General features: G+C 31.8%; 6 protein-coding genes across 8 annotated transcripts; 3 read left to right on the top strand and 3 right to left on the bottom strand.

Annotated features, from left to right (window-relative positions):
- Positions 1–23,362: 23,362 nt before the first annotated feature.
- Positions 23,363–27,714, bottom strand: LOC25496799 (protein NETWORKED 4B). Of its 2 annotated transcripts, none has more exons than XM_013597502.3 (2): positions 27,572–27,714; positions 23,363–25,118 (listed from the first exon to the last, which is right to left on the bottom strand). In XM_013597502.3, exon 2 carries the CDS (start codon positions 25,108–25,110, stop codon positions 23,584–23,586), a length of 1,527 nt encoding a protein of 508 aa, XP_013452956.1. In that variant the 5' UTR covers positions 25,111–25,118; positions 27,572–27,714; the 3' UTR covers positions 23,363–23,583. The 2 variants fall into 2 exon arrangements, with proteins under 2 accessions (XP_013452956.1, XP_039682555.1); XM_039826621.1 differs by having other exon boundaries at positions 23,363–25,110; positions 27,572–27,696.
- A 4,081-nt stretch (positions 27,715–31,795) lies between these two features.
- LOC25496800 (LEAF RUST 10 DISEASE-RESISTANCE LOCUS RECEPTOR-LIKE PROTEIN KINASE-like 1.1) lies at positions 31,796–36,423 on the bottom strand. 2 transcript variants are annotated; one of them, XM_039835274.1, is made up of 5 exons: positions 36,282–36,423; positions 35,188–35,391; positions 33,783–34,518; positions 33,316–33,408; positions 31,796–33,008 (listed from the first exon to the last, which is right to left on the bottom strand). In XM_039835274.1, exons 2-5 carry the CDS (start codon positions 35,266–35,268, stop codon positions 32,206–32,208), a joined length of 1,713 nt encoding a protein of 570 aa, XP_039691208.1. In that variant the 5' UTR covers positions 35,269–35,391; positions 36,282–36,423; the 3' UTR covers positions 31,796–32,205. The 2 variants fall into 2 exon arrangements, with proteins under 2 accessions (XP_039691208.1, XP_013452957.1); XM_013597503.3 differs by having other exon boundaries at positions 33,783–34,589.
- A 4,684-nt stretch (positions 36,424–41,107) lies between these two features.
- Positions 41,108–47,758, top strand: LOC25496801 (LEAF RUST 10 DISEASE-RESISTANCE LOCUS RECEPTOR-LIKE PROTEIN KINASE-like 2.4). Its single transcript, XM_013597504.3, has 3 exons — positions 41,108–42,174; positions 43,679–43,720; positions 44,316–47,758. Exons 1-3 carry the CDS (start codon positions 41,301–41,303, stop codon positions 45,410–45,412), a joined length of 2,013 nt encoding a protein of 670 aa, XP_013452958.2. The 5' UTR covers positions 41,108–41,300; the 3' UTR covers positions 45,413–47,758.
- A 7,021-nt stretch (positions 47,759–54,779) lies between these two features.
- Positions 54,780–55,890, top strand: LOC25496804 (LEAF RUST 10 DISEASE-RESISTANCE LOCUS RECEPTOR-LIKE PROTEIN KINASE-like 2.5; the record flags this gene model as incomplete). The annotated part of the gene is made up of 1 exon (XM_013597507.3): positions 54,780–55,890. A coding segment is annotated over one exon (891 nt), but the record flags the coding sequence as incomplete, so codon positions are not given.
- A 2,354-nt stretch (positions 55,891–58,244) lies between these two features.
- LOC25496805 (LEAF RUST 10 DISEASE-RESISTANCE LOCUS RECEPTOR-LIKE PROTEIN KINASE-like 2.4) lies at positions 58,245–61,480 on the top strand. Its single transcript, XM_013597508.3, has 3 exons — positions 58,245–59,189; positions 59,779–59,820; positions 60,319–61,480. The coding sequence occupies exons 1-3, from the start codon at positions 58,346–58,348 to the stop codon at positions 61,416–61,418; spliced, it is 1,986 nt and encodes a 661-aa protein (XP_013452962.1). The 5' UTR covers positions 58,245–58,345; the 3' UTR covers positions 61,419–61,480.
- Positions 61,481–62,208: 728 nt separating this feature from the next.
- On the bottom strand, positions 62,209–64,661 carry LOC25496807 (LEAF RUST 10 DISEASE-RESISTANCE LOCUS RECEPTOR-LIKE PROTEIN KINASE-like 1.1). Its single transcript, XM_024785738.2, has 3 exons — positions 63,956–64,661; positions 63,689–63,781; positions 62,209–63,348 (listed from the first exon to the last, which is right to left on the bottom strand). The coding sequence occupies exons 1-3, from the start codon at positions 64,659–64,661 to the stop codon at positions 62,546–62,548; spliced, it is 1,602 nt and encodes a 533-aa protein (XP_024641506.1). The 3' UTR covers positions 62,209–62,545.
- Positions 64,662–72,089: the final 7,428 nt, after the last annotated feature.

Below are 72,089 nucleotides of genomic sequence, written 5' to 3' on the forward strand. Positions count from 1 at the left end.
GATGCATGAGGTGCAGGAGCTTACTTTTGGGTGTTCCACCTATATACGGCGCCCTTTGCTTGCTTCTGTCTAACCAATCTATGTTCTTCTTGAGCATTGATTCAGTTTTAATAAATTTTGTTGTTAAACAAAAAAAAGTAGAGTTTAAATATGTAATCTTTGTAAAAACATAAGAGAATGAGCAGACCAAAATAGGACAAGAACATTATTCATATATAGTATTAAATGAACTATGGGAGCTATTAAATTATCATCATCAATTGTGTCCATCTCATTCTCTTGTTGAGAGGTAGTTCTTTCGTTTAAAACACGTTTAAAAATTGAAAGGCCTACAATGAAAACATGATTGAAAATGTAAGTATTTGATATCCTTATGCATCCTATTAGATGTAAATATATAATATTCAAGTTTGATATAGAGAATATGATTATTGAATAATGAATCTAAGTATAACTCTACAAATTATAGTTGAAACCAACAAGACTCAAACTAACAAAATTTTGTAGTGATTTATGTGAAAAGTGGTTGAAAGGAGTTTATAGGTGAAGAGAAGTTAAATATGAGTTTTTATAGTGTGAATGGAGGTTGAAAGGAGTTTATAGGAGAAGAGAGGTAGAAATTAGACACATTTATTGAATGTGATGGGAGGTTGTTGTAAGTAGAGTATGTGAAAAGAGGTTGAAAGCTACATTTACTGTGAATAGAAGTTGAACATAACTTGCACTGACATAGGGTAGGTAAAGATAGGTTGCAAGAAGCTTTCAACGTGACATGATATTTAATTGAATAACTTGTATTTGTAGAGTAAGGTCATATTACAAAGCAAAAAAATTATCCCATATTGTTCAAGAAAAGAAAACAATAAGTGAATTAGAACATTTCATCAAAATTGGAAGTGTTTATCTTTTTATTGTGCATTTGTTATTCTTTGATGTAGTTTACTCTTGAAATAAAATATGATGAGATTTATTAATCAAACGGTAAAAAATACATTTGTGTATGATGGAGACTATTTTTCTTATACATATTAGATAAAATATCTAAAGAGATATAAGGTAATGTTTTGAATATGTATTCGAAGATCAACAATCGCTAAATATAGTAGTTAGCTCATTCTGCGAATTTGAGGATTAGTAGTGAAAATCATCCAATACTCAATAGTGCATAAAAAAGTGTGTTGTTAACATTATTCCTCAAATTCCTTCAACAAAAAAAAAAAAAAAACATTATTCCTCAAATAAAATTATAATTTGTTTCTTTTTCATTTATTGTATATATATTTTCCTGAAAAGTGCAAAGAGAGATTAATAATAGGAGTTCTCATTGTCCTTAAGATCGTAGTCAAATCACAATACCAATATTGTTAGGATAAAGACCTTTACCTTGGTTTAAAGCCAAAACTTGTAAATTTGTGTGTAAGTTTTAGTGGTGTTTACCACCTTGTCTAAGTAGAATAATTTTTTCCCCATCTAATAGGATAAAAAGGAATAATAATATAAGGATTTTGAATAAAGATAAAAAACAGAAAGAAAAAAATAAAAAAACAAATGTAATTGGATTTATTTTTTTTATTTTTTTACTTAGCCGAGATGTTTTAAATGAAACCAATCACGCTACTCAACCCCTCAAAATTTTAAATGAAAATCTTACAGTTCCAAAAAAGAAAATATATTTTAAATGTTTTAAGTTATCACATAATTCTAGAAGTCCAATTCAATTCAAATTTTTATCTTCCAGTTATATTTGTTTTTACCTAATTATACAAACTCATAATAAAACAATTATACAACTCGTATTCACATTTAAATTCAAATTGAAATCCTATTTGAAGGAACTAATTACCAATGAAATTTAAATCTTAGTAGTTGTCACCATTGATTTACCCAGGAAAAAAATTCAAAGATGAAATTAATCAAACAAATGATCTCTGTTTGTTTGTGTTTTATAGTTTGCTTCCTGATTAACTTGGAACAAGGCACACAACCTTGCTTCCTGATTAACTTGGAGAAATTGAAATTGTTTCCAAATTCTTAAATTCCAAAATATATAATCTTGCACCTGATCTGATTTAGTGATGTTAAATATATCTAAATAGAAGGGTTTGGGTAAGAATAGAAGGTTAGGGACATTTGAAAATAGAGAATATCCATTCCAAGATTGAGCATATTGGCAATAATTTTTCATCAAAGTCAAGAGCTCAATAAAATCATCGATGATAACGCAGATTCACTGGTTCATCTAGACAAAGGCATAATATGATAATAAGATAAGAAGAACAATAAGTGTTTGATTTTCAAAAAAACAAGTAAATAATATTCTGAGTTGCTTTTAAATCAAGACAGTCAGTATCTAATTGCTTCTTAAATAGGTGTAAGTGTTATGATATATGAATGAAGTAAGTGAAAGGAACTCAAATTTCCATTAGTAAACTAGTGAGGAATTACAATAGAAATTGGAAGGAATTCTAGTATGTAATAGGTACCATTTCTTGGTTTAATTCAGGCAGTAAAATAAGGGAGAGCTTCTAAGTACATTACTAGACTAGAAAGCATGTAAAAGAAAAAAAATCCTTTTAGAATTGCCAGAGAGAGAGGTCAGAGGAGTCATCATCAAATCCTTGAAAGTGTTTCATTAATTATCATTGAGTGTACGCTATGTATGTATAGACAATGATCACCACACACAAGCTTATAGTGTCATTGAGACAACGGAACATTTGTTTGTGAATTGTCCGAAAGCAAGCGAGATTAATTTGGAGATTGACATTTGATTGTGGCTTGGTGGCGGTCTCTTTGTAACTCTTATGGAGTGGATTTGCATATCTTGTTCTAGTTTCCTTGTGTTTGATTAATTATTGTTTCTAAAAAATCTAATTAATCGAACGTGAGGTGATTATGCAAATAACATATAGAACATATAGTAAAACCGGTAAAAATATAATAATAAGTGTGATATAAATACTATAAAGCACAAGTGGCGGATTTTCGTTGAGAGACTAATCTAAGAAGGATACAAACATAATAGTTTAAGCTTGAGCCATATATGTGTATAAGTATGAGGTAGTATAGAGAAATTAATTCATTAGTCTGAATTGTGATTTTGATTTGAAAATTGAAGTTCTTGTTAGTTCAATTGAAAAATTAAGTTGAAAATGCTTATTAGTTAATCTGGATTAGTATACACTATACATGATTTGAATTGTGAATCTCATTTAGTAGTTGTTTACATAGGTTTAATTTAGATTAACTTCTTACTTAAGTTTTTCAGTTGAAATTATGCGTTACTTTTTTCATCCGTGATAGGTAAAAAGGTGCTTTTGCGTTTGAGTTGGAAATTTTGAAAAATAACTGTCGTTTAGTAATCAGATATAAGTACTTGTGAGACTTTCTGGGAGAGTTTGTGGATATAATTTATGGCATGTCTATAAGTGTCAGCTTATTTGCATTAGCTCTCTCCAAGATAACATGTGAAATCAACTTATAGCTTATATGCAATAGCTTGACGTTATCTTGTCGCAGTAATGATTGTGGCCATATCAGGACATGATCTAATGCAGCCGATGTGGCTTCAATTGTTGTCGTGTTGTGGTTTTGGTTGTTAAAAGATTGTTATGAATTGTTTATACTTCTAACCCTTTCTTTCTATATCCTTCTAAGCCTTCCTTTTTTAAATGGTTTGTGGGTTTTGGTGTTGTAGGAAGCTCGGCATCAAGTGCTTCGACTACTTCTTTTGCTAACAAGGCTTCAACTCCGGCTATTTCCGCATCTACTGCTCTTACATTCGGTAAGCCTTTGTTTATCCCTCTATGATTTTAGGGATATGTAAACCATGGAAAATAGTCTCCTACTACTATTATGGCAATATTAAATTATCATCATTGTTAAAAAAGAGGGAAATCTAATATAATAATAATAGAGATAAAAATATCATTATGAATTCATAAGTTTAAAATGAACAGCAGTGGATTGAGAGAGAGAGAGAAAGATGTTGAAACAAGATTGTTTATATGTGAATCTAAATTAAATAAATAAAATCACAGACATGCACAAAATTGAAAAGCAAGTGCCAAATAATCACTTCATTTAATATTGTGAATTTTATTAAGAAAAACTAATTTTGAATTTTGTTTTTGGCTCTACTCATACATATACTCAAATGAAACAACTCTTGCAGATTTATTTTTTTTGAGGGAAACTCTTGCAGATTTTTTATGATGCTAATAAGTGAGATACACATTTAAGTTAGAATTTTAATTTTTACTAAACAAATGTATATAAGATAAAATCATGTAAAATGGATCATCCATTTCCAAACCTTTAATATATTGGCATCACTTGATATCATGTATAAATAGTTTCAGCATATTGTAGATATATTAATTGGTGATTATTGGCACAACAATGACCTACAAACTATATCCATGAATGAAATATACATGCATCTCTACAAACATGCTAAGTAGAATGTGGCCAAAGATATGTTTACAATACATGGATTGTGGCCATCAAATTTCTTTTAACCTTGTTTAGCCAATCATTTTAAAGTTTGGTGGTCAAATCCATGGACTGTAAACATATTTTGGAATGATTGTCATGATACGCACTCATGTAAATAGTATCATGTCACTATTATGCCAAATATTAAATTATCATCGTTCGTTAAAAGAGGGAGAAATGTATATAGTATAGATATTAAAGTTGAAAAAAAAAAATTGATTTATAAAGTTTGAAAAGTGCAACTAGTGGATTGAGAGAGAAAGAATGAAGGGAGCTTGTTTTTTCTCCTTAACAAATGAAGCGAGCTTATTAATATGTGAAGAGAGGTTGAGAGGAGAGGAGAGGATGGATAAAAGGTTATAAGGTACGTTTATGCATTTATATAGAAGGTGGAGGTTTAAAGCACATTTAATGTGAAGGGAAGTTGTAGATCAAGTAGTAACTTAGGTACAATTTTTTTTCTGTACTTCTTAACTAAAATTGCACAATTTTTTTATATAAAAAACTTTGAGAAAATTATAGATTTGAGTAGATCACGATGAATTTAGTTAAAAACCATAGAAAAAAATAGCTAAAGAATTGTACCAAGTGTTTTTCTAATGTGAATCAGTTTAGTAATTTTTACCATAATTGTGAATGCTATATGTTTTTTTTATGTAACATGAGATTATTCAACTTAATGTATAACTCTTTCTTTGATAATTTGATTTATTAAAAAAATATTTTTATGTTAGCAATAAGTAGATAACTTGTACTCATATAGAGTAGGTGAAGGTACAATTAATGTGAAGGGAGGATGAACATAACTTGTACTCATATAGAGTGGGTGAAGAGAGGTTGCAGGCAGCTTTCAACGTGACAAAATATTTAAGAATAATTTGTATTTGTAGAGTAAGAAAAGCAAACAATAAATAAATTAGAATATTGTTCCCGTAACCATAACTCAGTTGGTAGGAACATGCATTGTTATATGTAGGGATTGAGGTTCGAATCCTGGATATCCCACTTATTAACTTTGGAAAAGGTGAATTCTAACCTCTAAGCTACCTGACAAAAAAATTTAGAATATTTCATCAAAATTTAATGTTACATGTGGTTTTGTTATTCTTTAATGTAGTTAACTGTTGAAATGAAATATGATGAGACTTGTAGACTAAATGGTAAAAAATACATTTGTGCTATTTTCACTTATATATATTAGATAAAATATTCAAAGAGGTATTAGTTAATGTTTTGAATATGTCCTTTTTTTTAAAATGCAAGGGACATAGTTCTTCCTCAATTGGTATATTTATGCCTCAAGTTCTCTTCAGATGGGGGAAGAGAGAGTTTGTCGAGTACGGTGTATTGGGAACCATAGCCTCTTTTATATTGGATGACCATTATGGTTTCCCATTATTCTGTTAAAGGATCATCCAGACATCTACTCATAGAGTCCATATCAACTAATTAAATATTTAATTAATTATCCAATTAGAAATCTAATAGCCTTATTACTTTATTTGGTTACTAATCAACTAAGGCTCACAATTGATAAATAACTAATATAATTATTATTACGATATTTGCCCACATAATGATATTGAAATATAATAAAATAATAAAATATTCCAACAGAGACAACCGTGAAATTTACACAACAACTTGGATTGATTAAATTGAATTGTAAGTTGGTTCATAGAAGTACTAGAACTTTTACCCGTGCTACCGCCCGGGTCATAAACAACGGAGAAATTAATATATTATAATATGATCCATTACATAGAAAACAAAACATATCAATTTTAAAATGTGCAGAGTGCTAACTTTCTATCACTTATCGATTTTACTTTTGATATTATTTTTTTGAGGGGTTACTTTTGATATCTTAACATATACTTTTTTTTTTGAGAGAGCTTAGCATATACTTTTGTAGGACATTTTGTTAACTTTCTACCAACTATCTTAAAATGTGCATGGGGTTAACTGTCTACAACTTATGCATAGATTTAAGAGTATAAAGAGTAGTGATATTTGAACATCCATTTGAAACAACTCTTATGACAATTTCTTTTCTCTCTCTTTTTATTGGTTAAAAATAATGGAAAGAGGAAAAGGAAGAGAGAGAATAAGAGTATAACGTGAGTATGAGAGATAAAGTTGTCAAAAAGTTGTCATAAAATGAATGTAGAAATATCATTTCTCTAGATTTCATGATTCCTTGCTTATTCGTTCAATTATAGTTTTTTTAGAACCAATAGCTACTCCCTACGGACTTGAGTATAAGAAGAAGAAAAACCAAACAAAATTTAATGTACACATCATCTTTGTTTGATTTTTTTTTTATATAGATTTGAAATGTAGTATATACAAATGTATGTACCAAAAAAAAAAGTATATACAAATGTATATTATGCTAATTTAAATTCTTGCCAGCATTATCTACATTGGTAATGGGAAGGTACACGTATGATAGTTGGCAACAATAGGTTGATGATGATTCTAAAGACTTGACAGTTTGATCCACTACATCTCATTAACTTCAATGTAAATAAATAGAATTCATGAGTTTAAATTTTCTTAATGAAATAGGATTCCATAGTTTAATGTATTAGGAATTAGTTATTCTTGGCTTGAAATTAGCGGAAAAAAAAGTAAACAAATTTCAAAAAATATTCTACTGCTATAAAGGTATAATATCCTCAACCACCAAAATTAGAGAATCAACCCCATCCCATAACAAATTACAACAGACTCGAGCATCAACAGGAAACATGTCAGCTGCACAGAAAAAAACCACAACAGGAAATTCAATCATAACCCAAAAAATGACCTGCAAAAACTAAAACACACTGACATCTGGAACTGCCACATATTTAAAAAAATCTTCATGTGTCCTGCAGAAAGCAACCTCCCCGCAAACTACAGAGAGGTACCCCAAGAACCAAAGAAGCGCACCCAAAAAATCTTGAATCATCGAAACCTGAACTACTCGAACCTCATGGGAGCAGACCATTCGAAATATTTAGCCACATCTAGGACAATCTATGATTTCATCTTTTTGAGAGAAAAGTTTACAAATGCAATGCATAATAGTATATTTTCAAAATTGTACATCATATCAAAACAGAATGTATAAAAGTCTAGTATTCATATCAAAAAAGAATAACGTTCCATTTTATAAAGATATAAATTTGAATGTTTAAAATATACATACGGTGCTGATATCAAAATCCATGTGGAATGTTCATAAACTTAGTTGTGAATAAGAAAGTAAAATTGTGCATTTGAGGATCTTCCAAAACTATACAATGGGAAAACTTAAGCAAAAACTAAAGAAAAATGTGCATCTAGCAAAACAAAAGAATTAACCAAAATTTATAACTGAAAATAAAGGAAAAACGTTAAATTTGCATTCTCCAGAAACATTAGTATCAGCAACGGGCTTATCCTTTGCATCTAATGCTTGCACATCAGACCAATTATCTCCACGGAAGGAAGTTACTGATGATAGAATAAAGAGTAGGTATGGGAACAACAGCAGAAGATGACACAGTTGACACCACATCGTGTTTATGATTTCTTGGCTTATGCTCATGATCATGGTTTCCTGCCATGATGAAAGAATAGAGAAGAGAGGGGTAAAAATGGAGGAGAAAGAGGTGGGTATCGATAAGTGTGGAGTCAATATGAGAATTGGAGGAAAATGAGTTTCAAAGAAGCCAATAGAGAAAATAAAGCGTTGGAAAATGCTAGCAATAATGAGTATACCTTATTCCCATAAAACACGTGTATGATACCTTATTGGAAAACTGATGGAAGAGTAAAGGGTTTGTTATTTACAATGCAAACCATCAGAAAGATTTGATCAAAGGTCAAGAATGTTTGGAGCCAAAACCATTTAGATTTAGGGTTTGCAAAGTCATTAGCAATGTTAACAAAGATTAGATATAAAGTATGATATTATTTTTTTCACAATTTTTGTACTTGCAAGCAAGATTTGTATAAGTTTGTTGGTTGTGATTTATCTTTAAATAATTTTGATGAATATGAGTATACCTGTTTTGTTTCCTCAGGAGAGGACGCATACAATTTTCTCAGGAGAGTATACTACTTTTTATTGGGAAAAGTTATGGTGCATAAGTCATTTCCTTATGCACCGTGCATAAACACTTCACAACCATTGGATTTACATAAGAAAAGACAGTATAAAAACAACTTCAAACTAACAAAAGTCATAAACCAACACTCTTTCTCTCTCTAAGTCTGAAACTTAGAGAGAGATGCTCTGCAAAAGAGTTTCTTCTCCAACCTCCTCTTCAAGTGCCGGCGCGGAGATAGCAAAAACCTCAGTTTTAAAAAAAAATAAAATCAAGAATCCGAAAAGCAAACACATATGCCTAGATCTAGCTTTAAAGATTCGGAAAAAAAGGACACGGAAGAGAAGAATTCGAAATTGATAGAAGAGAAGAATTCAAAATTGATAGAAGAAAAGAATTCAAAATTGATAGAAGAGAAGAGAAGAATTCGAAATTTGTAGTGTGTTATGATTCTAATGATTGTTTGCTGGAAAAGTGTTTGATGAATTTGTAGTGAAAGCTCAAAAAATGAATTGCTGAAACCATTCCCACAGCAAAAATTTCTTGAAACCATTCCCCACAGCAAAATGGTTTTGGAGTACAACACACAGAAACCATTTCCATAGCAAAATGGTTTTGGAGTACAACTCACAGAAACCATTTGTTTTCTTCTCCTCCAATTGTGTCAGTCCAAAACTGAATGATGTCAATGACTCTAGGTCCTTAGTTTTTTTCACCTGCTGGAAACCATTAAGTACATCTAATGGTTTTGGAGTACAACTCACAGAAACCATTTCCAAGGCAAAATGGAAGCAATTATATTTCAAATGGGATTTATGCACGGTGCATAAGGAATTCCTTATGCACCATAACCACTCTCCTTTTTATTTTATTAAAAAAAAAGATATTTTTAATACTGGCCGGCGTATTTAGTCCGTGGCCTTTGTAGGATCGGACTCGGGTAATATTTTTCTATTCCGTATTTCAACCGGGTTTTTTATGAGATTAGTTGCACATGAGTTAACTAAAATTGACTGGCTTGAATTATTTTACCGTGTCTCTAAAGATACTTGTCCTTCTTTTCGTCCTTCTTCTAAGGATTTTTTTTTCCTTTATATGCTTTCTAGTCTAACGGTAGTGGAATTAAAACAAACTAGTTATAGGGTGCGTGAATAATTTTCACGACCCTTTCCCATCAAACGGCGAAACACATTTACGCTGCAAGTTCGAGCTAGGTTTTACATCAAACATATATAAACAAAAAAAATCTACAAACGCTAATTTCCATTTTGGCAATAAATGATTGTTGTAGCGCAGTACACAACAACATCATAGCTCTGACAACTTATTCAACAATGAAGATTAGATGCCTGATGTTTCTTAACTATATTTTTTTTTTCCTCCCTATGCTCACATCTATGCCTGAATTGTAAGAGAACTTACTACCATTGTTAATTTGATAGAAAGTATATGAGAGCAATGAAGCCTGATGTCTACGGTTTGGTGATTTTTTTTTTTTTTTGAACAATAAAATATTCTTGAATAAAGGAGAAATCGACAAAGAATATCTAACCCACACAACTTTGAACCTTGTACCAACGGTGAACCTTTCGTTGTGAAATATATATTTGTTGAAAATTGAGAACTAATTCATGAGCCTCATGCTTCACACGTTAGAAGAAACATATGAACATGCGATGGTTAATTCATATCCCATAGATTTATCATCACTTGATAATCTTGTTTGTGGATTTCCTCTTTCTACATAATTTTCAAAGTTGAAGTTTTGCCTCTTTAATTTTAAAGGGTAACGAGGTACTTAAGGACCTTAAATAATAAGTTTTTATAAAAATTTATGTAATTAATGTGTTAAAAATTAAAATATTTAACTTTTTGAATGAATAATTTCTTAACTTGTAACCCTTAATGAATTTGATTAACACACTCGTTAAGAAAACTCAAATTTAAAAACTCATGCTATTACAATTACCATATGTCATGGTTACTAGACACTAATCACTTAACGGGCCAGGTTTTATATGGCATCGTTTCAGATAAGTTATATTGCAATCACTATGTGATGGAGTGGCGTTAGAATAATAGCCATTGATTTTTTCATATAAAACACTAGCCACATGAAGTTACAAGTTCTTTCCGTGGTGAATCCAAACAATAAAAGGAAGTGAATATCGGTTTCTAAGGTCATAGATTTGTAGGGCGTGTTTAATATGAACATCTCAAAAAATAGTTTAAAGATACCTTTACTATCTTTAGTAAAAAAATTAATTTTTATAGTAATAAAAAGTGGTTGTTCAAAAAATAAAAATAAAAATGGAGAGCAAAATTAATATTTTATTAAAATTGTTAAAAATTGGAGGATTGTCCGTTGGATCAGATTCATATTAGAGGATTCCTCGATTTACGATTAGTGTTTGGATTTTGAGCAAAATACAAAAAATGAAATCGGTAAAAATCAGCCCAGCTTTGAAATCATAGTGAACCGATGCATATAAAATTAGTTAATTTTGATTCAAGTGAAAAAATTGCAATTTGGTTCAATTTTCAGTAACTGTTTTTGTGGTTTGGTTCAATTTGGTTTAGTTTTCTCCAAAACCTAAATAATGAAAAGACCTAGACTTGAGTGAACTTATGATTATGAATGTTCCACAAACTTGATAAGTATGTTAGTCACACTGACATATAACGTTCATAAAATGTGTTCACTCTACATGGGATATAGCCATCAAACTTGGTTCAACCTTGTATGGCTACTTAGTTTGAAGTATGGTGTGGCCAAATCCATTTAGAGTAAACACATTTTGGAAGGATTGTTAGGATATACATTCATGTAAATAGTTTAATGTCACTATTATATCAATATTAAATTATCATAGTTTGTTAAAAGAGGGAGCAATCTATATAATCTTTATAAGAAAGGCATATATAACAGAGACAAAAAAAAAAAAAAAAACTATTCTTGATTTATGATGTTTGAAGAGAGCAGCTAGTGGATTGAGAAAAATTTAAGTAGGGGAGCTTATTTGTTTGTGAAGAGAGGTTGAAACGAGTTTATAGGTGAAAACAAGCTGAATAGTAGAGATTTTATAGTGTGAAGGGACTTTGAAGGTAACTTTCTATTATAAAGTAGATAAAGAGAGATAGAAAGGCACGTTTATTGAATGTGAAAGCAAGAAGCTAAGAGAGGTTGAAAGGTACAATTAATATGAAGTAAAGTTGAATATAACTTGTTCTCATATAGAGTAGGTGAAAAGAGGTTACAATGAGCTTTCACGTAAAAAGATGTTGCAGAATAATTTGTATTTTTAGAGTAAGGACATATTACAAAGGGGACAAAAAAGGCATATATGTTGTAGTGATTTACACAGAAAAAAGAAAAAAAAATGAAATTAATCAAACAAATGATTTCTGCTAATTTGTTTGAGACTATATAGTTTGATAAGTGAATACAAACTAAATCCCTTTTTTTAGTAGAGTTCAAACCTGGAAATATTCAACATAATGAGACAGGAACATTATTCATGTAGTGTCGGTTGAACTATGGGAGTCAACTAAGGTTGTCAAAATCGGAATTTTGCTTCAGGTTGAAAGAGAATAGCAAAATCGATAATCGTAAAATCTCAACCAAAATTGAAGGATTTTATTCAACTACTTTTGTAAAATCGATATAAGAAATCATAGAATCGCAATCATAATCGATGGATTTTACTTTTACCACAAAAAAATAATACTAAATATATGTGATAAATGATATATAATCATAAATGACTTAGTTTATAAGAAATCGTAAAATCGCAATCAAAATCTATGGATTTTGCCTATTTTGTGATTCTATTATGGATTTGAGTCGTTGAAGGTGAAGAAAGTCGCAAAATCCTAAATTTTAGGATTTAAGTTGGGATTTTGACAACAATGTAGCCAACTATATAATCATCTGTATTTAAATTAAATTCTAAATCTTCATCAATTGGCTTCCAATGGAGGTAGTCCATTATCATCCTCATCACTTGTATCCATCTCATTCTCTTGTTGAGAGGTAGTTCTTTCATTTTCAATCATGCTTACAATCAAGCAATCACAGTTTTGAGAGATTAATGGAGGAAGAAGAAGATGAAAGAATATGGAGAGAGAATAGAGTATTGAAAGTTGTTATCTTCATTGATTAATGAATAGAGAAGTTACAAGAGTTTATATACATGACTTAGGGTGCAAGTCACTTGTTACTAACTAACAAATTTATCCAAATTGTAAAGCTAAACAAACTTAACTCTACTAATTACAAAATTTCATTTACTGCTAACTGGATTGCGATAACAGGTTCACCAAATTGGATATTTTTGTCACCATTTGGCTCGTTGAATCCCTTAAATTTTATTGTTTATTTGCAGTTCAAGGTAAGCAGGCATTGCGAACCCTAACACAAATGTGGCTGCAAAACGGCATCTCTGTCACAATTTTTCAGAGATTAGCGGTTGCTTTGGCAGCTGGTAGCACTGAAATTGCGCCGAAATATATCCCTAAACTGTTCAGTGGAAGTCTACTATAGCGTGCAACCATGGCGCTATTGACATCATAGAATTCGATCGGTTTGTTTTAGTCCATTCGGCTCTTGCACATCATAGAGTTCGGAATGTAATAAGCTGAAGCCAGTTTTTTTGTTTTACAATATTGTATATGAGAATTGAAATGTGATCAATATACAAACACAAATTATTTTTTTGAACAAAACAAACACAAATTATTAACTACTAAAATACCGAATGTCATCATTTCTTATGCATATTTCTAAATTACAATCCACAACTGCTATTGTGGATACAATGGAAAGGTTTTAGAGGTCTCTGCATGATTATCCCAATCGTATTTGCAGCTGCATTGGTCGGATTTGATTGAATTTATCCACAATCGTAAGCGGAACCACAAATGTAGAACTATGCTCTGATGAGCTTGCTTGCTATTACAAAACTGTTAATTTCGTTGCAACCATGAAAATTTTGATATTTGTAGTTAACTTTTTTTTCTTATTTTTTAAACTCGATATATATATCTCAAGGACCGACTAATCTAATGGGTCTAATCCCACCATCTATTGCTAGTTAGCTTTAATTACAATTAGAAAGTCCTAAGCACACAGAATAAGAAACATTGCCTATTACATAATTGCAAGCTTCAACTTTCAAGTATAATCAAATCATCCATGAAAATTTGATAATGATGGTTGATTAACTTTCATTACAATTAGAAACAAACTCCCTAACACACAGAATCAGAACACATTACAGCTACATCTAATGAGTTTCCCTCAACCATTTTAATAATTAGTTTTCATATAAATATTTCTTTATTTATTAAAAGTATATAAACATAAACAAACACGATCAATAAAAGAGCATTGCTATTTTATTAATAAACTATGAAGCAATGACACTGACACAAATATTGGATGATCACTATCAGGCCAGCCAATAATAATTTAATAAAATAACAAAATTGAATATAATTGTGTGTTTCAATATCATGCTGTCCATGTGTCAAACACCCCGACTTCGATTAGAAGTGTATAAAAGTATACAAATATATATAAATAATTGAACACAATGTTATTTTCATAAATAAAATAAAAAATCAATGATAAACCAGATCGAAGATATAATATAATTCACAACAACAAAATGAAGGATAATAGAGAGAACAAGTGAAAAACCGTGTGGAAGTTAGTGAAAGAACTTGAAGTGTATAAAATGCAATGACAGGAACATAGAAAAGTCAAGAATTGTGCGTAGGTTTAAGGTTATTTTGATTGTAAAATGGTTTTGGCGGAAGTATTTATAAATATCTTCTCACCATTTGGTTAAATTTTTAATAGTAGATATACAATAATGATTGGAATCTCACATATAAATAGAAGTTGAGATTGAAACCTAATCATAACGTTTAACCTAATAATTTCGATAATTTTAACAATTGAGTTATCATATTAAATTCTATCTATGTTTTTTCAATCAAATCATATTATAATAAAATTGTATTATGTCAATTTTTAAAATATTTTTACAAATATCTAAATGACCACATGTGATTGAACGAATGTATACAATCTAAATGACCACATGTGATGTGATTGAATAAATGTACACACTTAGGATTTAATTTGTAGGCATCGATACTATAAAGTTATTTCACATATGTATATATATTTAAATCATGTCTCATAAACAATAAAAAAAGGAAGAGATACTTAAACATAATCAGTAGAGAAAATCAAGTCTATTTCTTGAAATGTCTGCCCTAGTTACAAATGGAATGGAAAGTAAGTTAGTTAGATTATCTATCACAATGATTGTTCTCTCTGAAAATAAATAATCATAAAATTCATGTTGTTGATTTTATGTATATAGTTATCTTATCCCATATGTTTCTTAGATGCTAAGGAATTATCTGAGGTGATTTAAACCGAGTTAAAACTTAGTTAATGTATAAAAATCAAGGCCGTTCCTATGAAATAAGAGGCTCAACTCTCTTTTTAAAATAGGTTTCAGTAAAATAAAAATGTATTTTTTATTTGTAGTTAAGCTTCATTAAAAAATCAGAATCAGAAGAACTTATAAACATGAAACAAAATAAAATAAAATTAAGTGAAAGAGAGATAAAATTTACATAACGGTGTCGTTTGAAATGTCACTTCTACGTCGTAAGAAAGGGGATAATGAATGGTTTATGCGAAAAATTAAAGAAATGATTGTTGTGATTCTTTCAATTAAATAGCTTTTCAAATTGACTGATTAAGTAATTATACAAATTGATGGGGGTTTGATAGCATCAAATTTATGTCCAGAAAGTAGAACTAGAGTCTAGAAAAAAAAACTCATACGAGTACCAAAGAAAGAAAAATATGTAACATGTATTTTTTTTTTTTTTTTTAATTTAAGTGGGGTGGGTATTATACTTAATTTTCTTTTTAGGTTCATAATTTTTAGAGGTCCAGCTTAGTTGAGCTCCTTGCATCCCCAAGTTCCGGCCCTGATAAAAATAAACCAATTTAACCTTATAGATGCTATTTTGCATTCACTTCCCTCAAAATCACAATTAAAAAGAAAAAAAATTACAATTTGGATTCCTTATTTGTAAGGTACTGACATGATTATACAACACCATCCGATTCAAGATACCTATACACATGCAAACTATCATTGAAGTCAATATGATAATTATATAACAAAAAAATGTTTATTTATATTTTTCCATTTGTTAAAATACTTGGCACAAGCTCTGACACCACCATGTAGTCTAACAATTTAGACAAAATACATATTTTTTATATACAAAATTTAAACCATATACATTAATTTTTGTTGACATAATTTTTTTTTATATTTGTCAAGAAGTCCAAGATCAACTAATAAAAATATCGAAATTACATGTCAGATGTTGTAGCCAGGGTATTCCTCCATTTATGTATATGGATTTTTAATTATTGTTGTTGTTTTATCTATTTTAAAAAAAAAACTTTCTATTATATTTAATACTCTCAATAGAGTAATAGATATAGTTTTTCAAATATTCGTTAATCTTCAATAAACTAATTAGTATGAAAGAGAGTATATTATAAGTTTCATAATACTACTCTCTTTCAATAATACTAATTAAATACGTCAATACTAGTAGTACTTATTAAATACGTCAAAGATAATCCCTGTAAACTTAGTTTAATTGGTAGGGATATTGCATGTTATATGCGGGGGTTGGGGTTCGAACCCTGGACACTCCACTTCTCCACAATTAAATTGTGTGAGCTCTAGCCATTAGACTCCTTGATAAAACAAAAAAAAAAATGTCAAAGATAAGAATCAAAGACGTAACTATATATTGAGGCCAACTATATATTTTCATACTCTTTTTACTATTCCAACCGGCAGATAACAGCTCAGCATACTATATACATGTATTCTTTTCTTTAGGTTAAATATGTTTTTACCCTTATAAAATTAAAAAAATTTAATTTAATTCTTGCTTAATTAGAATAGCTTACTTAGTCCATACAAAAAACAAATTACATGTAATTTTAGTCCTTGTTGAAACTAACTTTGTTTAATTATTCTTAAAATTTTAAACGATTTTTGGGAGACACGTTTATAATACTACAAAAGGTTCATTTATTAAAATTTAAAATTTTATAACATAAGATGAATTAAATATAAATTTTTTTAAACGAAAAAAGTTAAAGATATATGAAGTAACAAAAATCTTGACATAAAAATTAAATTTTAAGCTATTTGTTTGCAGAGTAACTTTTAGTAATATTCTTAACAAATCTACAAAATACATCATCCGATCACTATTATAAGCAAAAAATTACATTTTACATTTATTCAATTAATGGTGTATTTTGTCTTTATTATAGACTACATACATCTTTTAATGAACGAATTTAATGTTAATTTATGCTTATATATATATTAGTGACCGGATGGTGTATTGTTCAAAAATCTAAAAGTTTAACATAATTAAACAAAGTTGGATTTAGAATAGACTAAAACTGATTGCATAAATTTTCTCCAGGAACTAGAAAAACTTAAGTAAAGATTAAATTTAAAAGGTCCAAATTTTATAGGGATAAAAAACATAGTTAACTTCTTTTTTTTTTTGGTGAAAGGTATAGGGCAAAGCACCACTATAGACATTTCTCTAACATCTGATTAACCTATAGAATTTCTATATGAGAAATGCCAGGGACACACTTCAATAATAAAGTTGCCAAATCAAAAGTAGGTGACTTGACAACCTTATTATTGTGGTGTGTTAGATGAATGTGTTAGAGGATGTGTCTTAACATTTCTTTTTCTCTTTGTATATTTCCCTCTTCACTCCTAGATAAGAAAAAGGGGCATTATGAATTTATGATTCATTTAACAAAGAAAGTACGTGATAATTATTATGTAGAAATTTTGTCAAAAAAAATTATTATGTAGAAATAGATAGAGAGAGGAAATTATATAATGAAAAAGATAGTTATTCCTTTCTTTTGAAAGGAAAATAAAACAGAAAAATGAAATTGAAATAAATGAGATATATTTTTTTTTAAGTAGAAGACAAATAGAAATGATAAAGATATGAAAATATGAAAAACAAATGCTAATATTAAAAACAAAATGCTATGTCTGTAAGTTTACTTCATTTGATTTTTTATCAATTGGTTTCTATTATTTTGATTTTATATAACCAATTTTGTCATGAAAAAATGGTTTTCAACATGTATAATGCAAGCCAACACTGTTATAGTTTTCTTAAGATGCAAAGCAAGGTACAAATTTAAATTAAATAAAATCAATTAAAATATAGAGTTTATTTCCAAACCTTTAATTTTGTGCTGATAATCGATATGTGTAAGGAGTTCCACCACCATATGTGCTTTAGATTTCTTTGCTAGTGATTTACACAACATTAGCTCACAACTCTATCCATGAATATAACATATATCCTAAGATATTTTCCCAATCCATAGTTTATGGCAATCAAACTTCTTTAAACGTTGTCTGATCAAATATTTTGAAAGAATCATTAGGATATACATCACACACTGATGTTAAAATATGCAAAACATTGTTATGCCAATATTAATATCAAATGCTAATATGTATAAGTAATATCGTTGATTCGCTTGGTAAAAAAATAAAAATTGTTTACCACGTCTAGCCAAATGGAGTGAACCTATTATAGTTGTCTCAGAACATTAATGAGTGAGACAAATTTAAATTAGATAAAATCAATTAAAATGTATTGTTCATGCTCAAACCTTCAATTTTGGCATCAATTGATATGTGCAGGGAAATCCACCATATGTGAGTTTTTTGTACAATGATGATTGGAACAACAATGGCCCATAACTATATGCGTGAAGGTAAGATGTATCTTCACAAACTAGCGAATTATGTTTGTCAAACATATAATTTGGCCATAAAATATGTTCACAATACACGGGCTTTGGCCATCGAACTTGGTTCAACCTTATATGGTCACTTAGTTTAAAGTTTGGTGGCTAAAATCGTGTACCGTAAACACATATTGGAAGGATTGTTCGGATATACATCATACATTCATATATATAGTTTAAGGCCACTATTATACCAATATTAAATTATTATACTTGGTTAAAAAATGGAGAAATCATTATAATCTATATAATAAGACATATATAATATATGCATGAATGTAAGATGTATCTTCACAAACTAGCAAATTATGCTTGTCAAACATATAATTTGGCCATAAAATATGTTCACGGTACACGGATTTTGGCCATCGAACTTGGTTCAATCTTATATGGTCACTTAGTTTGAAGTTTGGTGGCTAAAATCGTGTACCGTAAACACATATTGGAATGATTGTTCGAATATACATCATACATTCATGTATATAGTTTACAGCCACTATTTTTCCAATATTAAATTATCATACTTGGTTCTAAAAATGGAGAAATCGTTATAATGTATATAATAAGGCATATATAATAGATAGGGAACAAAAAAAACTCATTCTTGATTTATGAAGTTTGAAATGAGCATGCAACAAGTGGATTTAGAGAAGAAAAAAATAGTTAAGGGAGCTTATTTGTGTGTGAAGAGAGATTGAAATGAGTTTATAGGTGAAAATAAGCTGAATATAATAGGGTTTTTATAGTGTGAAGGGACTTTGAAGGTAACTTTGTATTCTAAAGTATGTGAAGAGAGGTAGAAAGGCACATTTATTGAATGTGAAGGGAATAAGATGAAGAGAGGTTGAAATGTACAATTAATATGAAGGAAGATAGAGTAGGTGAAAAGAGGTTACAAGGACCTTTCAACCTGAAAAGATATTGAAGAATAATTTGTATTTTTAGAGTAAAGACATATCACAAAGGAAATTTTTTTATCCGATATCTTCCAGGAAAAGTAAGCAATAAACATATCAGAACATTTCACCAAAATTTCAACTATATCATCTTGTATCATATGTGCTGTAATTATTCTTTGGTCATAAGTTACTTACATCTTTCATTATGTATAACTTAATTTTTATCATTGGGTTAATAAATTCTATTATTGAATTAGATGAAATATCATGAGACTTATAGATCAAATAGTGAAAAATATCATAAGACTGATAGATCAAATAACGAAAAATACGTAAAACTTATCCAATACTCAATGGCGAACAAAAGAGGATTTGTTAAAAATTGTGTGATAAAGAGTGTTGCAAATATTATTCTTCAAATATGTTACCAAAAAAAAATAAAAAATGTTACCAAGAAAAATATTATTCTTCAAATAAAACCATGACTTTCTTTTTCTATTTCATTTATGACATGGTCATGAGAATTGAGAAGTGCAAAGTGAGATTAAAAAAAGAATTCTAATTTCCTCAAAAAAAAAAAAAATTATAATTGTTCATAAGATCTAGTTCAAATAATAATGTTGATATTTTTACGCTAAACACGTTTACCTATCTTCGAACTCGATATCTCACATTTGTGTCACTTCGTCTAAAACAAAAAAAAAAACTTATTTTATTTTTTTCTAAGATAAAAGGAATAATAAAATAATGATTTTAAATTAAGAGAAAATAAAAACAAATCTGTAAAATTAAACGTAATTTGCAACTATATTAAATGAAAATCTTACCTGCTTTTCCCTAAGGTATAAAAAAGATTTTTTCTAATCCAAGATAAAAAATAAAGGTAAACGCAGTGGTACTCTAGTGTTTGAATATACATGTACCCATCATCTAATTATTCAACGATATGTCATAATTTTGCATTAAATTATATACAAATCAAATCAAATTTTGAATGAATTTTGCAACCGGTATCAAATCAAACATCATTTAAAATAAGTGATTCGGGTCAAATGGTCAATGACTTTCATCGAAGGATAAATCATTCACGACAACTAAGTTTGATCTTGAGAACAATTTTTGCCCAGATTTTATTTACCTTCCGGTGGTTGAACTTCGGATTATTAATGATCATTACCCCTACGAATCGAAGGGTTAACAATATATAATCAGGTCACCTTATAATTTACCAAATATATTTTAAATGTTTAATTAATTATCATATAATTTTAAAAATCAAATTCAATTCATATTTTTCTTCCATTTACACTATATTTGTTTTTACCTAATTCTACTAAATTGTATTAAAACAGTTATAAAATTATTCTACACATTTAAATTCAAATTGAAATCATTTTTATAGGAAAAAAATTAACTGAAATTGAGATCATGTTAGTAGTTCTCACCATTGACTTACCCTGAAAAAAATTCAAAGATGATTACATAGTTCATTAGTTTACCTAGACAAAGGGAAGATAATACAAGCAAAGCAGTAAGTTTTTTGTGTTTTAAAAACCAAAATAATAATATACTTTAAGTTGCATTTTTTTTCCCTTCAATTCAATTAATCTAATGGTTAGAGTTCATTCCTCTACATATAATATAACATATCCCTCCCTACCAACTGTGTTAAGTTCATAGAATACTTTGAGTTGCTTTTAAACCAAACCAATGGAGTTTTGAAATTATTTCTTAAATAGGACAAACCTCGCTTTATCCACATGACATAGAGATAAATCAAAATGGAAGGATAAATAAGAACTAAACCTATAGAAACTATAAAAAAATTTAAAAAGGAGAATTTGGAAGATTTTAGACATTGAATGATGTACTCAATAACTCATGGGTAAATTACACTGACCTTCTCTAAAATTTACTTATACGACACAAACACCCCCTTTAGTTTTCTAGACTCACTTGCCTCCCTTCATTTTAACCGTGTCAAACTTCTGTCTATGAATCCAATCTGCAGCCGCAAACAAGTACAAACTCTCTAAAATTACAACATACAACCAATGGCTCCCAATTAATTGTTTGTTAATTCTTTTTTTCCACAACAATGTTAACATGGAAGGGAGGTGTTAGTCTATATGATTAGAACTTAAGGGAGTTTATTGTATGTTTTAAAACTAGAGGGGATTTTAGTGTCATTTTAATAGATTTTAGGGGAGGTGGGTGTAATCATCCCATAACTCGTTGAATAAAAAAACATAGATTAACTACTAAAATACCGAATGCCAATCATCTCTTATGCACAATTTTAAATTACGGTCCACGCTACAATAACGGTTGCAATATTTCTTATTAGTTTTGTATAAATATTTCTTTATTAGTTTTATCTAACGAGTTTCCCTCAACGATTTTTATTAGTTTCATATAAATATTTCTTTTTTTATTAAAAGTATAAAAAATACTAACGAGGACACTCTTTAAGAATTTAAAATGAGATGATTTTATAAAAATTTGTTTATTCAATGTATTGAATGTTGAAATGAACCCGGTGTCATGTCCAATGCCCCCAATCTCTATATATTTTTGTTTTTATTTAATATATTTATCCTTCTTGCCTAAAAAAATAAATGTTGAAATGAACGCATAAAGTATAATAGAGTGAACAGGTGAAAAACCGGGTGGAAATGAGTGGATGAACTCGAAATGTAGAAAACTCAATGGCAGGAATATAAGTCAAGAATTGTGCGATTCGCAAATTGAGAAATCAGCAAAGGTTCTTTTGATTGTAAAATGGTTTTGGCAGAAGTAGAATTTTATACATATATTTTCACAATTTTGTTAAATTTTTATAAGTAGATAAACAAAAGTTATTGGAAACTTATATATAAATATACGAGTTTAGATTTAAATCTCGGTAGCTACCTAACCTAACAATTTTAATTATAATTTTTCTCGAAGTAAACAATTTTAATATTTTTAACGGTTGAGTTAAAATTTGCAAGCATATGTTAAATTTTATGCATATTTTTTCGGTTAAATCACGTTATAATAAAACTGTATTATGTCAATTTTAAAATATTTTTACAAATATCTATATGACCACATGTTATTGAATGAAAGTATAAAATTAGGATTTGGTTCGTATGCATAGAAAATATAGTTATTTCACATTTAACATCCAATTAAAACATGTCTCAAAAAATAAAAAATCAAGAGATAATGCTTGATTTAAAAAGTCTATTTTTCAAAACAAAAGAAACTAAAAAGTTAAAACACAATAAAAAAAAAAAAAAAAAAAAAAAAAAAGATGTTGAATAGACTCTCCCTGCCATGGCATATTTACAAAACATAGAATTATAATCATCATTAGGAGTGCAAGAAGGAAGGGTTTGACTAGGTTGTAAGGTTGTATGTTCTTCAGTGACCGATCGTTTTAGAATAAACCGGTTAATTTTTGCATGCAAATATCTGGTTTGGATATGGTTTCATTTGGAAATGGGTTCTCCATATGATCGGATATTTTGGTCACCCCTAATCTTCACCCCAAATCTTCACCCAACCCTAACATTAGATCCAACTAATGTTTTAGACTCAATCTTTAACCAGATAAAATATGATTAGGCATGAGTTCTAAAAAGACAGGTTCGTGCAAGACAATACCAAATTGTTCCCAAGTAACCAAATAATAATACACAAACAATGTGAAAAAGCATAATTTATTAGTTGCAGTGTTAGCACCATAACCAAGCATGAGATATGCTAATCCACCACACACAGTTAACAGTCCACTGCATATTTTGACAGTAAAAAATAAGAGCTAAACACAGTGCTCTCTCTACACATATCAATGTCCCCTACACCGATCATACATACCCAAGACACACATTGCTAGTTTAACACACTCAACATACAAGTTTCAACAGCTTTTGGTCCTAACAAACATAACAAAATTACCTGATGCACCATGCTTGTTAGAAACAAAAGCTAGATAATATTTCATGAAAAGGAGAACTAAACTTTGCTAAGTAAAGAAAGAACTCTATGCACCCAAAAAAGAAAGAAATAGTACACAAACCATGCAGGAAGTTTTGTTTAGCTGAATAACAGACATAAGAGTAAGATATGCAAAACTAATAATCCAGAAAGATCTATGAAACAATGTAAAACGATGAGACAGCTGATTGTAACTTTAGGAGGCTATAACGGTATGACGCCTATGACCGGTAAAAGCTTGAAGAATTTCTTTATATCCACTCTTGAAGTGATCAAGCGAGAAGCACAGTTGCCGGATTGCCTCCCTCTTCTCTTCATCCCGATCGGAGATCACAACATTCTGTCTAGTCACCTCTTTTTCAAGTTCTTCTACTTTCAGTTTCAACTCATTTACTAAATTCAGTCTAGTTTCAGATCTTGAGATCAGCTCACTCTCTTGTGCACGAAGCTGGATAAGCTCTCGGTCCATATTTGCTATTTGATCATCTCGAAAGCTTATTTCAGCTTTAAGATTATCAATATTGGCATTGGCTTCATCTATTTCAGTCATGAGCATGTCAAATTTCTGTTTATGACCGTCAAACTCCTTATTCACAGCTTCCACATCATGCCTTCTCTGATGAAGTTCTTCCTTTAAAGAACTAATTTCGCCTTGCATAACCATTTTTTGTGTAGCATACAACTCTTCTTTCTCCAAATTTTCAGCTTCACATCGCCTTAACTTGTTTGCTAATGAATGGCTTCTAGACTCCCATTCCTCCAGTGTTGAGGTCAACTGTGTTTTTATTTCTGACAAGCTTGCAATATCAGAATGCAATTGATCTTTCTCAAAAGAAAACTGTGCCTGCACATCATGCATTTCATCCTTCAGTTTTTGCACCTCAACTTCAAGGTTAGTTTCATTAGTTTTAAACCATGTAATCCTGTCTTCCAACTCACGAATTTGCTTTCTGCCTGAATCAAGCTGCCATTCTAATTTAGTAACATTTTCCTGTGCCACTTCAAGCTGGTCTTGCAATTGACGAGTCTCAGCTAAATTACTCTCAAGTTCCTTTCTTAATCTTGCAACTTCATCATTTGATATCTTGAGGTGTTCATTAGCTACCTCCAATTGTTCCACCAAATTTGGAACATGAGTCTCCAACTCAGCTTTTTGCTTTTGCAACTCCAGCACCTGTCCCTTTTTATGTTCAAGTTCATCCATATTCAGTGTTAATTCTTTCTGCACACTATCAAGTTGACCCTCACTTTTCTCATTTTGATTCTTCAACTTGATAATCTCTTCTTCTGAAAGCTTAAGTTTCAAATTGGAAACTCGTAGCTCTTCCTCGTTTTTAATGAACTTCTTCAGCAATTCATCATAACTTTTATTTTCTCCCTCCCCGACAAACTGGCTTTGTCTTTCGGTATCAGCAAGGTCTTCTTTCAGCTTACCTAGAGTTGTTCCTTCATCGTCAGTATTCACTGCTGTGCCATGGTAATGAATTACAGACTTGATACAAGAGTCAGTTTCAGAATCAGAGGAGGATGATGAAGAAATTGATTCAGAACCCTCCTTCTGAGAAGCGGTAGAGGTAACACCACCTGAGCTAGGAGAGAAGTCCAAATTGACAGGTTGAGGACCAGACTTCTGCAATCCCTGCTTCTGGTATGGAGTATAATATGGAGTTACCAATAAACTTTCTTGGTCAAGACCTTCGCCAAAATCACCAGTGCCCTCCATCTGAGATTCTGAGGATAAAAAAAGTCTATCATAAGTACTCTGCATTACCTGGGGGGGGGATCCTAAAAGGAACAACTTTTCAATTCCAAACATCAAATAATCAACAAGGCAAAATTCAATCTTCCCAAATGAATAAATGTATCATGAACAATAAACTGGATCACAGAGCCATTCAGTAAGACAGTGACAGTGATCACATTTTTTTCGCATCATTCTCTTCTCTTGAGATGCAAAGCAAATCTATAGAGTAGTAACATAAAACTAAAAATGTTTAAAAATCCTACAAGCAAAATAGATATCAAAAGGAAAATATCCAACATAGACACTTTAAATCTCTCAACGCAAATTTGTCGATGAAATGAGTGTCTTCAATTTCAAGACTAATTCGCTATTTCGTAAACTTAGATACCAAATTGGCTTATTACTACAAACTAAAATGATGATACATACATGTACATATAGAAAGGGAATAACATTGCCATCACCTAATATTTGGAGTAAACCTTTAATTAACCTCAGTCCCTAAAGCATCAACATTTTATCAACTATTCATTCTTTACATGGAAATAGTAGCTAGCACTAAAAATTTATGAAAATTTATCCAGTCTCAGCAAAGACTAACATCGGAACAAATTTTCAAATACTTTAAGTAGTAGTAATTACTTACATATACTTAATTGATGATTGATTTACCTTAATATTTAATGATGGTCATGATACATAGAACAGAAGATACATGAATACATACATGTAGATCAAAGCTGACACGCTCAATCAGCCACTTGCTCTATAACACTACTCTATTCTAGGTTTAACATCTTAAAATTATAGAGGTGCAGCAAATTGTCCCCCAAATTATTGAAATGACAAATTATTCCATCAAATACTGGTCTTCAATTTCAGGACTTTTTGGCATTTCATAAATCTGGAGGCAAAATTACTTGACTACCCCAATTTTACAAACTAAAATGATGATACATACATTTACATGAGAAGGAGACTAGCTAATCACATAATATCTGAAGTAAACCTATATTCAATTTAGACCTGCAACTATTACCTTATCTCATACTTGATCTGACGAAAATAATAATAATTTTTTTTGAAGAAGCACGAAAATAATAAATAGTTTTAAAACTCATCATGTTAAACCCTAGAGTATATGAAAATTTGTCTGGTTAGTCCCAACTTCTAAGCATAAACTAGGGCCTGTTTAGATAAACAACTTTGGCAGCTTATAGCACAAGGGCTTATCATGATAAGCAATTAAGTATAAGCTTACATAAGCTATTTCTATAGTAAAAGATAAAGTTAAATTGTTTTTGTGTATGCTATACGCTATATTAGAGGACTTGTGAAAAAAAGTTGAAAAAACCCATGAAAATTGTCATAAGCTGTTTTCATAAGTTCTTCCAAACAGTCTCATCAAATTTATGCCAGAAAATAAGCTCAAATAAGCCAAACCAAACAGGCCGATAGTGTATGCTCTTTTCTGCGATGAGAAAAATAGATTTGGAGTGAATTGATTCTGACAAAAGTTGAGTAGAAGGTAAAATGATTTATGTTTGAATATATTCATGCAAAAGTAATTGAACAATAAATTTGAGTGTAAAAATCAATTCTAGAATAAAAAACTCCAATTTCTAGCTTCAAGTTAGAATCCATTCTAAAGCCAAAACTAATTCTACTCGAGAGCGACCAAACATGTCAAAAGCAATTATACACTTCTAGAATCAATTTTGTCTCTTTGAAAAGTGGATGTTTGGTTTCACTTTTAGAGGTACCAAGATTGATTATAACATGCTAGATTGCTTTCGATTATAATAGATTTTGCTTCCAGAATTGATTATACTTGAAGCTAAGATTCGTAGCTTTTGATTATAGAATTGATTTTTACACACAATAGTTCAACTCACTTTTCGTCAGAATCAACTCACTCAAGATCAATTATTTTCTCTGCAAAACCAAACATGCTTAAAAAATTCATAAAAGTTCATCATGTTTGTTCATAAAGTAAACGTTAACACGTCAATCCCAGCTTCTCAACAGAGACTAACGACACATTTTCATATACTTTAAATACTAATTATTAGTACTTTCATATATTGAATGAATTTAGTTAGTATATTCCGTCAGTGTATAATCATTTTACACATGCACTGATATAACACACTAATTAAACTCATTTTTTAATTGCAATTAAACTCGTATTCAATTTATGTAGAACATACATGTAGATCGACACTAACACACTGAGCCATCACACACTTCAAGGTTTAAGATCTAAAAATTTACGAAACTCAATAATTAAATCACCGAAGCACAAAAATCAAAGAACATGATGAAAGATTAACAAAAAAAAAAACTTCCAAGAACTTGAAATTGAACAAGAAAATCATAAAAACGATAACGCAAAAATGAATGAAAACAGAGAGATTAGAGAGAAGAAGATGAGTGATACCTGAATCGTAGAGAGAAGAATGAATGATGAAGAGAGAAGAAGAAATTTTGTGTTGTGTTGTAAAGAGAGAGAGTGAAATGAAAAGTGAGGAAATGGAACAAATGGGAAAAGGTTAAGAGAGAAAGAGAGAGCCAAACAGAAAGTTTTAAGTGACAGAGGAGAGAAGGAAGTGATGTGGGGCCCGATGTTTTAATTTTGATTTTGGGATTTGGGTCGACTCCCGCCTTTACTTTTAGTCAATCATTTAAATCAGTTTATTTTTTTCACATGCTAGTGGGCAGTGTGGCTACTTTTCAACAAAATCAAGTCGGTTTAATAATTTAGAGGTTCTAGATTAACTAGTCCAATTCTCAAAATTTAAACACTGAATCGAAGTTTGAATTCCAATCTTTTGATTTATGTGTGTCAATTTAATATTAGTTATTTCATTATTTTTTTTTTAAAATATATCAAGTCGATTAACAAATAACTAATACTTTATATCTATACAGTCTGGATACTTTAAAATGGAGATGTATCCGTCTAAAATACGTAATGGATATCAATATTTCACTTATACTCGTGGATACGTACTTACGAAATATCGGAATTAATTATTTTAAATTTAAAAAAATAGTTTATCCGATACTTATTGGATACTTCAAAAACATACATGAATACTTATAATGGAAAAAAGCGAGACAATGTTGTAGAAATTAAGTAGAGATGTATATGATTCAATTTTATATATGCACCAGTATAATTGTTTCTTGATGAACCACTTAAAATTATACTTCTTATGAATGAAGGTAACGAGAGAGATGATTCAATTAATCAACATTGAATAAAATTTGTGTTGAATGTTTCTCTCGTTATCCAAACAAATGAAAATACAATATGCTTTATAAGAAAATTTTACATACATATAATAATGAAGGGTAATCAATGTTTATTTTCTTCAAGTATTTTACATATATATAAGTTTTAGTATAAAATTTTTGATAACCTATTTTAGCTGTATAGTATCATAAATTTAAAAAGGCTAAAATATGGTTTTAGTCCCTGCAAATATGTCTCGTTTTGGTTTTAGTCCCTGTAAAAAAAAAATTGTTTTTGGTCCCTGCAAAATTTTTTGTTTTTGAAGAAAATAGTCCCTCCAGGGACTATTTTCAAAAACAAAAAATTTTGCAGGGACCTTTTTTAAAAACAAAATATTTTGCAAGGATCAAAAACTACAAAATTGGTTAAGTTATAATGTGTCACGTATGCAAATCATCACAAAAGTGGGGTCAGGGACTATTTTCAAAAACAAAAAATTTTGCAAGGACCAAAAACAAATTTTTTTTTACAGGGACTAAAACCAAAACGAGGCATATTTGCAGGGACTAAAATCATATTTTAGCCATTTAAAAAATTCATGTATATGCGTATCAGTATCATATCGTACCCGTAACCATATCTGAACTTCATGCTCTATATGATCCAATTTATAACAAATATCTGAGTCAATAAAAATTGATGTATCTGATCCAAATTTTGATAAAAAACATAAACTTTTGTTAATCTAAATGTCTTTTATAAGTAAGATCAAGGAAGCAATAGATAAGTTATTAGGTAGTTTAAACAAATAATTATCTGATTGATTTTGTAAAGTTATTGATAGAATTAGTTATTTCTAATAAATTGATTGAATTAGTTTTTGAATATAAAATAACATATAAAAGATGTGTTTAATTAAAATTTAATTTTTTAAAATAAGATAGCAAGAGTAAAATTGAGATAAAAAAATGACAAGTTATGATTAATTTATCATCATAAATTATAGGAGAATGCTAACTAGTGCTCCAAGGGCATTGGTTAAGCGACTAAAACAAGTAAATTTTTTAATAAAAAGTAGTATAATTATTATTTGATCAAATGTAACATCTTAAATTTTCAAGGCAAAACTTTCTACTTTTAGATTCTTTAACCATTGTCTTTAGAGCATTGATTAGGAAGACCCTAAGTTATACACCCAAAACATTTAAATGCCGGAACTAAGAGGGTGAGAGGGTGATCAAACAAGCTCAAACCACCGTTCAAAGCAACAACATAAAGAGTCAAGTCAACCATATGCAACACTGTTAGATTCACAATCACAATAGATGCGCAAATTAAAGGATATGGTACAAAGTAAATGCATTGAGATAGAGACATGAAACAACTGAGTTTATGTAAGACATGACTAGTTGGTTTGAGATAAGATATTTGTAGTAAACTTTGTACGTAAAAATATGCAAATTAAATGTGTATTGATGTCATTTCAAAAAAAAAAAATGTATTCATGATGTTAAACAACAATTTTGATCGTCTTATTTAGTTTCGGCTACCATATGTAGGTTTGGCTATTGCATAGGGCTCAAAATTCTCTCTAAAACATTAAATATAAATGTTTAAGTATTTAAATTTTAATTAAATTTAAAATTTTGAATTTAATTATGTTAATGCATCTTAAATTTGAGACTTCGACCCAAATTGTTTAAGGGTCCTAATTTCTAGATATATCAATTTTTAGACTCCAAATTTTGAGGGTCTAAAATTAGAACAAGACTTCCAAAATATGTAAGGCAGCCTTAGTTTTATTTAATTTTTTTAAAAAAATATAGTGAAGATGAATTTGAAAATGCTACAATTTATGTCAAAGAAATTGTTATTGCAATGAAATAGAAGTTAGAACTCAAATTTTATGAAATGCGAGTGTTATTCATACAAAAAAAACGATGAATTCAATTGGTTAAAAAGTCTTTCCCTAGTATTAGTATTGGCTTGAATAGAGGGGTCCATTCAATTACTTTGTTATACAAAATGCATAATTTTTTTTGAAATGTCCATCAAAAATTTAAAAAGAAAATTTTATCTTGAGAATAATGTGTTCAACACATTAAAATTTTTAAAAAGGGAAATACTATTTAACGTGAGAAAATAACTCCCAAATTTATCCTGACCTTGTATTCTACTCTTCCTTTGTTTGTTGACCTCCATTTATTTTCTAAACTTGTCGTGATTTGTGTTGGTTCCTTTTTTTTCATTGGTCTATTTCTATTCGTGATCTATTTAGGATAGCACATGTCACTATCTATAGCATTCCTCTTTAAAAAACAACTTTTTATTTTTTTTTACATAAAAGTAATCAATTGGTTTTCTTTCTAAAATCATTAACAATATTCTTAAAAAACACTTGTTAGCGTAACTTTTTTTTTTATATATATTTGTTTTTGACTCAACTACAACGACACACTCATTTGATGATATCAAAAACATAAACAAGTCAAAAAAGAAGTCCTTAAAAAAAGGAGAAAAAATAAGTTTGGAAGTTTGTTTTTAGAATTGTAGATCTATAGAATGTTGTCAATAAACATAGACTATTGAAATGATAGTCATCGATGCTAAGGTATAATTGCTTATGAACTTTATCATGCATTTTCCTATTAATATTTTATAACTTCACACATTGCACATATCTTTTTCCTCACCTTTATAACTTTTTAAATGTTAATTCAATTGCATGCTTTTTTCAACGAACAAGTATTATCCTTCTTCCACTTAGGGTAGTAAGATCTCATTTTGTTGACTAAATCAAAATTTGTGGACTTGGCAGAACAAGCTCAAAGAAGGTACTAAACATGTTTTTCACAATATATGTGTATTTGATAATTACTTTCGGTTTAAGGTTTATAACCATTGACCACCATTAAAAGTTGATCTTCAATGGTTGTACATACCTTAAAGAGACAAATCTTCTTGATATTCCTCCACATCAGTATAACTACAAATCTTCTTGGTCATCCATTACTTCAATGTCCATATTTTGGAGCAAATATGTGGTACAATGAGAGAATGAATAAATACATACATGCTACAAATTCAAAGTTTAAATGTGTTGTGGAAATGGAAAGGTTCAACTATTAGTCTTGAAATCGCCACCAACAATGCTCAACATCTGCTTTTCCAAAATGACTCAAAAGCTAGCGAGAAATTCCAGCAGCATATCAGAGTTTACGACATGATGTTTGCATTGACATCACCATACAAAAGTTGGATAACCATTTTAATAACGGTAAGGGACATCCACCTAATAGAATTCAAGGTAAATCATGTCATGCAGTTAGGAGTTTGCTGCCTATGTCTGGACAATCGCCAAAATTTGCTTTGCTTTACATTTACAATACATAGAATGAAATACAAAATAAGCTGCAAGGTTACATGTATATACTACCGACTATGTCAGAAGTGTTGCTTTTATTGAGGAATTATAGATACTACATCAAAAAGAGATATAATTATTCAGACTCAAAGTGGTAAACATCAAAGAATAGATGAGTGTAGTGCATGATATCTACATTACCAATATACATTACTATTTTCTTATGGTGAGGATGGCTATATAGACCTGATGTGGCTCATAGCGATAACGAATGTGGTAAAACCACTAAAAGAAATCGTATTACTATAAGAGAATGATCGGCCTTCCGAATTATGTTCAGAACCAGGGACTTTACTATGACTTAATTTTAAGATATCAATCAATTGACTTGTGATTTACATAACTATAGAAACCTTAACAAAAAGCCTCGGATCTGCGCACCTATTTCAAAGAATTAATCCAAACATGACTCCTATGTTATTTGGCTGAAGCCCCATTTCCCTTTGCGTATGCCCTGTAGAGTCTCTAACACCTGTTTCATGGTTGGCCTGAGTTCCTTGGGACACTGCACACACTGAAATGCTAACTCAGTCACCGTTGTTATCATTTCCACTACATTTTTGTTAAAAGAAATTTGAAGACTTTGGTCCACTAGCAGCTGTAATTCCTTGTTTAAGATTTTACTCAATGCAAATTCGGCAAGAGCGACACGCTCGGTGCCTTGCATTAAACTTGCTGGTTTGGAAGATATAAGCTCGAATAAGATCACTCCAAAGCTATAGACATCACTTTTCTCACTGACCCTTCCAGTTTCATAGTAATCTGGATCAATGTAAGCACGAGTTCCCACCGGAAGAGTTGAAACATGAGTCACATAGTCAGGAAGAAACCGCGAGAGACCAAAATCTGCAACTTTAACTGCAAAATTTTCATCCAGCAGAATATTGCTTCCTTTTATGTCACGATGGATGATACCTGAATCGTGAAGAAATACCAAGGCGTTCGCAGTTTCAATGGCAATATTCAATCTAGTAAGCCATGATAGTTTATTACATGAAGATTCGTGAAGATGTTGTGTAAGAGTTCCATTAGAGATGTACTCGTACACAAGCATGTACTTGTTGCTATGACGAGAACTGCAACCATAAAGTGAAACCAGATTTTGATGATGCAGGTTACTTAAGATCTCAATTTCTTTCATGAACTGCTGAATGGTTTTTTCTGTCTCTTCATGGAAGCGTTTTATTGCAACCTCTCTACCGTCTTTAAGTTTTCCTAAATATAAATACAATGACATGGGGTCAGAAAACAATACTAGATGTAAAAGTTAGTCACACTCATTAGTTATTCTCATTGACTATATATGCCTTATTGCACCTCTTCATATAATTACCATTTTCTTTTATCAATACAATTTGTAATTACCATTTTCATGCTGTTTAGAGAACGTAACGAATGGAAATTACTGTGTAAAAAAGTTTTAAACATATGCCTGTAAAAAAAGCAAATTATTGAACTACAATTAAAGAGTGCAGTCATCATTTTGTCATTAAAATTTGCAGATACCTTTGCAGCTTCTTACCATAGTAGACTCTGCCGAACCCTCCAGATCCCAAAAAAGTGTCAAACTTGTTAGTAGCTTCTTCAAGTTCGGCATGGTGGAAGATTTTGAAAGCTGAGACGTATGAATTACATAGTAAGAGTCTAAAACATTAATAATCTCTAGTATATTAACAATGCAAACAGAAAAAAAAAAACGTAACATTTTATCAGAGTTAGGCCAATTACGCGAGCGGCTGCACAGCCTTTCTATTTCCACTTAAAGTTTAGGGTATATAGATTATAACTTGAATATAAATACTATATGGTATAGTTTACAATGTTACTCCGAAATTGTACTGTCGAGTGCAGGGTGCTTCCCTCACCATACCCCCCAGTTGCAGCCCGACAAAAATTTGGGCCAAGCGACCTGCTCACTTATCAGTAAACTATGAGCCATAATTAACAAAAAGGGACAAAATTTTGATGGTCTTAATTAATGTCTTGTACCTTTTATCGAGTTTATCTCATATCTCCCTTGCTTTATGCCATGGAGAGTCTCTAGCACTTGTTCCATGTTAGGCCTTAATTCTTGTGGACATTTCAGACACCAAAATGCAAGCTCAGCCGTAGCGCTCATCATCTTGTTGATCTTAAGGTCTGATTCGAAGCCAAGTCTTACATCCAACAGCTCTACTAAAGCTTGGTTTTCAACTTTTTTGCGTAGAAGGGTTGCCAAACATTCTTCTTCATTCTGAATATAATATTCTGCAAGCATAGATGACACAAGCTCACACAATACCACCCCAAAGCTATAAACATCATTTTGGACACCCAGTAAGCCTTTTGACACAAGTTCTGGGTCTACATAACCACTTGCTCCGATTAAGTCTCTTGTAACACGGGTTGCTCCAATATCAAGTTTCTTTGACAAATGTAAGTTACCAACTTTAGCACAAAAATTTATATCAAGGAAAATATTGTGAGACTTTACATTACGGTGCACAATGCCGTTATAGTGAAGATATTCCAATGCATTTGCTATATCGATTGCAATATCTAATCTGCTAAGCCAAGTTAATGATGTTCCGCTATCTGATATTCGGCCTTGAATATGAGCAGCAAGAGTCCCGTTGGACAGGTATTCATGTACTATCATGGATTCCTTTTGATGAGTGGCATAACCATAAATCGTAACTAGGTTTTTGTGTGGCATGTAATTTAGGAATGCAGCTTCATTGGTGAACTGTTTCAATATGTGGTACTTGTTTTCATTAAAGCATTGGACTGTAATCTCACAACCATTCTTAAGTTTTCCTAATCAAAGCAGATTATATGATCAAAATTGTAATAAGATTTATATGTATTCTTTTTTTAGTGAATAAACAACGAGGTCCCTGAATTTGTAATCATTATTCACTTGAATTTGTTCTGTGTCAGTCCTTGTTATCCCTCCGTTAACTTCAAATGTTACTTATGATGACTAGAGACATGAAACGATGATGTGACAGTACACATGGGTTACAAATAGCTTCTACATATACTAGGGATTATATTGTAGACATTATACACATACTTGCTCATAAACACGCCTACCAAGCTACAACAATTGGTTAAAGATTTCAAACATACACATGATTCCAATCAAATACTTCCACATTTTCAATTCATTCTCAAAAGATTCAATGTGAACGGGATTTGAAACCCACGTACACTGTCATGTCATCGTTTAACATCGCACATCACCATAAATAACGTTTGAAGTTAACGGATAGATGAAACCAAATAACGCAAAATAAACCCAAAGTCTACTGTGATCTTACGAAAAATTCAAAGACTAAATTGAACGATATTTACAAATTCAGAGACTATCTTGTCTATTCATTCATTTTTTTTCAGGTAAAAGACCGCTTACCATAATATATAGTGGCAGAGCCTTTCTTTTCAAGAATGTGAGCTTCATCAAAATAATTTGTGGCTTTCCTAAGTAGCTCATAGGGGAAGATTTGCCACTTCAATTTATTCTGCTTTGGAAATATGTCAGAAGTGCTAGTGAAGCAGCAGCACATACAGAGATCCCACCCCATTGCCGCAACTTCATAGGGTCATTGCAAGTCCTCTGTGATGCAGAGTTGAAGGAAAAAAAGGCTGATTAGAATTTCAATATTTCTATGTATGTTTACTTGAGTTTTATCAAGTCTTTTTTTATTGTCTTAAACTATTGTTTCCAAGAGAATGATGTCTTGGTAATTCAGAGTTCGATTAGGAGTTAAGTAAAGTCTAACTAAAGATTAATTTAACCAGAATTCGAATTCAGCTCTCAAACTATTCGTTCTTAACTGGAACTCGTTTACAATTTGAGTTCAATCGTTTTTAAAAGTCTTCACTTCTGTTCATATAAGATACATCAAAACATAATATGATAAAAAGGATCGAATTTGACATATTAACTAACTAATTGTAAGAAACTAATGAACAGGTTCTAGGGTTGGAAAAAACAAAAGTCTGCAAATATAATCAAGATTGACATCATGATTATTGACAGCAAACAGTGATTTTGGTGTCTAAATGTGTTGTAATTGTAGTCCCAAATTTATTGAAATTGTAAACACATTCATAATGTGTATATTTTTTTAATAATTTTTTGGAATAAATGAATCAATGAAAAATACATTCGATAACTAATTTGAGTAGCTAAATACATATTTAAGAACCAAACTGACTAAATTTGGATGTGTTTGCAATGTTGATACATTCAAGTACGATTAGAATATTTTTGTGTATTAAAAATTATTATGAATGATTACTTATGAATGTATGAGTATCAATAGAAGATGATTAGAAGACTATTTATTATTAAGAGTTTCATACTTGTTAGGCCAACCACAAATTCAAGAAGTACTATATATAGTAAGTAAGAGCTTCATGCATGTTCATAGGGATAGTAAGTTTCATACATGAAATTAAGCAACCAAGTAACAAAAAGTGGAGACAGAAAGTCTCACTAACCTTGGGAACCAAGAAACTGTGGAAATTCTCAGGAACCAACGTTGTTCTGTCTGCCTTAAAACGTGGAAGTAAAGAAGGAAGTTGAAAATAACACAGGAAAGAGAAATAAAGTAATGAAGGAAGAAGTTTTTTTTATTTTATTTTATTTATTTATTTTTGAGCAAGGAAGGAAGTAGTTATTACAATAGGACAAAATTAAAGAAATAAAGAAGAAGGAAGGGGCTGGAAAGTCAAGATAAACTTATGAACCACGGTTACACAAATTTCCCTTGACCGATTCATCACATGGAAAAAAATTAGGACATATGTGTATTGAAAACTGTTATCCGCTCTAATGATCGACTAATTCAGGATCAAATTTCACCGTCCATTATAGAGGGAACACAAGCTTTGTATGGACCAACTCAACACGCAAATTGTTGACATTTAAGGGATTCAACTTTAAACCTGAGACATAATGAGAAGCATAATTGTAGGTCTCAGGCCTTCATCATCATGCCAACCCCGAGAGACATGTTTGTTTTAAAGAGTTCTACATTCAGTTTTTGAAAAGTCCAATTTTTATTTTTTATTTTCAATATAATTTTTTACTTTTTTTTGCAAGTATCATCTCAATCAAATGCATTATAACCCAAACTATAAGTCTAATATTTGTCTATATACTCACTAAACTATGTCAAAACGCTTCCAACCCTGTTTGCATTATCCACCATCCTTGTAACATGATGTTATGCCTATCGATAGCTCCAAAATATCGGCACTATGTCCTCATTCTAATGGTCCAATGCTAGAGATCAATTTTGTGGTTACCCTATTTTTGGCCTAGAATGCTCTGAAAAGAAAAGCATAATTAATCTTCCATGTAACCGTATTATGTGACAAATATGAACTATGCTAATTATTCCATCACCTTTGTTGATATAGCGTACTTCATCCGGTTATATTTATAAATAACTTTTGTTTTTCTTATATTCGTTAAATAACAAATGTACATCAATTATTTAAATGTGACCAAAGGGAGTATTGGATAAAAAAATGTCTTTGAACAAGAAAAAATGTTACACTTTCAAACCTTCCTTTATCTTTTAGCAAATTTGATCTAAATCTTAGTATCTACTTCAATTGTAGTTCTTATTGTTATGAAACATGGTATTTGTAGTTCTTATTGTTATGAAACATGGTATCCAAAAATAAAGTTGAGAGAAAGCTTGAAAACTCTTTACATTGATGTTATTACAAATGAGAAAGTCATTAAACTTCTAATGAGGTGATTACATCTATATCTATATATAGAAACCCCTAAGTACCAACCATAATACTTACCTTTCATTTTTAGAACCTATAGTAATTATGAAAAATTGAAGCCTTATGTTATGTGTTTGTGGCTGATGATGAAGCAGAAATTGTCTATGATAATAGGAATTGTGAGGAACATGTTGTGGTGATTGTAAAGAGTTTCTTTTTGAAGGAAGTTAAATGATGTTGTTGGTGGTTTGATTATTCGATTTGGTTCAACTATGAAAAAAGGGTTTGTGCTTGATTTGAGAAATGGGTTTGAGGATTGTGTTTTGTATGAGATCTCTCGTAGTTACTGGATATGATTAAAACACCAAAATTTCTACATGCATATGTCGAAATGGTAGTGTTGCTAAAAGTTGCAAAAAAGACATACTACTTTACTTCTCGACTGTTAATTAGATTTTTTTTTCTCAGTCGTTTGATCTTTATGTGCACATAATTATATCACAAGTATATGTGCGGTTCAATTCAGGAATGGAGTTAGAAGGGGACCACAGAGGTCACAGTATTCTCATATTTTTATAATTTTTTTTTTATATTAGTACGCTATTATATTTTTTTTTCCACTGTGGTTCAATTCAAGGAACTCATTTTTCTTACATCTTTGAATTTTTTAAAAAAATTTAAGATACATATTCACTTCGGATATAACACATAATTCCTTAAATTTCTTGTGCACATTGTATACCAATATAAAAATTTGTTTTTTTTCGGTCCACGTGAGCTTAACTCAGTTGGTAGGGACATTGCATAATATATGCAGGGACCGGGGTTCGAACCCCAGACACCCTACTTATTCTCCTTGAAAAGGAGAATTTCTAGACACTAAACTATTTGACAAAAAAAAAAAATTTGTTTTTTCTTTACTATTTTATACTCATAAACTTGGTCCCCCTAAGATACATTTCTGGCTCCGTCCCTAGTTCAATTTGTTTAATCTTTTCGGGTTAACTTAGACCATCACAATTAGATCTCTCTATTTAAGACTTGGTATTTACGAGGTATCTCCATTGTAAAAAAAAAAAAAAAAAAAAAAATTTAAGTACCTAATGGGACCAAGGTCTCAATGAAACATAGAATCAATTTTTTTTTTTTAATAATACATTTTGAAATGTTATTATATAAAATTATTTATAGATGATTAAATTTTAAGAAATTTGTGTGAGTTGCTGGTCAAAGGGATCAAGTGGTTATAATGAGTAATACATAAATGTGAGATCAAGTTAAATACCAGAAAATTAATGTTTGGGTCATGCTAACCGGTATCCTTGAGACATTCGTTAAGGATACTAACAAAGAAAGTTATACATTAGTTATTGTATTGAAAATTATGTAATCAATCCATAAAAAGTCCAAAAAATATTCTTTTTAATTTATAACTTCCTTTTTTGGTATCCCTAACAAGTGCCTCGGAGACATCAGTTTACATTTCCCTCAACGTTTTTATGGTGGATGCTCTTACTGAATTTGGTAGATTAATCGTGTAGCTTGTAGTACAAAAAAATATAGCAAACCATTGAACACCACAAAGGGTATCATAGTAAATATTGTATTCCCTTTAAAAAAATGTAAATATTGTATTATATTTTTAGGGGAATATCATATTATTTTGGTTAGTGTGTCAAATACAAGTACATCAAACAATTGGAAAATATTGGGGTAACATTGACCCCAATGTCACCTAAATGATACCCCAAACAATTACGGTACAATAAAAAATTGTTTGTTTTGTGCATCGACTGTTAAGTAGTGGATTGACTGAAAATTCACTTTTTAAAATGAATATTACAATGCAGCGTCCCTATTAATTAAATTAAACTCACAAATTGCCTTTTAATTTATATTTTGACAAATTGCCCTTTAATTTATTGTTTAGTCCTTTATAACTTGTTTGTTAAAATAAAATATAAATCTTTATAATTTATTGTGAATCAATCCAAGAAATCTAACCCTTAAAAAAAATCTGAAATATTTCATATTTATGTATATATTTTTTTCTTCTCATTTCAACTTATGGTTGTGGTTCTAGTGGACCACAGAAAGAGTGATGCTATTTATTCATAAATTCTTTTACACCATATCCGACACCGTTTACATATAAACACATTGTTTAAAACTAAAAGATATGTAGACACTAACATATATGTCTATATGCTTTTTTACTATGTTATGATGATAAGTCATGAGTTGATTTCTTACCGACTGAACCAACCGATGATAAAAATATATAATTATGTAAACAAGATTTTAAATAGTTTAGATATTTTTCTTTTTGCTTCTTGATTTTTTTAAGAGGAAAATTGTCTTATATAATTTCATTGTAGATATTAAATTGATGCGACGAGTTATCAAATCGTAGTGTCTTGAGAATTACGCAATTTTGAAGATTTGGTTTATTTAATAACAAAATTCATTTAAATTGATTAAACTAATATCATAAACTATTAAAGAATAAATGAATAGTGTAGACTCTTTTAATATTTTTTTTAAGAAAGTATAGACTCTTTTAATGATAAATGTTAATATGTCAATTTTTTTTTTTTTGAGCAAAATATGTCAATTGTTGTGTTAATATATATTCAAACTATGTACTATTTCCTCAAAAAATTCTTTTAATTTTTTTGTTTAATCAAGAGAGCTATCTATCCCTCAAATAATTTTGACACTAGATATAAATCGAATATGTGTTTAGTGTCGGAAAGTGTCTCAAATAAATTAACTTCATAGGAGGAAACAAGCGAAATAAAAAAAAATAGAAAAAAGGAACCTAACTCATAGAATATGTGTGTGAGAACAAAGATTGAAAATAGTAGACTTTTACATTATTTCCAAATAAAGAAGTATAATAAAAATAATTGGCAGCTAAAAATATTCCAATATTTAGTCAAAAAGAAATATTCCAATTTGATTTAGTCAACAAGAAAAAAACTATCGATTTGATGCTTAAGATCAATAATTACTTTTGGACAGCGGTTACACCGCACATCACATGAGTTGTTTATGTAATTGCCAAAAGACTCATTCAAATTTGCCAATATTTAGTGTTCTATGACTAGTATTTTTCCAATTCTATTTTATGACATTAAGACAAACTAAGTTAAGATGAATTGTAGCAGCACTAAGAGAAAAGGGATTAATAAGTTATGAAAAATGAATTGCCAAAGTTATATCAAAGCAAGTTTGGAGGGTGTTAAAAAGAAGCTAGAAAGAAAAGGAAACTATATTTCAATTTTCAACGGTAAAACCACCCCATTTTGTACGAGAAAATGTCAATGAGTGTCCCTTGAATACTGGTTAAGGAAATTAAATATAATAGCGTTAAAAAGTTATGCGATCAATGCCTCAAAAGTCTAAAAGTGTCACATTCAATCTAAAATTTTCGTTTTTGACTTCCTTAACTAGTGCGGCACCCGTTCGTATAATATTTTTTTTAAAAGATACCAAACAAGTCATACTCCATTCGGTTTGACTTTTACACATAAAATGTGGTAGCACCTTTTCTTATGCCAAGTAGGCCATCTCAAAATTCTACTTACCTTACCTCCTAGTTCCTCTTCTACTTCCTTTTCCCTTCATCACTAACACCTTTCTCTTCCTTTAATCTTCTTATCTTAGTTCAAACAAATGTGGTGCCGAAGGGTATGGATTAGTATCTGCATGTAATTGCTTAGTTTTATCTTATGAGCCATGTAATTGCTTCATTTTTCATCACATCCACAAATGCCTCCCCCTCTTCATCTTCAGGCTTTTTCCTTCATCATCAACATCTTTCTCTTCCTTGCACTCTTCATAATCCCAATACATATCACTAGTGACGTTGAAAGCTTCAAATCTTGTGCACCTTTTAGTTGTGGAAATTTCACCAACGTTAGTTATCCATTTTGGAGTGTTAACAACCAACCAAGTTATTGTGGCCACCCAAACTTCAACCTTGATTGTGAACATGGCAACTTGACTATTGAGATCAAGTCACAAAAGTTTCACATCATTGATATAAATCAAACATCTCGACTTTTGAGGATTGCCCGGTTGGATTTATGGAGTAATGATGCTGCTACTATTGTTTCTTGTCCCAAGAAATATATCATTGTAAACCTAGATTTGGATTTCTTCAACTACACTTCCAAGTATGAAAAGTATACACTATTGTACGAGTGTGGCCCTCTTCCTGATCCATACTCGTCTTCTTTGAGTTCAGAAGTTTCTCAAGTGATTTCTTGCCTCATAGAGGGTAAACCTCGTAATGCATACTTGGTGTCAAGTGCTAAAGTGGTTGATTTTATTGGTTTGGGATGTATGAATAATATTACAATACCTGGCCTAAAGAGCTCCATCATAGAAGACTCGGATTCTGTGGTTGATGTTTTAGACAAAGGATTTGATGTTAGGTGGAGTGGCGTGGAAGAAGACATATGTGATGGTTGCATAAAATCTGGTGGGAGATGTGGATACAATGCATCTGAGAATGCAGTTTTGTGTATGTGTCCTAATCAAGAGTCTTATGGTGATTGCGGGTTTTGCCGCCTGAAGTCAACAACTGAGATTTTGCCGGATGAGCCTGATTGCAAAAGACTTACGTTACGCAGTCCGAAGGGTATGCATTTTTCCTTCTCTCAATGTTGTATTAAATTTTGGCTTATTTCAATAAGTTTATGGTCTAGAACTTTTGCAAATAATTTATTAACAACATTTTCGATTTGATTATAAATACTTTATACCTAAATACTAAGATCTAAGACCTATTCATTTTGCATTTAATTAAGTTCTTCCACACAAGTTCACCCTTTACATTTTCTTATTTTGGATGGTGATATTGAATTTTAGGACTTGAATCCACTCTAGCACGCTAGCTAGGTTGAGCTTCATATCATAGCTTGATACAGAATACTAGAATAGTTAAGTTCCTTGTTCAAAAATTGTATTTTGGTTAGAATGATACCTGTTGTTTGTCGTGTTTTGTTCCATTGATATCTAAATTTTTAATTAAGTTATGTTAGTTTATATCAGTATTCCTCATAGTCATAGCTCTTCTTAATTGAAGATGCAGGTTATTTTTTGAGCTTTATTACATACAATTAGGAAGTTTGTTGAACTACGAATCAACATTTCTATCATGCAGGTTATTTTGAGTTTTATTACATACAATTAGGTTCTTTTTGGCCCTGTCCCTGTGATAACTCGTTTACTTTTAGCTAATTAGGTCTATCAATTTTTTATGCACATAATGGTTTACAAGAAATATAAAATCTTCTATCAAGAAATATAAATTCTACAGGATCAGAGACCATCAAACATGTTTTCTAAATAGATGCATGGACAAAAAAAAAAAAAAAATTGATAGACAAATTACACTAGAGAAACATACACATCATTTTGGTGTGTGCTTTTCAAAAAGGGAATTCCAAAATTGTCTATGAGAAATATTTGGTCAGACCTTGCCGAACACCTTTAGCAGGATCTCTCCTCTAACCACTTTTTTTATCGAGAAGACTCAAACCAGAGACCTTGCTTAAGAAATCCGAGTTCAGTTCCACTCGAACGTAATGTTGGTTTTAGACGTGTATAGGTAGTGTTCCTATTATTGCTCCTGGAATCCAAGTTACAACCTAGTAAGAGAGTTTAAATTTTATAGCTAAGAAATAAACAAAGAAATAAGAATGAAGGAGAGAATCATTTTGTTGAGAACATAACTCAACTCATCAATCAGGAACTGAACTGCTTCAAAACCTCTTATCCATTTTCTTCCCCTTTTTACCTTAACTTCCATAACAACCAAAACACTACCATTCTGTTATCCAGATGGATCTATTGCTCCATCCTCACACTGTTCTCTTTACAAAAGCATGTTTTTTCTTTTATCACTATATCATTACCCGTAATATCACGGCCTAAATCGCAGTTGCAAACCTTGATTTATTTAAAATCCTGCTCTTTAGTTTTTAGTTCCCCATTCCTATTTCTGTTTTTAGCTTTCCCAACTTCTTTAGCCAATCATATGCAGCTTACCTATTAGTTTATTTTTTATTTTTTATTTATTGTATGCTCAAATTAGAAATTTTTCCTTGCATCTTTAATTGTTTATTTTTCAACTATCGCAGGTAAGCAGCTGAGCTGGAAAGGGAAAATGAAAATCATTCTAGGTGATACATCTATAATCTAATTTTCTATTGTATTTCTCCCTTTTACTATTTTGTGGTATATTTGGCAATGATCATTCATCAATATGCAACAAAAGAAGAACCGTTATATTTCCGTAGTTTGGCAAGAAAAGACTAAAACTATACTATCATTATCATAATACATTAATGACAACCTCAACTTTTGTCTAACTATGTTGATCGATCATACTAGTTTGTAGCGAAAGCAATTTCAAAAAACGCTCACGAATGCACTGTCACCGTTAGATCTTCCTTTGGCACAATACATGAGTGGCTGGCAGAATACATTGTTGGGTGAATAAAAACTCGACTTGACTACAATACAAGTCGTTCTGTCATCGGAGTACACTTTTCCTATAAATAGCTTTTCCCTTCTTTTACAAGCAAACTATCATTATTAACTATGTACTAGGAAAAACCTTATGCACATGGCTTACCGATATAACTTTGATTACTAATTTTTTGTCATTGACACCCCAAATAACATGATAAGGAAAGACCTCACTGTAATTTTTATTTATTTAGTTTTTTTCTTCCATCAGCATATAATAAGAAAATTTTCTCATTATAAAAACAGGTGTTGGAAGTGTAGCAATAGTTGCATTGCTGATGTGCATCATAATCTGTTGTTATAGAGGCAAGTCATCGATACTACATGTAAAATTTTGGTTTAAGACAAAGAATGATATAAACATTGAAGAATTTTTAAAAGATCATAGAGCACTATTACAAAAAAGATATAAATTTTCAGAAATAAAGAAAATGACAAACTCATTCAAAATTAAACTTGGTCAAGGGGGTTTTGGTGCTGTGTACAAAGGAAAGTTATTCAATGGTTCTCTTGTAGCAGTGAAGATTTTGAATGCATCGAAAGGAATTGGTGAAGACTTTATTAATGAGGTTACTAGTATTACTAGAACCTCACATGTTAATGTTGTTACCCTTCTTGGATTTTGTTTTGAAGGTTGTAATAAAGCTCTCGTATATGAATTTATGTCTAATGGTTCCCTTGACAAATTTATTTACAATAAGGGACCTGAAACCATTGCATCTTTAAGTTGGGATAATTTGTATCAAATTGCCAAAGGGATAGCTCGAAGTTTGGAGTATTTGCATAGGGGGTGTAATATCCGGATTTTACATTTTGACATAAAACCGCATAACATTCTTTTAGATGAAAATTTATGTCCAAAGATTTCAGATTTTGGACTTGCAAAGCTCTGTCTCAAGAAAGAGAGCACTATTTTCATGTCAAATGCAAGAGGAACAGTCGGATATGTAGCTCCAGAAGTATGGAATAGACAATTTGGAGGAGTTTCACACAAGTCTGATGTTTATAGTTATGGAATGATGCTTTTAGAGATGGTGGGAGTGAGAAACAATATTGATGTTAAAACAAATCAAACTAGCGAGTATTTTCCAGATTGGATATACAATAAGCTAGAAACGGATAGTGATTTGAGATCTGACATAGTGATGGCCATTGAAGAAAATGAGATTGCAAAAGGAATGACTATTGTTGGTTTATGGTGCATTCAAACATTGCCAAATGATCGACCAACAATGAGTAGAGTGATTGAAATGTTGGAAGGTAGCATGAATATCCTTGAAATACCACCAAAACCTTTGGTTTCTTCTCCTACAAGATCATTATTGGAATCTTCAACTTCTTGAAATTTGGATCTATAAGTATATTTCAAGTTAACTTTTCATTTTGTAAAAAAATGAAAAAGGTATGTTCTTCATAATACTTTTTTCGTACTTTTATTATTATTATTATTAGGCAAGTAGATTACATATATGTGATTCAAATACCAATGTGATCTATGTGGATAACTGAAGGCAAAGAAGAGTAGAAGTTTGTATTGTTATTGATTTTTATGAAGTTCATTTTTACTATCCTGACTTTTTGTATTGTCACTTGATTTCACAAACACACACACAAGTTAGAGGGTGGAAAATGTCCCAAGCTTTGTGACTATATCATGGAAGAGAAATGATATTTATACAATCATTTTGTGACAACTTTCTCCCTCTCATACTCACATTATGATTTTACTTTATCTATCTATTGATTTGATTTTCGTGCCAATATCTACTTTTCTTTGTAAATCTATGGTTGTTCCATAAGTTTTCATACAAATGGTTGTTCAAATAACACATTTCATCCTGGAATGGTCTAGGATTGGAAGCCTTAGTGAATATACATGCTACTTGAGAAACATATGGGACAATTAAGAGTCTCATGAGACCTTCTTGCACATTGAGACGTAGAATGTGACAATCAATGTCCAAGTGTTGGGTTCGCTCATGAAAGACAAGGTTTAATTACAAGGATAAAGGCTAATCGTGGTGGTTGAAAATACTGATTTTGGAACGTCATTTGTGGCGTGTGCACACCTTCTGCAGTTTAAAGCAATGTGAGGGCATTTCGCGACGATTAGAGCCAACAGCTGGAATAAGCGCCAAGAGGGCATTCCGCGGCTGTTTATATTTTGCGGTATTTGACTTTGGTCATGGCATTCGCGGCGGTTCCAAACTGCCATAATTGTTGCCATTTATTTTATTGAAATAATTTCTTTTAAGTATTCATTTTTACCACTTAGGGTAGCAAGATAAGGACAACAATTTAAGGTCAATCATGTCAACCAGTTAGGAGTTTAGTGCCTATGTCATGACAAAACCAAAATTTGCTCAGTTTACATTTACAATACCAAGAATGAAATACAAAATAGAATTAAAGGTTACAAGCATATACGGTCGACAATCAACTGTATCAAAAGTTGTTGCTTTTATTGCAAGAGATGTAGATAATACATAAAAATTATATAATTATGTAAACTCAAAGTGGTAAACTTCAAAGAATAGACAAGTTTCTTGCAAGATGTCTACATTACCAATATCCATTACTATTTTCGTATGGTGACAATGGCTATAGATCACAAGTGGCTCAAAACAGATGTGGTAAAATCACTAAAATGAATCGTATTACTATAAGAGATTGACCGGCCCTCAAAATTATGTCTAGAACCAATGAGGCACTTTAAGATGACTTAAAATAATTGTAAGGTATCAACCAATGGGACCAAGTTATTTGTAACCCATGTCTACCGTGACATCATTGTTTCACGTCTCAATCATTGTTCCAATATCTCTCTAAATTTACGTGAAAAATCTCTATGTGGTTCCGACAATCGTTCTTTCTTTCAGGTCATGTTGGCGATGAAGAAAAGCTGTTACATGAAATTCCAAGTTTGAAGTTATGTAAGAAACATATCAAAGTGCCGGTAGTTCTTATTCTTTTGATTTTCCACGCTTTCACTTTCGTTCGTTCTCTCTGTTCTCCCTCGCCATTTCCGTTCTCTCCCTTCGACATTCCCAATCAACACTCGATCATCTTCATCACCAATCAAATTTCATCATTCAACACGAATCAATGGCATTTGTCTCAGAATCTTCATCTTAGGGTTCCAAATATCAAGGATATTTTCTCAATTCATGCTAAATTCATGGCAATTTAGCTGAGATTTCATCAAGAATGCGGCAGCATTGAACGTCCGATTGCAGTTCAAGCATTGTTGCTCTTGTTGTCTCTCTTCTCAACCCTAACTCTATGTGTCTCTCTTTTTCTTCATTATTCTTTAGCAAGGGTATTATTGTTCTGCCTGTGAGGTGTTTTATAGGCTGTGTTTAGGAAAGGGGAGAATGAACTATTACTCCGGCCTTGCACGATGTCACTGCCGTCGTGAGTATCTTCTTAGAATTTCGTTCCAATCTGTACTGTTCTTAATATTGTATCGGAATGAATATTAATGAGAAAGTCAATTTAGTGTCAACATAGTTTGCAATTGTTGCAACAATGTTGTTCGTCGCTTGATTTTGTTAGTGAAAGCATATCTAATTGCCAATTGTTATAAGTATGGACAAAGTTGTTTATCGATATGACCATTATTTATATGATTATGATATACATGTTGCTTTTTGTAATTTGCATCATCGTATATTTTTTGGCTGTTTCTATCTATCATCACCATCAGCATTATCATCGTTGTCGTCATCATATCATGTATTAGTTTATTAATCATGTATAATACAATCCAATTATAACTTTGTGTAATGCAGAACTGGTGTTCCTTTATAAGCTGATATTTTGAGTCATTTAATTTAATGTTGTTTTCTATAGATCGCTGAATATTTTGTTTATTTCTGTTCCTTGTTCGGATGCAATTGTTGGTAGTTTTACCTTGAGTATCACAATGTGACAGTACCAGGGGGCACATGATTTTGCTAAAGAACAAATGGCTAATAGAAAGAAAGCATTTTGAGTAACAGTAGAAGTTTTTGAGAGGCATGGTGCCACAGCCTTGGATACACCTGTCTTGGAAAATATGGAGAAGACTCAAAGTTAGTTTATGATAAGGTATTATTGCTTGTTCAGTTCTTGACTAATTGAGTTGATTTTAAGAATATTTGGGAGGAAAAAAAATTACAGCATTCAAATAAGTGAAATTTTTTAACATTTTTTCTCTATAAGTGAAATAAGTTGTTCATGAATCTAGATTTCTGCTTTTTATTTTAAGCCAGACCACCATTAAGGATTGGTTCGCACCAAATCCATAGATAAAGTTAAATTTCACCTCATTCCAATTGGTAATCAACTTGTTTAACAGGGTGGGGAGCTCTCTTCTTGGAGGTATGACTTGACAGTTCCATTCTCTAGATTTGTAGCTATGAATGGTCTGATATCTTTAAAAAGGTACCAAATAGCGAAAGTGTTTAGACGGGACAATCCATTTAAAGGAAGATACCCTGAATTTTATCAATGTGACTTTGATACTGCTGGTTCATGTGAAAAAATGGCTCCAGATTTCGAGGTTGTTAGAATTTTGACTTAATTAGTTGATGAGCTGAACATTGGGGATTTTGAGGTAAATTTTTAAAACATTCATGCTATAAAAAGTATATAATATCTATATCTGGAGCCATGAACGTTTAGACTGAATGTTTATACTTTTTCATGAATTTTTAATACTTGTTGTTAGTATTAGTTTTCTGAATTTGTAGAACCATTTAGACTGTTTGCTGAGTTCATGATTTGATATATCTATATCTGTTATTTTCATGGTCTATCTATACGTATTTTGTGAGTGTTGATTAACATTTACATAGCACAATATCAGAATACTCCCTCCGTCCTAAAATATAAGCACAAAAATCTTATTTTCTTTGTCTCAAAATATAAGCAAAAAAGACTAACTTTTATGCTATTTTTATGTTTTTTCAAACAAATCATCTTTTCCAATGTAAAATTAAATGCAAGTTGCATTTAATTTGTTCTCCTTTTTATTTTCTCTATAATTTTTAACCAATGAGAATTATTTTTACATCTTTCCATGAAACTTATTTCAAGGAGAACACAAAAAATTATACCTCAAATCAATAAATGTTAGTTTTGTTAATAAGTGTGAATTAGTATTTTTTGCTTATAAATTAGGATGGAGGGAGTATGTCTTAATATATGTGTTGGGCTTATAAGTTTCATTATACATTTGAAGTTCAACTTTTAATGCCATATTTGTTGGCATCAGGTCATCAGACTACCTTCTGGTTGCTGATGCCTGGGAATCCCTCCAAAATTCTCTAGTTGAATTCAGAGGCGCACCTGTCATCACAATTGCTTCTGTTGATCATGTAGCAGAGGAAGTTCTAAATTTTGATCAGGTGAATTCCTTAATCTGTACTGAAATTCAATATTTCTAATAACATCTTTTTGCAATTACGCTCGCGGCCGTGTTGCGATTTTGATATTGCATACAATCGTAGTTAAATTAGTAAAAATATATTGCAGTTAAATATGACTGATGTAGCCTCAATCACACCAACATTGCATATAGGCTGCAACAAGCTTAAATTGCAGTTGTAGTTGTGGACTCTTATTTTTAGCCATTTGTTTTTGCATTTCTGCTTGTGATTTGAATTGAAACAGTCAACATGTTAGGCCATTCAGAGACAAATGGCTAAAAATAAGAGTCCACAACTACAACTGCAATTTAAGCTTGTTGCAGCCTATATGCAATGTTGGTGTGATTGAGGCTACATCAGTCATATTTAACTGCAATATATTTTTATTGGCCGTGTTATAGCATTCTATATTGTTATTACTTGGTTTTTTCTATCTTTGCTATAGCATGTGGATGAGGGCTAATTTGTTCTAATTATGCAGCATTTTGGTTCTATGTGAGGCTATGGTGTGGGTTTTATATGGTGCTTGATGAACAAAGACAAGACCTGGTAGCATCACTAACAACATATACAAACTAGTATAATTTCTTAGACTGTGTATGCTACACTGTAATATTACAATTTATGTATGAAAAAAAATTATATCAATACCAGTAATTGTTATTTCAGTGCAATTTTCAATGTTTTTTGTTAAATAAAATAACCATTACGGCGGTTAAAGCTTCTGCTATCAGCAATCTTTTTATGAATATTGTACATTGCTGAAATGGTGTATATTATGGCGGTTGAAACCGCCGTTTTTTCTCAAACCATTAGCCGCCGTTATGTTCAAAGTTTACTATGGCAGTTTCCTTGGCCGTTTGTATTAAAATGTCGTTTTATTCTTTGAAGCAGCAAAAATTATGGCAGTTTTGCCAGTCACGTTAATAGTGGTGGTTAAAACCACCGTACAAGCAATATTTAGCCACCGTAATTCACGCATTTTTTTTGTTGTATTTGACCTATTAAGCTTATTTGGCAACAATATTTTATGATCTTACAATAAAAATATGATCTTAAGGGTATAATGGTGATTTTATTGGTCAAAGTAGATGTTGTAACTTGTAATGCATTTTCGCATTTGAATGCATGTGCAAGCAAGTCATCATTTTCCTTCCTTTAGGTCCAACACGTTTATCACAATCATGGACTTCATTTTCTGCTTTCTCATACCTTCCATGCTTAAAGTCATCCACTCATTTTCTCCTCGTAAAAGACTAATAAATCTTAATTCATAGTAAATCTTAGCATTACTATGTTCACACCGTGTAAGATTTATATTCAAATGAGGCCTAGTATATAATATACAATTTCATACAAATATAACCACATATCACCATTATCATCAAATGATATTCCTTCAAGTCTCATTCCATTACGGTAAACCTCAACTAAACATTATCACCATTATCTTGTTCTTAATTACCACTGCTCAATCTGGTAATCCAAAATTTGAGGCATGTACTCCTCAAACCTGTGGAAAAGGTCCCTCCATAAAGTATCCCTTCTGGATTCCTTATCAACAAGATTCATTTTGTGGCTATCCACAATTTGAGATCACTTGCAAGAACAACAATCCAATTCTCAAAACCTCAAATTATGATCTTATAGTAAAAACTATCTCTTACTCAAATTCTTCTTTTATTGCATCCAACTTAGCTGTCTATGAAGACAAGTGTCCTGCTCCTATATATAATTACAGCCTTGCCCTTGATCAAACCCCATTTACCTATAGTTCTGAAAATTCTAACCTCTCTTTCTTCTATAACTGTACAACAGAACCTATACATTACCTTACCTATGAAGTAGAATGTGCAGAAAATGCTACACACTATTCTTTTGCTGTTTTTAATACGGAGGCACTTGAGCACAATAACTATTCCTTGAATGAGTGTCAGTTTATGGTTAATGCTCCATTGGTGATGAATACTAGTGTTAATTTCACTAGCTTGTTGAGAATGAATTACATTGATGTTTTGAAAATGGGGTCTGTTTTGAATTGGACTGCACCTGATTGTCAGCATTGTGAGAAAAGTGGTGGAAGATGTGGATTTGATAATTATAAGTTCATATGTTTCTGCAAGGATAAGTCCTACCTAAAAGTTTGTGGTGATGATGGTAACATAACACTTTTGTTGGAAATATTCTGATCATAGTGTTCAAATATAATTTCTATTTTCTAATATGTCATCCCTGAATATGCTAACCAAATAAGTATTTTGTTTTGACCTGTCTGACACACCTCAAAGTATCTCTATAGATAAGTTGATTATGAATTCACTATTGGAGTGTTTAGCATTAACATAATGTTCATCCATGCCAATAGACATGAGAGTTATTTCAATTTGTAAGTTGTTGTAGACAATAAACAAAGTCAACTATGTACCTTATTGTTGCAATCATCAAGTGTCTCCGTAGAAAGATACTAGTAAATTAGTGGTAATCCCAAATCTTCCGCATAGTATCCTTCAGTGCCCGTCAGTCAACTCACTATCCGATCTGTATAGGCTGGTACAATTACAGTTAATTTTTAAATTGGATATTGTTAGTGACTATATAGTGTTATTTGGCCAAAATATCATGTAATGTTTGGTACATCAAGCCATATGCTATATCTGCTATTTCTTACTTTCTCTGCCAAGCCTTTGGTGAAAGTGCATATGTGTACATGTTTATGTTTGTTATACACAAGTAGAATACTATCCTAGAATTAGAACAAATGCTAACTCGTCTTTTCTTTCACGACTAATTGTTGCAGGCCCGTGGAATTGGAAGGGGAAACTCGCTATTGGTAATAACTCAATTTCTAAAGTTTTAAGGATGTTGTATGCACCATTTACAAAAAATTAAACTTTTCTTAACAAGTGCCCATTTGCCGTAGATAAAAAAAGGACATGAAGTTCATAAAAATTTAATGATGTTTTACCCCTGTAATATAGGGTACTTTTGGTTTTGCCTCCGATAATATATTTTTTTTTTGGATTCGATCCTTGTAAAAGTAAAATTCTTCATAAAACCCCCCTAAATCATATGAATCAACGAAATCTCTTATGTGGCGCTCACATGAATTTTATTTTTTTAATTTTTTTGTCATCCACGTGTGTAATTCATTTACCACTTCATATTTAATTAAAAAAAAAAACAATTTAAAAAAATTTGTCAAAAATAAAAACTTTTATTTTGAAACAAGTTTTTAAGAATTTTCTACCCAACATTTGTGGCTAATTTCTTGCTACCCAACACACACATCTAACAAACTTAATACCATGGATAGAAGGGAAGGGAGGATCAAACACAACGCTATTCTTCTTTCTGGGTGTTCTCCATTGCTTCAATCATGTTGAACTTCTCTTCTCTCTCTCTCTCTCTCTCTCTATATATATATATATATATATATATATATATATATATATATATATATATATATCAAACATAATGTTAAACCCAGAAATTGGGGTTATGGGTCAAAATTTCTCAATGATGCAAAATTGAAATTGAGAGGGAGAGAACATACAGTATAAGAATTGGGGCTATGGGTCAAATTTTCGTAATGATGCAAAACTGAAATTGAAGCAAAGTAGTACACAAGAAATAAAGTATGAGAATTTATGCGTTGTTGTTATTGTTTGTTGTCTCAATGAAATTTTTATGAGTTTTATTCTTCTCTGTTCAGTCCTTATCTGCGCCTTTCTTGTAAGCATGCAATGAACAAAATCTATTGGAGAAGGGGGAAGAGCGTGTGACAAATCTGAGAGAAAGAGATTGAGAGAAATCAGAGAGAAGAGGCCCGAGAGAGAGAAAGGGGAAAGAGGTTTTTAGATCCAAAATCATAAAAATTGGTGTTGTTGCTGGGCTCTGATTCTATGAGCTGCAATTTTTCCATCAAAATATTTATGAGAGAATGAAGATGTAGAAGGGGAAGAGGAAGAAGAGAAGTGCAGATTTTTTTAGAAAATTCTAAAAAACTTGTTTCAAAATAAAAAGTTTTTATTTTTGACAGTTTTTTTAAATTGTTTTTTATTTTTAATTAAATATGACATGGTAAATGAATTACACATGTGGATGACAAAAAAAAATTAAAAATTAAAAAACAAAATCCATGTCAACCCCGCATAAGAGGTTCCGATGAGTTATGTGGCTTGGGGAGGTTTTCTGAAGAATCTTACTTTTCCAAGGACCGAATCCAATTTTTTTTTTTACAGGGAGTAAAACCAAAAGTTTCATATATTACATGGGATAAAACCCTATTAACTCTAAAAAATAAAAAGTACCAAATTTGTTAGGAGTATATACAAATAGCAATTATAAAATAAAAAAATTCTCTATTTTGTTTTAACAAAATCAGTAGTTCAACTCAATTAATACAAGGCTTAAACAAAATTGCAACACTAACTTAGACCATGCAACTTCATGTTGTGACTTGGTAGGTACCTATATCCTTTAGCCAAATTTCTTTTTGTGTTCTGTAAAATAACTTATTTATATATCTCGGTGTGAAAGCGGTCGTCTCTAGCCACGATGAAATCATTAGCCAGCTTTGATTTTTCTTTGTAACCAATGTTCTAACAATTCCTGTATGATCTTTCTACTACTATCGCAGATAAGCATTTGAGTTGGCAAGGGAAAATGAAAATCATTCTAGGTGATACATCTATAATCTAATTTTTCTACTGTATTTCTCCCTTAAACTATTTATTTGGAATATTTAGTAATGATCGTTAATCTGTATGCAGAAGAAGAACTTTTTTCCTTCCAGACCAAAACTATACTATCCTTGTCATAATAAATTAATGAAAACCTCAACTTTTGACCATCTATGTTGATCACACTAGTTTGGACTATTTCTTTTCTAAGCATACTATTAGTACTAACTATGTATTAGGCAAAGCCTTAAGTACAAGGGCTACAAATATAACTTTGATTATTAGCATTTTGTCATTGACACCCCAAATAACATCATAACTTCATAAGAAAAGACAGCATTGAATTTTTTTTATATATAGTTTTGTTTCTCCCATCAGCACAAAATAAGATAATTCTTATTATAACAACAGGTGTTGGAATTGCAGCAATGGTAGCATTGCTGATGTGCATCATAATTTGTTGGTATAAAGGCGAGTCATTGATACTACAAGTGAAGTTTCTGTTTAAGACAAAGAATGATATAAACATTGAAGCATTTTTAAAAGACCATGGAGCTCTAGTGCAAAAAAGATATAAATTTTCAGAAATAAAGAAAATAACAAATTCATTCAAAATTAAACTTGGTCAAGGGGGTTTCGGTGCTGTGTACAAAGGAAAGCTAGTGAATGGTTCCCTTGTGGCAGTGAAGATGCTAAATGCATCAAAAGGAAATGGTGAAGAATTTATTAATGAGGTTACTAGTATTACTAGAACCTCACATGTTAATGTTGTTACCCTTCTTGGATTTTGTTTTGAAGGTTGCAATAAAGCTCTCATATATGAATTTATGTCTAATGGTTCCCTTGACAAATTTATTTACAATAAGGGACCTGAAACCATTGCATCTTTGAGTTGGGATAATTTCTATCAAATTGCCAAAGGGATAGCTCGAGGTTTGGAGTATTTGCATAGGGGATGTAATACCCGGATTTTACATTTTGATATAAAACCACATAACATTCTTTTAGATGAAAATTTATGTCCAAAGATTTCAGATTTTGGACTTGCAAAGCTCTGTCTCGAGAAAGAGAGCACTATATTCATGTCAAATGCAAGAGGAACAGTCGGATATGTAGCTCCAGAAGTATGGAATAGACAATTTGGAGGAGTTTCACACAAGTCTGATGTTTATAGTTATGGAATGATGCTTTTAGAGATGGTCGGAGTGAGAAACAATATTGATGTTAACACAAATCAAACTAGCGAGTATTTTCCAGATTGGATATACAATAAGCTAGAAAAGGAGAGTGATTTGAGACCTGACATAGTGATGGCCATTGAAGAAAATGAGATTGCAAAAGGAATGACCATTGTTGGTTTATGGTGCATTCAAACATTGCCAAATGATCGACCAACAATGAGTAGAGTGATTGAAATGTTGGAAGGTAGCATGAATGTCCTTGAAATACCACCAAAACCTTTGGTTTCTTCTCCTACTAGATCATTATTGGAATCTTCAACTTCTTGAAATTTGGATCTATAAGTATATTTCAAGTTAACTTTTCATTTTGTAAAAAAATGAAAAAGGTATGTTCTTCATAATATTTTTTTGTGTACTTTCTAGATATTAAGCAATTAGATTACATATATGTGATTCAAATACCAATGTGATCTATGTGGATAAGTTAAGGCTGAAGAAGTGTAAAAGGTTGTTTTGTCATTGATTTTTATGAAGTTCATTTTTACTATCCTGACTTTTTAATTTGTATTGTCACTTGATTTCATAAACACACACACAAGTTGGAGGGTCGAAAATGTCCCAAGCTTTGTGACTAAATCATGGAAGAGAAATGATGTTTATACCACCATTTTGTGACAACTTTAACTCTTATATTCACATTATCATTTTACTTTATCTCTCTATTGATTTGATCTTCGTGCCAATATCTAATTTTCTTTGTAAATCTATGGTTGTCCCATAAGTTTTCATATAAATGGTTGTTCAAATAACAAACCTCATCCTGGAATGGTCGAGGAATGGAAGCCTTAGTGAATATACCTGCTACTTTAGAAACAGATGGAACAGGTAAGAGTCTCATGAGTTCTTCTTGCACTTTGAGACGAAGAACATGACAATCAATGTCCAAGTGTTGGGTTCGCTCATGAAAGATAGGGTTTCACTACATGGATAAGGGCTAATCGCGGTGGGTGAAAATACTGATTTTGGAACGTCATTTGCAGCGTGTGTGCACCTGCCGCATTTGCGGTGGTTAGAGCCAACCACTAAAAGAAGCGCCTTGAGGGAATTCTGCGGCTGTTTGTAGTTTGCAGTTTTTGACTTCGTTCATGGCTTTCACAGTGGTTCCAAACTGCCGTAATTGTTACTATTTATTTTATTCCATGATTTTCTTTGAAGTATTCATTTTTGCCACTCATGGTAGCAAGATTAGGACATCAATTCAAGGTCAATCACGTCACCCATTTAGGAGTTTACTGCCTATGTCATGAAATCACCAAAATTTGCTCAGCTTTATGTTTTTTCAATGCAAAGAATGAAATACAAAATAGAATGCAAGGTTACAAGTATATACAGTCGACAGAAGTTGTTGCTTTTATTGTGAGAGACATAAATAAAAATATAATTATGTAAACTCAAAGTGGTAAACTTCAATGAACAGACGAGTTTCTTGCAAGATGTCTACAAGTGGCTCAAAACATGTGATAAAATCACTAATATGAATCATATTACTATATTTTGAAATGCTAACTCTGTCACTGTTTTCATGGTTGGCCTGAGTTCCTTGGGACATTGCACTCTCTGAAATGCGAACTCTGTCAATGTTGTTATCATTTCAACTACATTTTGATTAAAAGAAATTGCAAGACTTTGATCCCCTAACAGCTGTAATTCATAGTTTAAGAATTTATCATTGCAAATTGGGCAAGAGTGACACACTCGGTGCCTAGCATTAAAATTGCCGATCAAGATATTCAAGAACCAAACCGACTAAACTTGGATGTGTTTGCAATTTTGATACTTGAAGTACTATTAGAATAACTTTTTGTATTAATGTGTATATTATTCGAAATAATTATATGAATGATTAGTCATGATCGAATAGGAGAGGAGTATATTATTATTATTTATTATGAATGATAATTCATGAATTTATGAGTATCAATAGAAGATGATTAGGATACTATTTATTATTAATAGTTTCATACTTGTGTTAGGCTAACCACAAATTCAAGAAGTACCAGTAGTAAGAGTTTCACATGTTCATAGTGATAGTAAGTTTCACACATTCAAATTAAGCAACCAAACAAGAACAACTGATACTTCGGAGTGATACTAAAGTGGCGACAGAAGGTACCTTGGGAACCAAGTAAATTGTCCGAAATTAATGTTGTTGTTCTGTCTGCCCTGAAACGTGGAAGTAAAGAAGGAAGTTGATAATAACACAGGAAGGAGACATATAGTAAGGAAGGAAGAAATTATCATAATATAACAATAGGACAAAATGAAAAGAATAATGAAGGGAGGGGAAGGGATAATTCAAGATTAACTCATGAAGCACGGTTGTCCTATAGTAAGTAAATTAAAAACACAAAAATATCCCTTGACCGATTCTTCACATAGAAAAAAAAATTAGGGCACATGTTTTTTTATTGAAAAATCGGTATCCGCTCTAATGATCGATTGATTTGTGGATTGAAGTTCAGCTTCCCCTAAGGAAGATACAATTGATGTTGTAACTCGGATAAAAAAACTCACACTAATGAACTTTGATGTGTGGAGTAGGGGTCAGCGGTAACCAATGCCCAAAACAATTGCAAGCAATAACAACAAACCTAACAACAATGTAAGTTTTTATTTTGATGTTAATATTTGGTTCTTAGGAGAAAGGGTTTTTCGTAATTTAGAATTGGTTAGATATAAGTAAAATTCAACGAAAAATTGTTTCATCAAAGAAATAAATTCGTCTTAAGGGCTAGTTCATTGATCGCTTAAGCCTAATTATTGGGTTGAACTTGAGTAAATTCTATATGTCCGTTTGTGACGTTTTGTTCCTTTTATAGAGTGGAAATTTAGTGGGTGACTTTGAGTTGACTTTATGACCATGAGAATCATTTTTGCGGAGAGCATGAGACCATAACTCAACTTAACCCTTCCTCATTTTTTATTCTTCGTTTCCGAATATAATGGATAAGCATATCCCTATGCTCTTGAATATTACATACATATCCTTTTTCTTCTTATTAGTAATAATAACCACTTTTTTTCCACATCAATCCCACTCTCAACCACAACAACCTCAACCTGATTACAATTATCGAAGTTGCAGAGACATCAAAAACTTCTACAACTGCGGAAGAATCACCAACATCTCTTATCCGTTCTGGGGACAAAATCGTCTTTCTCCTTGTGGAGCTGGTAAACCATTTTACCTTAACTGTAAGGAAAATAACATCACTACCATTCTGTTATCCTCACAAAATTTAACAGTACTTGACATCAACATAGAAACACACACCATGAAACTAAAAAGAACAGACCTTGATCAAAATCTTTGTTCTCCTCAATATAATTATACTTATTTGTTTCCACCTCCGTTCCAACATCTCCCAAGTGTCTATAACATCACTATATACTACAATTGTACTCCATCTCCTATTACAAATGAAAAATCTTTATGTAAATCTCCGAATCATGCTTTCTTTAGTGTTGGTAATGAAGATAGGTTGTTGGAAGAATCAAGGAATTGTATGAGTCATATTCATGTGCCAGTAGGAGCAGATTTTCCTGGTGTGAAAGATTATGTTGATTATTTTGATCATGATTTTCTTGAAAATGGTTTGGATAAGGGGTTTGAGTTGAATTATACTATGAAAGAGGAATGCTCAAGGTGTTTGGGAAGTGAAGGAGGAGATTGTAAATGGGAGAGCAATAATGATATTGAGAAACATGTAAAGTCCTCGTGCTATTATGATGATTGTTTAGATGGATCTGTTGATTCTTCCACACAACACTGTTCTAATCACAGAAGTATGTTTTCTTATCTCTTTATCTCATAAATAAATAAATTAAGGAAATGATCTTCATAAAAAATAAAAAAAAATAACACCAAATTCGTTAGGAGATACAAATAGCAATTAAAAAAAAAACCACTTCTATATTTGGTTAAATATGTAATTAGTTTTTGTCAAAATAAAAATATGTAATTAGTTCATGCAATTGTAGCACTTTGCGGTATTAGTCTCTGCAATTTTTTTTGTCTGGTTTTGGTATTTGCACTTTAAAAGAAATTTGCCTTTAGTACTTGAAGTCAGTCAATCGTTAACAAATTACAAAATATCAGCATTTCAACTCAATTTAGTAATTTTAAACAAATCTGCGACACTAATTTTAGACCATGCAACTTCAGATAAGTAAAATAACTTTTTCAGTGATATGTAAAATAACCCATTCTAATTTCTGCTTAATACATTTCCCAATTTAATTGTTTTTGTCAAAAAAGCTATCAAATATTCAAGACATATTTGTCAAAAAAAAAAATTCAAGACATATAATTTTTTTTTTAGGCGTAAGCTATGCTCTAACAGATTCCTCTATACTCTTTCTACAACTATCGCAGGTAAGCAAATGAGTTGGCAAGGGAAAATGAAAATCATTCTAGGTAATACAACTACAGTCTAATTTTTCGATTGTATTTCCACCTTTAACTCTTTTGTGGTTTTATTTAGTAATCTATATCTGCAAAAGAAGGACTGTTACGCTTCTTTTTTTGGTGGTGTCCAGGGTTCGAGCCCTGGACGGTTCGAACCCTGGACCTTGCATATATTAAGCATTGTCCTTACCAACTGAGCTAAGCTCACCGGGACGGCTGTTTTGCTTCTTTAGTTAGGCAAGCAAAGACCAAAACAATACTATAATTATTTAAAACCTTAACTTTTGAAAATCTTTGTTGATCACACTAGCTTGGACTTTTTCTTTTATAAGCAAACTATTAGTTTTAAGTATATGTATTAGGCAAAACCTTAAGCACAAGGGTTACCAATATAACATTGATTACTAATATTTTGTCATTGACACATCGTAACTTCATAATTTTGTTTATATAGTTTTGTTTCTTCCATCAACACATAACAAGATAATTCTCTTATTCTAACAACAGGTGTTGGAAGTGCAGCAATGGCAACCCTGCTAATGGGCATCATAATTTATTGTTTTAGAGGCAAGCCATCTATGCTACAAGTAAAATTTCCATCTAAGACAAATAATGATATAAACATTGAAGCATTTCTAAAAGATCATGGAGCTCTACTGCAAAAAAGATATAAATTTTCAGAAATAAAGAAAATGACAAACTCGTTCAAAATTAAACTTGGTCAAGGGGGATTTGGTGTTGTCTACAAAGGAAAGTTATTGAATGGTTGTCATGTGGCAGTGAAGATTTTGAATGCATCAAAAGGAAACGGTGAAGAATTTATTAACGAGGTTGCTAGTATTACTAGAACCTCACATGTTAATGTTGTCACCCTTCTTGGATTTTGTTTTGAAGGCCGTAAAAAAGCTCTTGTATATGAATTTATGTCCAATGGTTCTCTTGACAAATATATTTACAATAAGGGACCTGAAACCATTGTATCTTTAAGTTGGGATGATATGCATCAAATTGCGAAAGGGATAGCCCGTGGGCTAGAATATTTGCATAGAGGATGTGCGACTCGAATTTTACATTTTGACATAAAACCACATAACATTCTTTTAGATGAGAATTTTTGTCCAAAGATCTCAGATTTTGGACTGGCAAAGCTTTGCCTGAAGAAAGACAGCATTGTTTCGATGTCGGATCAAAGAGGGACAATGGGGTATGTAGCTCCCGAAGTGTGGAATAGACATTTTGGAGGAGTTTCACACAAGTCTGATGTTTATAGTTATGGAATGATGTTGTTAGAAATGGTGGGTGGACGGAAAAATATTAATGCGGATGCAAGTCACACAAGTGAGATATACTTTCCTCATTGGGTATACAATAGGCTTGAACTTGGTAGTGATTTGAGACCTGATGGGGTAACTGATACAGAAGAAAATGAGATTGCAAAGAGAATGACCATTGTGGGTTTGTGGTGTATTCAAACATTTCCTAATGGCAGGCCTACAATGAGTAAAGTAGTTGAAATGTTAGAAGTTAACATGAATTCATTGGAAATACCACCAAAACCATTGCTTTCGTCTCCTACTAGATCATTATCAGAGTCTTGCACGTCTTAAATTTGACGGTATGTAAAATTGTTATATACTTTTTAATCTTAGTTGATATCATTTCATCCCTTTGAATATTCTTGCAAAGTAAGTGGATAACATTGTCTCAAATTGTTTTTATATTGAATGCAAAATAATGAACAATTGGTCATGTAGACTCTGTTATAAATTTATAATTTTATGATCTTGTATCCTTTAGAAGTCCCACATTGGATCCGCTACCTTTAAGGCGGAAAATCTTCAATGGTGGTGCATACCTTAAAGAGACAAATCTTATTGATATCCCTCCACATCAGAATAACTTCTTGGTCATCCATTACTTCAATGTCCATAGTTTTGAGCAAATATTTGGTACAATGAGAGAATAAATAAATACATACATGCTACAAATTCAATGTTTCAAACGTGTTGTGGAAATGGAAAAATTCAACTACTAGCTAGTCTTGAAGTCGCCTCCTCTGGTGCTTCAACATCTGCTTTTCCAAAACAGCTCAACAGCTAGCAAGAAATTACAACAGCGTATCAGAGTTTACAATGTCATGTTTGCATTCACCTCACAAGGGGAAAAGTTGGATAACCGTTTTAATAATAGTAGGGGATCACCAATTATTAGAACTCAAGGTCAATCATGTCATACAATTAGGAGTTTTCTGACAATTACCAAAATTTACTCAGCTTACATTTACGATACATAGAATGCAATACAAAATAATATGCAAGGTTACATGCATACGCAACCGTGTCAGAAGTTGTTTCTTTTATTGTGGGAGTATCAATACTAACTCAAAAAGAGATATGATTATTCAGACTCAAAGTGGTAAACTTCAAAGAATAGATGAGTGTCATGAAAGACATCGACATTACCAATATCCGTTACTATTTTCTTATGGCGAGGATGGCTATAGACCTGAAGTTGCACATAGAGGCAACAAATGTGGTAAAATCGCTAAAAAGAATCGTATTATTATAGGAGAAAGACCAACCTTCAGAATAATGTCCAGAACCATTGAGGCACTTTACTATGACTTAGTTTTAAGACATCAATCAATTGACTTGTGATTTATAGCAACCTTATCAATAAAACATAAAGCCTTGGACCCATGCACCTGTTCAAAGAGTTTATCCAAACTTGAGTCTTATGTTATTTGGTTGAATCCCCATTTCCCTTTGCGTATGCCCTGTAGAGTCTCTAAAACCTGTTTCATGGTTGGCCTGAGTTCCTTGGGACACTGCACACACTGAAATGCTAACTCAGTCACTGTTGTTATCATTTCGACTACATTTTTATTAAAAGAAATTTGAAGACTTTGATCCACTAGCATCTGTAATTCCTTGTTTAAGATTTTACTCATTGCAAATTGAGCAAGAGTGACATGTTCCGTGCCTTGCATTAAACTTGCCGGTTTCGATGATATAAGCTCGAATAAGATCACTCCAAAACTATAGACATCGCTTTTCTCACTTACCCTTCCAGTGTCATAGTAATCTGGATCAATGTAAGCACGAGTTCCTACCGGAAGAGTTGAAACATGAGTCACATAGTCAGGAAGAAACCGCGAGAGACCAAAATCTGCAACTTTAACAGCAAAACTTTCATCCAGCAGAATATTGCTTCCTTTTATGTCACGATGGATGATACCTGAGTCGTGAAGAAATACCAAGGCATTCGCAGTTTCAATGGCAATATTCAATCTAGTAAGCCATGATAGTTTACTAAATGAAGATCCGTGAAGATGTTGTGTAAGAGTTCCATTAGAGATGTACTCGTACACAAGCATGTGCTTGTTGCTATGACGAGAACTGCAACCATAAAGTGAAACCAGATTTTGATGATGCAGGTGACTTAAGATCTCAATTTCTTTCATGAACTGATTAATGGTTTTTTCTGTCTCTTCGTGGAAGCGTTTTATTGCAACTTCTCTACCGTCTTTAAGTTTTCCTAAATATAAATACAATGACATGCGGTCAGAAAATAATACTAGATGTAAAAGTTAGTCACACTCATTAGTTATTCGCATTGACTATATAAGCCCCATTGTACCTCTTCATATAATTACCATTTTCATTATCAATACTATTTGTATATTACTTTTATATAATTTTCTTTTATCTATAGTTTCTATCAGCTGTTTAGAGATCGCAACGAACGGAAATTACTATGTAAAAAAGTTTTAAACATATACCTGTAAAAAGGAAAACACCAAGGTATTGAACTACAGTTAAAGAGTGCAATCATCATTTTCTCATTAAACTTTGCAGATATCTTTGCAGCTTCTTACCATAATAGACTCTGCCGAACCCTCCAGATCCCAGAAAAGTGTCAAAATGGTTAGTAGCTTCTTCAAGTTCGGCATGGTGGAAGATTTTGAAAGCTGAGACATATAAATTGCAGAGTAAGAGTCTAAGACACTAATAATCGCTAGTATGTTAACACCAAACACATACAAGGTAGAAACATGTTAGAGAGGAAAAGAGTTGGATCAGTAAACCAGCTCAAAAGGAAAAATATACAAAAATGCAAAAGCGCAAAAGGAAACGTCAAGTACCTTTTATTGGGTTTATCTCATATCTCCCTTGCTTTATGCCATGGAGAGTCTCTAGCACTTGTTCCATGTTAGGCCTTAATTCTTGTGGACATTTCAAACACCAAAATGCAAGCTCAGCTGTAGCGGTCATCATCTTGGTGATCTTAATGTCTGATTTGAAGCCAAGTCTTAGATCCATAAGCTCAACCAAAGTTTGGTTTTCAAGTTTTGTGCATAAAATGGTTGCTAGATTTTCTTCTTCATTCTGAATATAATATTCTGCAAGCATAGATGACAAAAGTTCACACAATACCACCCCAAAGCTATAAACATCATTTTGGACACCAAGTAAGCCTTTTGACACAAGTTCTGGGTCTACATAACCACTTGTTCCGATTAAGTCTCTTGTAGCATGGGTTGATCCAATATCAAGTTTCTTTGACAAATATAAGTTACCAACTTTAGCACAAAAGTTTATATCAAGGAAAATATTAGGAGACTTTACATTACGGTGCACAATGCCGTTATAGTGAAGATATTCCAATGCATTTGCTATATCAATTGCAATATCCAATCTGTTAAGCCAAGTTAATGATGTTCCGCTATCTGATATTCGGCCTTGAATATGAGCAGCAAGAGTCCCATTGGACACGTATTCTTGTACTAGAATGGATTCCTTTTGATGAGTGGCATAACCATAAATCGTGACTAGGTTTTTGTATGGCATGTAATTTAGGAATACAGTTTCATTGATGAATTGTTTCAATATGTTGTACTTGTCTTCATTGAAGCATTGGACTGCAATCTCACGACCATTCTTAAGTTTTCCTAATCAAAGTAGATTATAAGAACAAAATAGTAATAATTTGTATATTTTTTTTAGTGAATAAACAACTTGGCTGCTGCAGTTGTTGTTGAATAAACAACCAGGTACGGTTCCTGAATTTGTAACTATCTTTCAATTGAATCTGTTCTGTGTTCGTCAGATTCATCCCTCCTTTAACTTCAAACGTTACTTATGATGACTTTCGATGTTAAACGATGATGTGGCAGTACACGCAAGTATCAAATAATTTCCCACATATATAAGGGATAATATCGTAAACATCATGCACATATTTTCTCTAAAACACGCCTACCAAGCTACAACCGTTGCCTAATGATTTCAAACCAAATACCTCAACATTTTCTATTCATCTCTAAAGGTTCAATGTAAAGGTGATTTAAAACCCACGTCGACTATCATGTGAATATTAACATTGCACGTCATCATAGATAACGCTTGAAGTTATCGGAGAGATGAAACTTACCAATGAAGAAAAAATTCAGAAACTAAATTGACCAATAGTTACAAATTCAGAGACTAAATTTTCTATTCACTCAAATTTTTTTCATGTAAAAGACTTCTTACCATAATATACAGTGGCCGAGCCTCTCTTTTCAAGAATGTGAGCTTGATCAAAATAATATGTGGCTTTGGAAATGTTTCAGAAGTGCTAGTGAAGCAGCAGCACATAGAGAGATCTCACCTCATTTCCCCAACCTCATAGGGTCATTGCACGTCCTCTGCGAAGCAGAGTTGACAAAAAAAGGCTGATTAGAATTCCAATTTTTCTATGTATGTTTACTTGTGTTTTATGTTGTCTTTTTTTTCTTTTTTAGGCTTAATTGCACTTTTGGACCCCTATCTTTTCAAAAGTTGCAGTTATGGACCCCTAACTAATTTAAATACAAAACAGCCCCTTAAGTTTTGATTCTTTAGCAGTTTTGGACCCCCAGTCCATTTTTGACTCGGTCAATGCTGACGTGGCACCCTAAGTGAGGTGCCACGTGTCAATTTTTTTATTTTTTTTTTGCCTTGGGGGTCCAAAACTGCCAAAAAATCAAAACATAGGGGGCTGTTTTGTATTTAAATTAGTTAGGGGTCCATAACCGCAACTTTTGGAAAGATAAGGGTCCAAAAGTGCAATTAAGCCTTTTTTTTATCGTCTTAACTCCTTTGTTTATAGGAGAATGATGTCTTGGTAATTCAGAGTTCGATGAGGAGTTAATTAAAGTCTAACCAGTGATTAATTTAACCAGAAATCGAACTAAAACTCTCAAACAATTCATTTTAACTGGAACTAATTAACAATTTGAGCTCAATCACTTTATGTTTTTAAAAGTCTTTACTTCTGTTCAAATAAGATACATCAAAGTATAATTTGATAAAAATAATAGAATTTGACATACTATTAACTAATTGTAAGTAACTAATGAACAGGTTTAGTGCCTTTTCCACTGGGGTTGCAACATACAAAAAATTTGCAAAATAACCTAGCTAAAAACATATTCAAGAACAAAACCGACTAAAGTTGGATGTGTTTGCAATTTTGATACATTGAATTACTATTAGAACATCTTTCTGTATTAATGTGTATAGTATTGGAAATACATGCAAATTAAGCAACCAACTAACAAAAAGTGGTGACAGAAAGTCTCGCTCACCTTGGGAACCAAGAAACTCTGGATATTCTCACGAACCAACGATTTTCTTTTGGTTGGGGCATGGCTCTTTCACTAGTATAAATAGCATGCTCTTGTACCATTGTTCCTCACACCATCACAGAACAAAGTAACACAACAGCAAGTGTTTTGTTCTATAGTAGAGTTAGAGAGAAAAAATATAGAGAGAAAGAAATAGTTTCTACTTGTGAGGTTTCTCCTAGGTAGCCTCAGTATTCTTCTATTTACAAGAGAGAGTGGTAATTGTACTCTCCTTGCATTTAGAGAGAGGTTCTGCAATTTCTTCCACTTAGTGAAAGTTCTCTACTCTTGCCCCGTGATTTTATTTCCCTTATTTGTTGATGGGTTTCCACGTAAATATTGTGTGTTCAGTTCCTCTTTTCTCGTCTGTTGTAGTATGACTCCAAATTTGATGGATGGAGAATATTGTTGCTAAAAATATAAAAGATTTATTTCAAATATATTTTGTGCTGAAAATATATTTATGGACAATAAATATATTTTTGTATTGTATGAAGAACGATTTAATGCAAATATATTTTGAAAGCGAATATTATATTTTTGATGCAAATATTCTTTCACTGAAGGAGAAAAAAAAAACGAATCTTCAGTGTGGTATTTGTTCCAAATTTATGAGTTATACTTTTACTATAAATATAGACCTTGTATAGGCTAAACTTTGAGAGAGATAGAGGGGGCTGAAACAAGGGTTTAGAAAGACAACAACAAAACTATGGTTTGTATAGAGTTTGTCTCTTTGGAACAAACACTAGGGTTTGTGGGTTGATTCACCTTGGGAAACACTATTAGGATTGAGTCTCTTGGTTACGGGAAGAGGCTGAAACTTTGGGTAGAATTAGGTGGGAGACTTATTCTTGTAACCCATTGATTTCTCTTTTGTAACGTTACTCATCATATAGTGGATCGGAGAGCTGCTCTCTCCCCCAAACTAGGTCAATTTGGACCGAACTGGGTCAACAAATTCTTTTGTGTTCTTCTCTTCTTTGTGTTCTTCTCGCCGTTGTTTTCTACTTTTGACTTGTATTTAATTATTCCATGCACTTTGTTTTGGTTACTTGATTATCTCTTGCTCCACACATCAAGTTGTTATTGGTGTGATTTTCAACGAATTCGCAACATCGTCTCTTATTTTAGCTGCATGATAATATTTTGTTACTCTGGTACCTAACAGTGGTATCAGAGCCTTTAGTTCGTAGCTGTTATTCCGCTGCGATAAACTAGTGGTGTGGTAAGAAAAATCTTAGTATGCTCTGTGGTTGGAGTTTTAAACTGATCTTCCACATCATAAAAGAATTCTTATTACTCTGGTCTAGTTTGAATGAAAAATATTTGGTGTAAAACCATGGCAGCGAAATTCGAGATAGAGAAGTTCAACGGGAGAAATTTTTCCCTGTGGAAATTGAAGATAAGGGCAATTTTAAGAAAAGATAATTGCCTAGACACAATAGATGGCAGACCTGCAGATATCACTGTTGAAAAGCGGAAAGAGATGGATGATAATGCCGTTGCCAATTTGCACCTAGCAATGGCGGACTCGGTATTGTCAAGTATTGCTGAAAAGAAGACAAGAAAGGAGATCTGGGATATTCTAATAAAATTGTACGAGGTCAAATCACTCCACAACAGAATATTCTTAAAGAGAAGGCTCTACACGCTTCGAATGGGTGAATCCACATCCGTAACGAATCACATCAACACCCTGAATACGCTATTTTCTCAACTCATGGCTTCTACTTCAGAGTTTACCAGATTCGTATGATCAACTCATCATCAACATTACAAATAATAACATAGCTGATACTCTTCACTTTGATGATGTCGCCAGTGCAATCCTTGAAGAAGAATCCAGGCGCAAGAATAAGGAAGAAAGGTCAGAGAGTTCAAAGCAAGCAGAAGCTTTGACGATGACGATAGGCAGATCAACGGAACGTGTCCTCAGTGGGAGTCAAAATCATGGTAGTTCAAAATCTCGATGAAAGAAGAATATCAAATGCTACGGTTGTGGCATGAATCGGCAAGGTAGAGAGATTTTGAGTGCTCACAAAAGTGACTTTAAGTGGGAGATTGTGAACATAGGTGATAAATAATTAGCAAGTTGTTATCGTGATTTTCGGGTGTCAAGTCAATAGTTAGGCTTGAACCTTTCAATCTTTGATATTCTCTATTTTTTCTTGGGAAGGGCAAAATTGAGAAAAAAAACCCTTAGATTCTAAGTTCGGGGGTCGGTTTTACTACGGGAAGGTGTTAGGCACCCGGAGTAACTATAGTCCTCTATAGGAGCCGCTTTCTTAAGTCTACATTTACGCTTATTTTTACTTATTTTTTGAAAATGGGAGGTTTATTTAGTTAAGAATGGGGGAGAGAAGTTGTAAGATTTTTGATTTTACTCGGTTTGAAGGAGTTTTGACTCATTGCCTACGTACCCTTTTAAGGGATCAAAACCGATCGTAGTTCGTTCTCAAAAATGGTGTTTGTTTTTGTTGTTTGATTTTAAGTTTGAAAAGAGATTTTGGAGAATAGAGATGAGAGGCCTCAAGGGCATGAGATTTGGAAAAGGTGAGGTAGAATTAGTTATTTTTTCAAAATAAAGTCTAAGTATGATTACAATTTATTAAAAAAATTTACTTAAGAAAAATAAGGGAAATGAGGAGTTTTGACTCCTATTTTTTTTAGGAAAAAGTTTTCAAGTGAGGTTGTTTATATTTTTTTGGAGAAAAGTGACTTTTTTATCTAAGCATTATAAATCCTAAGCATACATCTAAGCATACATTCCCTAATCATACATCTAAAATAACCATGTGAGGTGTGTGCATGTGTCGGTGTACATTATTTAGAGAGTCCATAGTCCTTTTTACCTTGTCCTAGATACATTCTATGGTCTTGCAAAAATTTTAAAAGAAATTAAAACTATCTAAAATATTACATGCCAAAGTAAACAATGAAAAAGAAATAAATCCTAAACTATGAGAAATGGGAATGGAATTGTGAAATGCTTATGAAATGTATGGCACATGAAAATGAAATAGTTAGTAATCATAAAGCACAAAATAGTAGGAAGTAAACAAAAAGAAATTGTATAGGAATAGCAAGGGGTAAAAGCATATAAAATGCAACAAAGATAGTAACAAAATGATAACAAACCCTAAAATTTTGACATGGAACTTAGGGCATTTGTGGCTTTTAATTCTCATGCTATAGCAAGTTTGAAGTGGTTTCTTTTATCTCAAGCTATAATCATAGGATTATTAAAAACAAGCAAGCCTAGTTTCATGCCAATCTCTTGGAATGGAATTAGGATTTTATTACTTTCTAGAATATGCATACATTGCTCACAAAATCAAAGCTTCATGAATCAAACCAAAACAGCAAGATCAACACATGATTATAGGCATAAGCATCTCATATTAACATATCAAAAGGCCTTTGTCACATACCCACAAATCAAGGAAAAAATATAACAAAAAAAACATAAGGAATAAGCCAAAAAGAATTGAAATGCCATGAATTAACCATGTAATATTTTTGTCAAGCTCAACATGCCAAAAAATGTCATAAAAACAATAAGAAATCAACAAAGAATATGCCTAAAATTTCTAGGAATTTTTATCAAAATTTCAATCAAAGAACAGGTTCAAATAGCACAAAAAGAAGGTGTGAATAGCACAAAAAAAAGCAAAAACGCAGAAAACCAAAGAAAACAAGCCCAAGCCCAAACCTAAAAGATCCGGATGCACAGGAACCACAGGATTGATCCAGGGTTCTGAAACCCTAGATCAAACGGCCAGGAACAAAGGGGAATGGACCGGACTGGACCGGTCCGGTTCACTGGCTTATTTAAAAAGCAAGGCTCCGGTTTATTTCATTTTCTAATCCCCTCTCTCTCTCTAAACTCAGAGCTTCTCTCTCTAAACTCTCTCATCTCACCTCTCTCCTCCCTTCTCCGGTGGTTGTTGGCCGGAGAAGATGAAGGTTCCACCGGAAACTTCATCTTCTCCGGTGAGAAGTTAGGGTTCCGACGAGCAAATCAACCAGAATTCCAATTTTTTTACATTTTCTTGTTCGTTTTTTAACCCTAAACACGAATCTGATATTGATTTTCACAAATAAAGCTTGAAACGACGTAGATCGAAGAATTTCCAAACGGTTTTGAAATGATTTTTTAGGGTTTTGAATGCATGCGTTCAAACTCTCAAGGATCTACATCGCTTCGTATTTGTTACTTCTCTGATGCTTGTTCTTGCTTACAAAGCTTGGATCCTTATGGATCTATGTTTTGGTGCTTACGGTTATGATTTTTTCTTTTTTGATTCTGGAAATTTTTTGGATCTTGTTTGCAGGTTTAACAGTGATTATACTTTTTAAGAGAGAAAAATGAGTTTTACCTGAATTTTGGTTGAGATTTTTGAAGGAGAAAATCTTCGGAAAACTTGAATGTTCTTGACGAATCTTTGATTTTCTCTGGACCGAAAATAAATCGGTTTACTGGCTTGGTTTCTTCATCTTCTCCGATTCTTTCTCTGTCTCTCTCTCTGTGATTACGTGCTTGAGCTTGCTTCTTGCTTCTTAGATCCACGTGAGAATCCCTGTGATCAGTGCTTGAGCTTGCTTCAATGTGAGCTCGCACTTGGAATTGTAGGGAAATCTCCAATCCAGTGATGAAGATTCACACGAATCTCTGAGGATTGATGTGCAATTCGTTGATTTCTGATGAATTTCTATGATTTCTGCAGAAAATTAGGGTTTGTGTTCTTCGTGTTCTTGGGAATTTTCTGTTTTTGATCTAACTGATTGGAGAGAGAATCTGAAAATGTGTTTGTTGAGTTGGCGTGTGATTAATGGGTCTGTGTGGCACTGTACACCTTTTATAGCTGACATGTGTGATCTGGGACCAATGAGGTGGTGACAGTTGTTTGGGACCTATCTGCAAAATAAGAAACCTGAAGGACTAAACAGCAAATAAGAAACAGTGGACTAAAATGCAATTTTCAAATATTTTGGACTAGAATGCAATTAATAAAAAAAGGTTCTGGACTGAAAAGCAATTTTGGACCTCTTTGGGGACCAAAATGTAAAATAAAAAATAAAATTGGAATAAAATTGGTAACCTGACAAAACGTAAAGTGAAACTTGAAATAAAATCAACAAAAGGACTAAAACGAACCAAAAACTGACATGAGGTATTTCAAAATACCTCCCTGTCAAAATTTTGACAGGAAAAGACCAAAATGCCCCTAGGGACTAAACTGACCCAAACTGACTCAGATGCAATTTTTTGAAATGATTTTTAAACAAAGATTCAACAATGGTTTGCACAGACAAATTGAAAAGACTCAGAGACCAACATACAAGGATTAAAATGGGTTCCACTGTAGGAAATGACAAAAATACCCTTTGGTATGATTTTTGAAATAAAATGTAGAAAAATGCAACGTTTTTTGAGAGAGTTTAAACGACTTATAATGCAAGAAAAGACATTTTGGATAGCTTTATGCAAGAAAATTATGATTGAACATACTTTGAGACCGAGATAGTAAAATATGCAGATGAAAAGAGAGTAAAGGTTCGGAGAAACATAACAGTAAATTGACAATTATCAGTGTTGAAAAAGAAATTTGAATGAGTATTTTTA

The sequence above is a fragment of the Medicago truncatula genome, chromosome 6 (assembly GCF_003473485.1).
Source record: "Medicago truncatula cultivar Jemalong A17 chromosome 6, MtrunA17r5.0-ANR, whole genome shotgun sequence".
NCBI lineage: Eukaryota > Viridiplantae > Streptophyta > Magnoliopsida > Fabales > Fabaceae > Medicago > Medicago truncatula.

Bases quoted from the DNA above. Each gene is read 5' to 3' on its own strand.
- LOC25496799 (XM_013597502.3), bottom strand. From the start codon at position 25,110: ATGGAGGGCACTGGTGATTTTGGCGAAGGTCTTGACCAAGAAAGTTTA.
- LOC25496800 (XM_013597503.3), bottom strand. From the start codon at position 35,359: ATGGGGTGGGATCTCTGTATGTGCTGCTGCTTCACTAGCACTTCTGAC. The intron at 34,590-35,187 runs GTAAGCGGTCTT...TGCTTTGATTAG, and splicing joins CTCTGCCACTATATATTATG to GAAAACTTAAGAATGGTTGT. The intron at 33,409-33,782 runs GTACAAGACATT...CATACGTCTCAG, and splicing joins TGAGATAAACTCGATAAAAG to CTTTCAAAATCTTCCACCAT.
- LOC25496801 (XM_013597504.3), top strand. From the start codon at position 41,301: ATGCCTCCCCCTCTTCATCTTCAGGCTTTTTCCTTCATCATCAACATC. The intron at 42,175-43,678 runs GTATGCATTTTT...CAACTATCGCAG, and splicing joins TACGTTACGCAGTCCGAAGG to GTAAGCAGCTGAGCTGGAAA. The intron at 43,721-44,315 runs GTGATACATCTA...TTATAAAAACAG, and splicing joins GAAAATGAAAATCATTCTAG to GTGTTGGAAGTGTAGCAATA.
- LOC25496805 (XM_013597508.3), top strand. From the start codon at position 58,346: ATGGATAAGCATATCCCTATGCTCTTGAATATTACATACATATCCTTT. The intron at 59,190-59,778 runs GTATGTTTTCTT...CAACTATCGCAG, and splicing joins ACACTGTTCTAATCACAGAA to GTAAGCAAATGAGTTGGCAA. The intron at 59,821-60,318 runs GTAATACAACTA...TTCTAACAACAG, and splicing joins GAAAATGAAAATCATTCTAG to GTGTTGGAAGTGCAGCAATG.
- LOC25496807 (XM_024785738.2), bottom strand. From the start codon at position 64,661: ATGCCATACAAAAACCTAGTCACGATTTATGGTTATGCCACTCATCAA. The intron at 63,782-63,955 runs GTACTTGACGTT...TATATGTCTCAG, and splicing joins TGAGATAAACCCAATAAAAG to CTTTCAAAATCTTCCACCAT. The intron at 63,349-63,688 runs GTAAGAAGCTGC...ATTTATATTTAG, and splicing joins GTTCGGCAGAGTCTATTATG to GAAAACTTAAAGACGGTAGA.